Source organism: Megascapheus bottae, chromosome 5 (genome assembly GCF_031878675.1).
Source record: "Megascapheus bottae isolate mThoBot1 chromosome 5, mThoBot2.hap1, whole genome shotgun sequence".
Taxonomy (NCBI): domain Eukaryota; kingdom Metazoa; phylum Chordata; class Mammalia; order Rodentia; family Geomyidae; genus Megascapheus; species Megascapheus bottae.
Window position 1 is genome coordinate 36,331,828 of NC_143513.1, and position 72,089 is coordinate 36,403,916.

General features: G+C 34.4%; 1 protein-coding gene across 1 annotated transcript; it reads left to right on the forward strand.

Annotated features, from left to right (window-relative positions):
- Positions 1 to 9,340: 9,340 nt before the first annotated feature.
- Positions 9,341 to 48,535, forward strand: Gnat3 (G protein subunit alpha transducin 3). The gene is made up of 8 exons (XM_090332325.1): positions 9,341 to 9,458; positions 22,401 to 22,443; positions 25,062 to 25,203; positions 31,301 to 31,458; positions 36,422 to 36,550; positions 45,654 to 45,783; positions 45,966 to 46,119; positions 48,345 to 48,535. The coding sequence occupies exons 1-8, from the start codon at positions 9,341 to 9,343 to the stop codon at positions 48,533 to 48,535; spliced, it is 1,065 nt and encodes a 354-aa protein (XP_090188451.1).
- The last annotated feature ends 23,554 nt before the right edge of the window (positions 48,536 to 72,089 follow it).

Sequence of the window (72,089 nt, forward strand, 5' to 3'; positions counted from 1 at the left end):
TATTTATTCTCAACTTTAAAACATTTGAAATAAGAATCAATATGCTAGGAGACAAAATAATGTTAAAATTATACTCAAAAACATCTAATCTAATAAGCATGCATTTAATTAAAACTATCTACTAGTAGTAATTTGGAAGAATATCTGAAGAGCTAGACATGAATATTCCTTGAACAATGACTGGTTATTCATTCATTTATTCATATGTGCTATGTGCCTAGGGGTCTTTTATGCTTCAGGAAAGACTAAGGCAGAAAAAAAGATAAAACATATTCTCTGGTCAGAATGGCACTGTAGTTGAGTTTTTCTATGACTGTGTTTCTTCTTTAAAATGTTAAAGAGGAAATAGGAAAGTTGTTGCGCATCTACAGAGGAAAAGGAGATGTCAGAAAGGAAGTTTCTAGTGGGATTACATTTTCAGGGAGTTAAAAATAAGTTTCAAAAAGTAAAATCAAATTTTGCACTGCATAAATTTTTGTAGATTGGATTTTTTATCTAATTTTTTTTGAAAAGGACAACCTTGCACTTAGAAAATCTTTCACGGGAATGATGAAAAGATCAATTGTATCTTATCAATTTTTGTTTCCCTTGAAATTCCTTTGGGCTGGTTGACAAGATGAAAGAGTTGACAAAAGATTCCAAGAGAAAATTAACTTGAAGGAAAACTTTAGGTAGAGCCAAAGAAAACAATTATTATACAGGTTATTGTCAGTCCTGTGATAAAACAGATTTTCCTCTGCATTTGCATGGCTTAAATAGACAAGAATGTTTTTTATTGTTATCAAGTAATATAGCATACAAATGATAGACAAAATGGAACCATTCATTTATATGTTTTTTATACCATACAATAACAAGTAAGCAACTGAAGGCAAATTAGCTTACAAGAAATATGAGGTCGTTTTTCTGTATCCTTGCCACCATTATTTAGATACATGTCATGACCTTTAGTATAACATATTTTGATTTCATATAAAGGTCTTTTCTTTGATTTCAGATTTTATGAGCAGTCAAAAATAAGACTGTATACTCATATTTTTCTGGCTTCCCTCTCTCTCTTCAATTCCCTTGACCCGGCAGCCAAGATTTATCTGAGGTATATTTGCTCTCATTTTTTCAATGTGTATTTTTACATTGTTTCCATGTGTTGAGAGCTTGGTCTCCAGCTGGTGAAGTGATTGGCATGTGGTGGGAACTTCAGAAGATTCTACCTTGTTAAAGAAAGTAGGTCACTAGAAGCAAGCTCTACTCTAGTGACCTATGGCCTTTTCCTCTCTCACTCTCCTTCTTCTCCCTCACTGCCAGAAGGCAAGTAGCTTTAATTCACTGTGTATTCCTGATACAATGGTCATTCATAGGCCCAGAGGAATAGAACCAAATGACCAGTCAAAAACCACAAAGCCAAAGTAAACCTTTTCTGTCTTCAGGACTTTTTCCTCAGGTATTTTGTCATAGGAAGAGAAAGCTAACTGTTACATTTATACTTGTATATACAAGCACTTGGAAGAAAGCATACACATACATGGTAGTAATATTTTTAAATTTGTTTACATCAATTGATATCATATTGTCTATATTTCTCAATCAAATAATCTACTCATTTCTCACTCGCTACATGACCACCTTGTCGGTTGATCTAAAGCCTAGGTTTCCACATCCATTTTGCCTTGTTTTTCAGGCGAAATGTGTTATTTTCCCCAGTTGGGTTTATGCCTCCCTTAAAGAGGGCATGGCAATTGCATACCACCTTGCCCAGGTTTTTAGTTGAGATATAATCTCAATAATTTGTCCATGCTAGCCTTGAAATGTGATCCTCTCAATCTCTGCCTCATGTGCAGCTAGGATACATTATAAACCACAGTTCTTAAATAGTTAATTTCACTTATTTATATTAACATATCCCTAGTGTTGATAAATTCATTCTTTTTCATTTAAAGGAAGGCCTGTTTGAATACATAGAGCACCTAATGATTACTTAAAACTTTGTATATTTGACATTAAGCCCTGATCTTTCTCCTTGAAATCTCTTTACTCCAGTGTTTTCCAATTCAATTATTACAAATTCTAAGGTAAATACAACTTATTTAAGGCACTATATTCATGATTTATCTGCTTCCTTTGTGGTATCATTTTCTTCATGGATCTTAGTCCTGTTACTTTTATCATTGTCTACATATTTTGGGATACAAGATTTATTTCATCTTCTTAGACTAGCTTTGCCTAAGGAAGCTCTTCATAATACATGAATTTGTTGAGAGATTCTGTGTATGAGCTTGATCTCTAGGAAAACCAGAAGGGTGATGCTTCACACCATGAGTACATGGGAGTGGCTTCTGTTCAGTGAGGCTGACCTGGAGCAGAGGTCTATCAATACCAGTTAGTCCTGATATCTCCTGCACTGGAGTTGGTCCCTGGGTCTGCTGGAATGTAGGCACTAGAAAATAGAGTCACAGTGACCAGCACAACAATTCACAGTCCCAGAGCCTGTGTCTGTGTGTTTTAATCATACACCACAGAGAAGGAGGTTAATTTGCTCAGGTTGGGGTTAGGGATGGTCTGAGGCCTGGACTTATATGAGTTGACTTGGTTGTGGAGCCTAGAGTTCAGGTGCTGACTTGATACGTGTATAGGCTTTTACTAGAACTACAGGGGATATCCAAATGTTGAGATGATCCTGAAGTCTTAAGGCCTCTTGGCCCAGCCCAGTGCAGGAGATAGGGTTGCTGTGTTCAGCCCAGTGGTGGTCTAGCTCTCATTCCATAGGAGCTAGCCCTGTGAGTCTTGGGGCTCTGATTCCCTGTCCAAAGCTATTTTTCATTTTTGGCTCTAAGCAATGTCTGAAGCGTCTTTCTGATTCCATGCAGAAGCTGTTTATCCAAACAGTGCTACCTAGGCTTAGGAGAAGGATAAAATGGGTGATGAAAAGACCACATCTTTTCTCCATTTCTTTGCCATATTCAAGTTTTCTAAATCTCTCTCTCTCTCTCTCTCTCTCTCTCTCTCTCTCTCTCTCTCTCTCTCTCTCTCTCTCTCTCTCTCTCAGATTCTTAAGCTCTTAGAAAGGTAACTTTCATTCAGGATGATTGGTCAAACTGATGTTTCTGTGAAGAGATGAAAGTAGAAATGTCTGTTCTTCCATCTTACTCTCTAATTTCTTCCCAAGTAGCTGAGATTATAGATATGTAACCCCACACTGGCCTTGAAATTTTGAATCCTTAAATTCCTCTGGATATTCTGGACCAGAGGAGGTGATACAATTGTCCCTTTCAAAGGCCAGAATTCTCCCTGAATGAAGACAATTCAAAGGAGTTTGACATATACCGTGACAAGCACTTTATTGATGATTTTCACTTACTTCTACTGAACAGCATAATCTAAATAAAGTATACCTGGCAAGGAAAGTGGTAATACTACAAATGGAGAAAAGACTATGCTTCAAAAGAGCTGTAGAATTTAGTCTGTGTAGTTGCAGAATCCAAACAATGAAATATGAGCCAGATGCAGAGGCAGAATCAGAGAGATTCTTCTTTCCCCTAATTTTACTAGAACTTTAATGGGTTACAAGAGATAGAGCATTGCTTTATTTACTGTCAAGTTTCTCCTAGCTTCCTTCTATTCACCTGTAAAACAGTTGCACTTAACAAGTTATCTTTGATATTATCATCTTTTCTTCTTGCATATTTCTATCAGTAACAATTAGTTGTGCAAGGGAATTCATTACAACATGTAACTATATACATTCAATGTACCTTGTTCAGATTCACCCTTTTAATTACTCTCCATTGTATCACCTCAAACCAGTTTCAGTAAGTTTTATTAGGGGATTCCAAAGGTGTTAGAAAAAAGGAAGATAAAACATAAAGTTAAGTAAATAAAAAATGTCATCTGAAAATCCTTTTCCTACATCACAGGGTTGAACAGCTTGAAATATGGTACTATGCCAGGGTGTGGTGGCTCATACCTGCAATCCTAGCTACTCAGGAGGCACAGATCTGAGGATCTTGGTTCACAGCCAGACCCAGCAATAAAGTCTGTGAGATTCTTATCTCCAATTAACTAGTAGAAAAGTGGACATGGCGCTGGGGTAGGGTGGTAGCCTTGAGCTGAAGAGCTCAGGGACAAAGCCCAGGCCCAGGGGCAGGGTGGTAGCCTTGAACTGAAAAGTTCAGGAAAAATGCCCAGGTCCAGAGTTCAGGGACAGAACCCCAGTCCAGAGTTCAAGCCCCATGATTGACAAAAAAATAATGTGGTATTAATAGTTTTTTAAATTCTTGGAAGTCTATATTTAGTATTGTCACATAAGAAATGGTAAGAGTGAGCAAAAAATTAACTCACAGAATTTCATGTGTTAGGAAGTTGCAAAATAAATCAGACTTTATGAAATACCCATAAAGCATTCTTGAATCAATTAAAAACAAAACACTATTTATTGGGCCTTCTTCATGACTGAAACTGATACAAGAGGATGGGCTGCAAGGAAGGCTTGGGTTCATTGCTAGCTTCCTACCTTCAAGAGACAGAAAATATTCCCCTGCTAACAGATGCAGTCTTTGGTCAGAAATTACTTTCACTCTAAGCAATGGATTCATCTCATCTAAAATGTTGCCTTCTCCCTAAGTCAACCACATTTTCAAGGTGTCATTTTTGAAAGGGATATAATGAGTCAGTCTTTTTGTCTTATTTCACTATAAACCCAAAGGACAGTGTACACTTGGCATCTCCCAACAGGATTGATTGAATCCTCTATTGCAATTGCATTAGCAATATGGTTACACCCTTTGTCAGTATCATCTCAGCCACTTACAACAATCACTCCAAAAGACAGTTTCCAAATAATTGTAAGCATTTGTTTTCAAATGAAAGTCAATCGCAAGAACATCTAATCCAATACAATTACCTTTTCAGTAAGATATCCATGAGGCATGTGGCATAAAATTCTAATCACATATATCTCTAACACCTCTTATGTTCTTTAATCTTCATTTTCTGGTGCTTTGCTAGCATTCGTTATTGTATATATATTTTATGTATTTTTTTCTTGCTTATTTTCTTTGTGAACTTTCTAACCTCACTACACAAACTTTTAGAGTTTAAACTTTATTGGAAATATATTTAATACTCTATTATTGAATCTTCCATTCCTGGAACATACCTGAAGGTTAAGTGTTGAATAAATTCTTGTAGTTCTAGAGTCAACATGTATTACTCGTAGGTATTTAGGAAAAACAATTTTGTCTGTCCAAAATGGAATAAAGCCCTCTCAAGTGTCTTTTGGAACATCCACTGATTACTAATTGTTTCCATAAACAAGATTTTCTTCTAGGTGCTGTTAGTTTTAGAGATGGCAAACTGAAAAGAATGTCAAGAGAGCACAGTCATTGAGAAATATATTATCTACTTAATGAAGAAGGACAAGCCAAAGGCAACAGACATTTGAGAAGGAAAGAATACACAACAGGTGGTAGATGATATGAAACATGAGAAAGAACACATGCATGAGTTTATTTACAAAAGATAGAGAAAAGGAAGAAAGAATAGTAAGAAGGAAGGAAGGAAAATGAATGAAGAAGAAGGAAAAGAAGAAAGGGCGGATGTCCTTTGTGAAGAAAGAAGATGTTCTTAATAAAGGGGAAATTAGCATGAAGGAAAAGGAAAATTAAGCTGGAATGAAAATATAGAAAACAGAGAAAAGGCCACTGTAAATTACTAAAGAAGTTAGTGATACAAACACATTAAAGAGATACGTTTTTAAAATCATATATTCAAAAAAATCATATATTCACATCTGGGATAAAAAGACAAAACTTGAAAAACAATGGTGACTATTATTTCTATAACCCTTATGCACAAGTAGGTGCAATCAACTCTAATAACATGTGTCTGTATTACCTACTTAAGACATTAATGCTAATTAGAGTTGACCATTAAACATTATTGCCATTTAAATGTACTAACTTGACACAGCAAGTTTTGCCCTAATCCCTTAAGATCGATAGATTGCTACATGGAAACCCACATGGGTATAAACTCTCCAGAGGTAGTACTGCGCTCTGATCTTCCAGAAGTGCACATTTGAGTACCATTAGTAAGGGAGGGATGCTTTGCCTCAAGTTTCATGGGAATCTGCAAGTATAAAGGTCATTGCCAAGGCAGCCAGGATAAAACCACCCAGGGAATCAATGCCTGAAATCAACACCTCTTATACAATACAGAAACAAACTAAAGAATAATACAGATGACAGCCTGCCTTGACTCTGTCCAACAGGAGCTGAGCCACTGAAGTAATCCACATGTACTCTCCCCAAGGGAGAGCCAGACTGATATTAGTAGAGGCCTGGGTAATTAATATTGACAAAAGAGATATTTCTGAAAAAAAATAGGTTGAAATTTGGCTAGAACTAAAAGCAGATCATCTTGGATTACATGCTAAATGAAAAATTTAAAATAAAGATTATTCTATATTTTTTAAAATAACCTAAATTCAAAGAGCCAAAGAGAGAGTATCCTAAAATAACCATAGGAATATTATGCATTCTTCCCAGGCTTGTAGTACTTAAGGCACTTTAGTGCTTACAGGATATAATCTGTAATCAAGCACAAATCCATTATCTTTCTCCCAGGCCAATGTCAAAAGATATATCACAGATTAGACTAACGCTATGATGCTAACAAAAATCACTTCTGATGATTTTGTTAAAATGCCAAAGAACTACAATATTCTCATTTATTATGTGTAGACTGTGTATACACTTCCATCTATGCTTTCCCTGACCAGTATTCTCAACATGAATGTGTTTTGAGTAGCTTTACCTTTCTTGTGCTGAATTTCAAATTCAATTTCTGTTGTGCCATCTAATTTACTAGCTTTTCTCTGTTAGCAGCCTCTATCAATATTCCTTCTCTGGGTAGGATGCTTTAAAATTGAAAGGGAGCATGAAGCTATTATTTTTAAGCCTGTGAGGAAAGATGTTTGAACATTGGAGTGATAGTTGAAATTGTGCATCGTGAGCCTCTTTGAGAGTAAAATTGAAATTGTCCATCGATTTTTTAAGTCCTTCTAAAACTTTGAGTGTGCAGAAATACTCCAGCCATGACAATGAATTCTGGAGACAAAGTTAAACTACACTGTCACTGAACACAAGAAAGGAAAAAACTTTATTCAGTTCTCTATCAATTTAAACATTTCCTATAGTAAATATGTACCTAATACTGGGGAAGAGATTCACACTACTAAGAATTATTCTACTCTAGTGGATTTGAAATCTTGATTTTTCACCTCTTTTTATTTTCATCAAAGAACCTACATCCCTAAGTGAAGCAGGAGGAACTAATATCTATATTAACAAGCCTGATTCATTAGTAGTACTTCACCCCAGGGCCCCAGAGGAGAAGCTCAGAAAGCATTTATCTAAGCTTTCTGCAGCCTCCCTCTCCCATACCTGGCATTCCCTGTCAGGAACAGTTTAATTGTTTGTGGAAAAATAACATAACATTCTCACAAAGCTGATGGTAAAATTTGTGTTTACCTATTAAAGTGGAGGCACCTCATTTTCACACAGCGCAGACCTGTATAATTTAATTTCAGAAGAAGGCTCATTAGTCTTTGTAATCTAACTAGAAAGTCTTAGAAAACATACATTCTCTAAAATTACAGTACATCCTTACCACAAAAGCTAGGATGATGTTGACACTTGATTGTAATTTATGTAATGTATTGTATCAGCATACTACTGTTATTGAACAAAATGCATCCTAAATGTTCAGGGTGCTACATACATTCCATTTCTGTGTGAAAGGAATGGGCAAAGGTGACTCTGTTCTCAGTAGTGAGCATAAATAATGTGTTCAGTACAAATTTCATTTTTCATTTGGCTCAAATTATTTGCATTGTAAAGACAATATTGCATGATTTGCACAAAACTTTGCATATGTACCTTTCTGAATCTTCATATGGTCATAATAAGGCTTTGGAGGGATAAAGTCCAATATGTTTTGGATATGTTTATGTATCTTCAGCACTACCTATTTAATGTATAAATGTAAACAAAGCAGAAGCGTGTGTATAATCTGGCAGGATATTTCCTTGTTGTATGAATATGCAAAAATGCACCTGTTCTGACTTCATTCAAGTTTCCACAAACAATAACACTGACAGGGTGATAGACTATACTGACATTTCCTGGTTAATCATGCTCACAAATCTCAACAGGTCCATTGAAAAATGAGCTTTCTTCCACAGGCAAACAACTCTGCTTGTAATGAAAATATTGATTGACTATGCATTTTTATGCTCTATATAAATTTTTTAAATGGTGCAACATCATCTCTATTCCCAAGCCTGAAGATTTTCAAGAATGACATGGCATCACTAGAATAGTTAAATAGTCTGGAACATATTTAAGTATATTTACTGTTTTCACTGCTCAGGACAAACCAAAATCATGTAGTGTCTCAAAGAACATTGGGTTTTATTCCCATACCAAATCAGTAAAAAATATCTCCAGCACTGCAGCTGTTGCTTAATGGCGTTAAAGAGTTAAAGTGCTGCCTAAATTGAACACAAGTCACTGTCTCCATCAAATACACCCTCAATTAGTGTTGATGGATTGACTTTCTCACAGACTGTAAAAGCTCAATTTATAGAAATGGATCTTAGAAGACTAAAATCAATAATTACCGAAAACTGTGCGTTGAATTCTTGTTTATAGCTCTAAGTTATATGTAAATGAAAGAATTATTACAAATTTCCTTCCATCATTTAAAAAGGTGTCTTTTAAAAGTTTGTCAACATATTAAGAGATTCCTAATATACATAGATATGACTTCAAATATGGATAGTAGAAATACTTAGACTGCAACACAAGAGTGATTATGAAGAACCCAAAGATCCACATAAATGAAGACAGGACTGCATCTATTGTTGGTTATTAACAATAATCCAATAATAAACGTTTATCTACCAGTTCAAAACATTCTACTGGAATTTCTCACTGCGGGTCAATCATCTTATTATATAAATTGGGACAGCATTCTTCATATTTTATGGTATTCTTTAAGGCAAATAAGCATGCTTTTTATGCTGTGCCAGAAGTGACCATTTAATTTGCAAGCATAATGATCTTCCTCTTCTGTTTCCACCAGGGAGTCATGGCTTTACCCCATGATCAGGTGTCAGATCAAAATACATTGCCTTAGTCAAAGCAGACTCTTGGAGTGTGGGGAAATGGGCTGTTGACTACCCTAGTAAGCAATGCTCTTAAGTCCCATCTCCAAACCAAAGCTGTGCTCTGTGTTTGAAGAAATTTGAACAAATAAACTCACCAACATCTAGCACCACAAAATGGGAAGCAGAATTAGTTCAGAGGGCAAGGAATCAGCCAAAAGGTCAAGAGAACTGGAGAAAAAGCTTCAGGAAGATGCTGAGAGAGATGCAAGAACCGTCAAGTTGCTGCTATTAGGTAAATCTTCACTTTCAAAACCTGATTTCCTTTATTTTTGACATAGTTTTCTTAAACTTTAATTTCAAGCATATTACCACATGAGGTGATTTATTACAAAAATATGTTTGGAAATAAGTAGGATTTATTGCACCCTGTAAATACCCTATTTTTTCAATTTAGGATTTTATTACATGCCTTCTTAAGGGATAAAAATTTATTAGTGGTTTCAACTTATGTATGTCAATAATGTAATTTACCAATATTAAAAGAAAACTCATGTATTTATTATTTGATTGAACCCCATTAGTTTCCAAAGAACAAGCAATCTTCTAAGGAATCCTTTAATTACAAGCTATAAAGATCTTTACTGTTTTGTATGGTGAAAAATATGTTGAGTGGCTTGGTTGTGAAGTTGATTTGCTACTTACACATGCTATTTTAATCAGTTACTCCCAATAATATAAAGAATAATGATATTTACTTTAAATTATATTAGTTTTAATAAAACTATTGAATATTGACAAGGATACTTATCTCACTGAAAATATTGCATAGAACTTCCTTTTATATAATACATATATTTATCCAATTCACAAATTTCAATGTACCTAATAAATTTTTAATGTTTTACCGCAATTGTAAGTTTAATAATGTTGGGTTAACACCAATGGAAAGCCAAAATTTGATAGCATTAGTACAAACTAATGATAGACAAATAAAATTAAACATGCTGAAAACAATGACTATTGAGAGGAGTCTAGTAGATCAACTGGAGATTCAATTGTGAAGGGAAAAAAGCATGCTAAAATATTTGCAAATGACTGAAAATATATAATTGAAAACTATATCCATCTGTGAGGATGGATGAAATAGAGACTATTGAAAAATTAGATTCTTAAAATCAGTAGATCATACACACACACACACACACACACACACACACAAAATCACACACTCATCCATGTACATGTACACACACCTAATGTTTCTATCATAGGTAAGAAAGAACTGTTATTGGCACTAAAGATTAAGTTTCCTAAGGTAATTACAATTGTACATAGTGCCCGAGTAACCATGTAGGATGTTATATTTGTTTTTCTTAAAAAAGCATGTGCCTTGATGTGTTTTGTCAATTTTCATTTATATAGAATGAATAAAATTCTCTTCATTTTTCCTATCTCAATTGTTTCCCAAGGACTTGACTGAAGAGTCCTTTCTAGATTCCTAGATTCTTCTTGAGTTCAAACTTTATGGGTCATTCATAAACTTTAAAGCAATATAATCTGGCAACAATTCTACTTTTCTCTTATTTCTGGTTTATACTAAAATTATCTATAATTTTATATTTATTTTTATATTATTTTAATATATTTATATTACATTTACTAAAAGTGATATAAAATGTTCTAAGTTATAATTTCTCATTACTTCATTATTCCATATCTTCCTGTAAAATATCTATTAGGTTTGCCTCAAAATTGAAATGATGTCCACATATGCTAATGTGGAACACATAATAGTGCATATGTCACATAAGACTAATTAGTAAAACTTAGCAATGGGTAATGTAGAACCTAGCCCCCTATTTACAAAAAGCTGGGACACATTAAAGAAAATTCATTTCTTTGATTGAGTCTTATTATCTAGTGATATTATAGATTTTAAAACATATAAGAATAACGTTATGTTACAGATCTCCATGTAGTGTAAAGTAGGTAGAACAGCTTCATAATATTGGAAACAATATTTGCTAAAGCTGAAGAGCTATCAGATTTCTACTTCATAATTAACTGATGATCTTTTAGACTGACTACAGTACATTTATGATACAAATGTAAAATTCATGCTTTTAACAGATAAACAGGCTCTAGGAAATACTGATGACTCATGAAATACCATCTTGTTTGATTCCTGCTTTCAAGACTACATTGTCATATGTTAAACACATGACATCATTAACATAACCTGGAAAGAATGTATATTAATAGAAGATTCTATAAGATAGTCCAGAAAGAGTATATTTTATTAGGAAAGAAACTCTACTGAACAAAGTGTTTTCTTTTATCTTTCTTTTTTAAATTTAATTGCATAGTAAAGGTCATGGACAGAGGGTTTACAAGGTTTATAAGGTAGTGAGTAAATTTCGTGTCGAACATTGTTACTCCTTCTCTCATTTCTCTCCATTTTCTCCATTTCTCTATTTTCTCCATTCTCACCATTTTGTGATTCCCTTTCCCTTTTTAAACCAGATAAATATATATTAAGCCATTGTGATCCTCTGGTAGAACTATCCTAGACATTTACTAATTACTACAAATGAGAGAAACCATGGAGCCTATGCTTCTTTGGGTCAGGCTTACAGTCTACCCTTTAGCTTTTTTATGATTGTATTTTATTTTCAGGCTAATATATAGAGGGCTTAGAGTTATATTTGTCAGGTAGTGGGTACATTACTTCTTGAACATTGATATCTCTTATGTTGTTTTCTCCCATTTTCCTTGGCCCCAGACCTTTCAAACATCTTGTTTTTTATTCCCTTCCCTTCCCTATTTCAAATAAATAAATAAATTTATATGTGATATATCAGGTAACAAAATCAGATACAGTAACAATATGAGATTAACCATATGGGAAGAAAAAAAGAAAATAAATAGCTTCACATAATACATTAAGAACAACAATCACAAAGATAAACCTCTTGTTTTCTTATCCTGGAGTTCATTTCACTTAGCCTTTAAAATTTTATTTACATATGTTTGATTAAGCTATATTTCCATTTATTACAAATATTTATCATTGAATTTTGGGATCCATATGAAGTGGATTTGTATTTTTCTGTCACCTTTATTATTATTAATTCAAATTTCAGTTTGAAATTATTTCATTGTATTTTATGTACCTTTGTGCCTTTACAAAATTCCTACAGATGAGGTACATTTGGAGCACCAGAGAAAGTATACAGAAAAAATTACATCCTATTCATAATGACGTACTCTTTTACACATTTACTATGCAGTTAGCATCTACTCTACTGACAAATTATGGTACTGTAATAGCATTTAGCCAGGTATTTTCAGCACTATTATAGAAAGTTTATCTTCTGTGTTCTTTTCCATTCTAAAATCTTAATTATAATTTTTCTGTGTACTAGATTGTAAACATGCTATTAATTTCAATACTGTCAGCCAAGATGTAATTTCTTAATATATTCCTTTAATTATTTTAGATCTCAGAAACATGAATCTGAGATATAATCTAGAGATCAAAGAACATCTTTAAATGTAATTATTACTATAGTTAATTAATATTTTCAGGTTTTCCCAGTGGTCATGTTTATTCACAAATGCATTTTTGCAAAGCATGAAAAATTTTGTATAACTATTCTCATCTTACACAATTTTGCTTATAATTATAAAAATAAAATTTACACATAAAATTTTCTCAAATGTATGTAGTTTTCAAACTCTGAAAATATAACATTCAGTTATTATTCATTTTCTGGCAATAGGCAAGGTGTAAATTTATTTACAAATTTACTCATAAAGCTTCAGAAATAATTTTTACTTTGTACACCATGAACAGGAAATGTTACCATTATATAAAGATTTTTATAAATTCCCAATTCATGACAACAAAATTTGTCCAAGATCAAAACCAGCTAGTCATTCTCACTGAGAGTGCAAAGAAAATGAGAATTAATGAATCCAAGAGTGTATAAAATGCAATAAGAGGAGAAGAGAGTGATATAAGGGATTCTCTTAGGAATTATATCAGAATACTATCACAACATGAACTAATACTATTTACTATTAAAGAAGAAAAGTCATATTTAATATCGAGACACAAAGATAAATCAAATTCTTCATTCATTTGTAGGCAAAGCACCTTTCCAACTAGAGAGGATCTACTAACTCAGATAAACATTATGTACAGATGTTTGCAGTAATTATTTTTAATGATGAACTTTAGCATTGTTGGCCATAGACAGTGAACAACGACTTATAATGATGAATGGTTTCCTGTTAAACAGAATAGATTGTATGCTCAGACGGCTTCCTGTCCATGACCTTTCCCTCCTCAGTACAATTGCAGGGATTTGGGGGAAGGTTGGGAGTTAACGCATTTGCAATTCCAGTAAGATTTATTTGGAAAGACATGAGGACAAAACAATATCTGAGTGCTACATACTCTCAACTAGCAGAACATTTGCATATTTTCTTGTGCCACAGAAGAAATAATAAAATACTGTTAATTCCTCTTAAACTTTCTTGGATAAATGTTATACCTGCAGAAGTCTAAGTAAATACTGCTTAAGATACCTGTATTTTAAATAAGCACAATGGAATCTAATAGATGACCATATCAAGACTCAAATTATCAAATATATTCACGTGATTTCTCAAAGAAACTCTTTGGTAAGAGCTAAAGTTTAAAATTGTATAAAGAGAAAGCTTTAACTACTACAGGCTTGATGAAGGAAAAGAAAAAAATTTCATTGTGCTCTGAGCATTCCCATACTATTCAACTACATCAAATATTAATGCTGTTAGTTATAGTATAGCTACACTACTAGTATCTTAAAAGACTATTGGTTCTCAGGCACATAGGGTGTGGTTCAGAGGAAGAAATATCTCAGAATCATGTTCCACAACAGGAAGACAGTATACGTGAAAGATCTCTCTATCAAGATGAGAGCAACTCCTTCAAGAAGGAGAAAAGGCTGAAAGCTTGCTATATGGTACAGTATGTTCTAGGCCATTTAGTTCTGTAATATAATCCTGAAGAGACCTTAAAGGCAGATATTCATAACTCAATTTAAAATAAAGAAAACTAACTCTCAAAGAGATTTAATCTAATTTAAAAATGTAGCTTGAAATTAACACAAGCTTGTGTTTGCTTAATTCCAAAAACATAAAAGTGCCCCTTTCATTTTTCTCATTGTTAGGTCTAGACTACTTGAATAGCTGTCATGTGCAAGAGACATATAATTGAATGGAGTAAATTTATTCTCAAAAGCTACTGTAGGGCCAGGAGTTTATCCTAGTGGTAGAGTGCTTGCCTACTATGAACAAAGACCCCCTTTGAATCCATAGTATCACAAACATAGAAAAAGCCAGAAGTGGTGCTTTGACTCAAGTGTGGAGCTCTAGTCTTGAGAAAGCTCAAGGACAGTGCTCAGTCCCTGAGTTCAAGGCTCTGGACTGCAAATAATAAACTACTTTAAAACTGTTCATCAGTGTATGCCTAGAAAAAATCAACATGACACAATATTAATATGAGAGACAATTTTCTTGATTTCAAGGTAGACTTAGAACTTTCCAATGAGTATCATAATCCCTTGGAATGAGCATTCATCATGATGGGACTTCAGTTGTCACAGGCATTGAATGAAGTTTTCACAGAGATGGACAAATTCTAAGGATTCTTTCTACTGTAATATTACATGATTTATGACTATCTCCAAAAATGCCTTATAAAAAAGTCAAGATCTCATCCTGTGTGTTTTAGTCGAAAGAATAGCTGTGTACAGTATGTTGCTTTAAATATTTGAATAAAAATGTGGAACAAAACCTGGAAGTTTTACTACTAATAAAATATTTTGCTTTAAATTTTGAAATAAGGACTGGGAATTTGGCCTAGTGGTAGAGTGCTTGCCTAGCATGCATGAAGACCTGGGTTCGAGTCTTGGGATCACATACATAGAAAAAAAGTCAGAAGTGGTGCTATGGCTCAAGTGGTAGAGCTTTAGCCTTGAGAAAGCTACAGAGCTCAGGCCCTGTGTTCAAGCCCCAGGACTGGCACCAAAATTAAAAATAAAAAACTGAGTTAAATTCAAATGCAGTTAATCATTTAAACCATTTACTTCAAAAAAAGATGCAAATCTTTGTAAAAAATAATAATTCCTTCTGTACCCTTTCACCCAGAAAATGTTCATGATGTTAACAGTTAGATGGAAGAGATCATTTCAGGGCACCATCATCACATATGAACATGCTGTTACAGTGTCTAACTTTGGCTTTGGAACATGATCTCATCTTCTAAGAATGGAAAAGTGCCTGTGAACTCAGACCCACAATCAATCTGAGAATGGGACTGAATAGTTCATTTCCAAAATAACTTTGCACTGAGGCTTTCTTTAGAGTTTTCATGCTAAGGGTATATTTGATTTGACAAGATTTTCACAAAGAACACTGAAGTCACATAGCACAAGGGTGGTCCTGACACATTTTAATGAAAAAAAAAATAACTCTTAGTACATAGTTTCATGAAAAAGAACCTTGCTACTTTCTCAAGGCATTTGATTACTCTGCTGCCCACCTTCAATACATCATGAATTGTCATCTAAATTACAAGACATTGCTAAGTCATGTCATATTCTCTAGAACTTAGCTAATGCAGTCACCTCTCAGTATTCCTGGTTTCCCTTCCTGTACATCCAATAGTTGAAAATACTTGACAAAAAGCAAGTCATTTATTGAAGGTATGCAGAATTTTTCTCGGTATAATGAACAAAATAATATTAGTAATAATGATTATTTACATAACACTTATATTGTGTTAGGTATTATGGGCAATCTAGATTTAAAAATTATCAGGGAGAATGAGCAAAGAGTATAGGCAAATGTCATGTCATGTCATCTTAGATAAAAGACATTGTAGAAATATTCTAACCTCCCAGCCTTTGGAAACTTATTCTTGTGGCACCTAGAATGACCTCTCCTAACATACTTCAATTTCTAACATAGACTACCAATTACTTGAATTCTCTAAATATTGGACTCAGCAACAATTGAGAGATATAAAATGAAATTCACATATGGTTTTATTTTGTACCAGACCAACAAATAGTTGATACTTATTTGTCTCTGAAATACATATACAGATAGTTCTGATTTCTTTTATGATGGTGGAAATGAAACCTAAAGCCCTGTGCATGTTAGGCATAAATTCTATGACCATGCTAAAGCCCTGTCCATATCCTAGAAAATTTTATAAGCATACATTATTCAAAATATAAATACCTGATTTAATAAGAAAGTTCTAACTTTTACTTCATTGTAGAAATTATAAACAATATAGAAATTATGAGCAATTTCATAGAAAAATGAAATGTTATTTTATTTGCCTGTATTTTCTACATTTTTCAACATGATTAAAGAAAGATATGTATACTAATGTACCTTTAAGTACTTAATTTCTGTAGTGTCCATTCACTTTCCCACTATATTCTTATAACTCTGTAACTTTCAAACGAGTTTTTAGAAAAGGTATCTAAGCCAGGTGCTGGTAACTTAGGCATGTAATCCTAGCAACTCCGGAGGCTGATAGCTGAGAATTGGAGTTTGAAGCCAGCTTGGGTAAGAAATTCAGTGAGACTCTCATCTCCAATTAAGTACTGAAAAAGCTGGAAGTGGCTCTAAGTGGTAGAGTGCTGCCTTGAACAATAAAACTCAGGAACAATGTCAAGGTCCTGAATTCAAGGTGTTGCTGTTAGGTAACTTTTCATTTTAACCTATATGTATAGCAGTGGGAAAAAAAGAGCCAACAATCCAAAAGGTTTGAAAAATCCTTATTTCTATGTTGCTACTCTCACAATGCCTCTGGGTCTCACACTAATTAATCACGTCATTTGTTTTCTGGAAAAGCCAAGTGGAAGCCAAATGTAGTTTTATAATTTTAGATATTATTTTTGGATAAATCAGACACCTTTAAATGAGTATGCCCAGTTGGAAGGATGTATTAGGTTTCTTTTATTTTTTTTTCTCTGAGGACTCTCTAAGAAATGACCATGGTCGTTTTCTACATTCACCAATTTGTTTTAATGTCATCTCTGTCATATGCAATATATTTAGCACAAAGTCATATTAAGAAGACTTTTAGAGGTTTATCGGAAAGAAAGGATTCAAGTAAGGTGAGGAATCAAACTCACCCAATAATGAAAAATTGTGTCCCATGACTTCAGTGCTGCAACTTCTGTAATGTCATATATAGCAGGCAGCTGTTTCAGCTGCCCCAGTGAAATGCATGTATATTTGTCTTGGACTACAAAATGTGTTGAAAATAGAATGGAATTTAGATGTGCCCTTGTATCTGTTCATAAAGTCTAAAGAAACATAGTAAGTCATGCGGAGATATTCCAGTGGGAGGGAGGGCATAAATGATTTTTGAGAACAAAACAAGAAGTATAAGGGACAGACATCTTATTTTTGAAGTGTGATTTTTTTTTAAAGATTGTTTCTTTTATTGCGGTACGCTGAGTCAAGGAAGCACTGTTTTAAGTGCTTTTGATTCACTAATTACAGTGATGTAAGAGGCAGGACAAAATTTAAAATATATGAAAAATTAAGGAACATATAAAAGGCAAATTATCCGAAGCAAATGAAGATTATTTGAAAAGTAGATATGGGTAGATCTGGAGATAGAGACCTGCCTGGACAACTTTATCAAGAACCTTTCTGAAAATCCAAATATAAAGCAACTGGGCTTGAGCATTCATCAAGTTAGGTAGAGAATATACTTGACATAATTTAAGGACTCGTATTCAATCTCCTGTACCAGAAAAAAAATAAGTTAATATCAAGTGGATGAAAGAGGATTAAAAATCCAGTTAACTACCAAGTTCTACTACACCCACACATTTCAATATAATTTGAGATAAAATTTTAAAATTGGGGATTATTAAAAATCACTTCTTTTGTTCACCAAAACATCATGCCCATTTTGGAATATCAAAGTAGATGATTTATCATGTGTGTAAAATATACACTTATGTTTATTAGAGTTCCTTAATTTGGATGTTTACTGAGAAATCTGACTACTGTCTTAGTTCGATGATATTAAAATCTGTCCCAAGTAAGCAGGAAGCAAAAATTTTAGATGTCCAATAGCTAAGTTCAAGACTCGCTTATGACCTAGCAAGACCTTTGCTTCAACTTGTACCACCGAAATTAACAGAAGACTACAAATCTGCAGATTGACAATTTATTTTTCCATATATTTTTATTGTAATTAATAGAAGGGTTACATTATATTCACCATATAGAAGGTGCATTGCTTCACAAACATTGATACCCTTTCTTATGTCTTGGTCCCCATTTCCCTCCCCCCACTCCTGCTTCTCATCTTGTTTTCCCCCTTCCCTATCTGATTTCAAATAACCCAATATGCATATATACAATATATCAGATAACAAGGTGAAATACTGTAACAATATGAGATAGCCAAGGGACATCAAAAGAGATGAGAGATAACATAAGTACATTAAGGACAACAATCATTCATTATATGGCTTTTGTTTCTATATCCTTGAGGTCCTTTCATTTAGCCTCATCCTATATGGCCTTGTATATCTATGTTTTTCTCTATTGTAATTCTCTGCTAGGAGAGCCCAAGGTTTCTACTGATTATGACAAATGAGGGAAACCATTGAGCCTATGTTCCTTTCAGTCTGACTTACTTCACTTAATGTGATTTTTTCTAAGTCTTTCCATTTCCTTAATAATTAGGACGATGTCATTCTTTCTGAGAGCAGCATAGAATTTCATTGTGTATAAATACCACATCTTGTTGATCCATTCATCAACTGTGGGGCATCTGGGTGGGTTCCATATCTTTGCTAGGGTAAATAGTGCTGCAATGAACTTCATTGTGCTAGTGGATTTAGTCTGACCTTGTTTCTGGACAATTGGGTAAATGCCTAGTAGTGGAATTGCTGAGTCATTGGGGAGCTCTATATTTAGTCTTTTGAGGAACCACTATACTGCTTTCCATAGTGGTTGAACAAGTTTGCACTCCCACCAACAGTGTAGTAGTGATCACTCCTGGACACAACCCCTCCAGCATCTGTTGTTATTAGATTTCTTGATCCTGGCCATTCTAACTGGAGTGAGGTGGAATAAATAACTCTAAGGAGTTATTTTGATTTGCATGTCTTTTATGGCCAGAGATGTCGAGCATTTCTTCATGTGTCTATAGGCCATTCTTATTTCTTCTTCAGAGAAGATTCTCTTCAAGTCTTTGGCCCATTTTTTAATGGGATGGTTGTGTCTTTGGAGATTAGTTTTAGAGTGATTAAATTTTTTGAGCTGTTGATATATTTTAGATATGAGGCCTTTGTCTGCTGTATGGTTAGTGGAGATCTTCTCCCATTCTGTTGGCTTTCTACTTAATTTGCTAGCTATGTTCTTTGCCATGCAGAGGCTCCGAAGTTTAATTCATTCTCACTTATCCAGACTTTCTCTGATTTGTTGTGTTTCTTGGTCCTTATAAGAAAGTTTTGACCTGTCCCAAGGCGACCTAGTTTATCTCCCATTACTTCTTGTAAAGTTTTCAATGTCAGATTGGCAAATTATATCATGCCTTATGTTCCTGAATTTCAGTATCAAAATTGTATTCAAAAATGTTAGTTGTAGCCTAAGAATACATCCTAAAAGATAAGATTTTATATTAATCGCAGGATATATTAGGGATATATTAGTAATATTTCCTAAAAATTATAGAAGCCTAGCTATGCTGCTAGAGATCATTTTTTTATTTTTACTGACTGCTTATCAGTAAAACTAGAACTTCCAAATTTCAAGGTGTCTGAATTTGTACCTTTTCCCCTTTATGGTCTGTATAACTAAGATTCATAGTTAAGTATCTAGGTCTATGTTCTTTTGCTAATAATACTGAAGCAAGATTAGGAAATTTATAATGGAACAAAATGGTTTGACTTCTTTGACTTAAGATTCTTCTTCCAAGATCAAGGTGCTGCATAAAGTGGGAGCTTCAATGTTGCTACTCTCAAGGGCATCACCTTACAAGTGACACTGCTCTTGAGAACCCAGTCACACCAGCTTTGCTAGTAGACTCTCTTTCCACATAATCCATTAACCATTTGAATATGAATGATTTAATCTATGTAGGGGGCAGTGTTCTAATTATCTCTTAACTACCCCACCTGGTTCCCCTCTTAACAGCTCATCTTAGGGATTACATTTCAGCATGAGGGTTAGAAGAACATTCTTAAGCCACAGTAATAAGTAAAGTTATTTAAAAAATGTTTTTTTCTTATCTAATGTATAAAGAAACATGCATAGTTTCACTTGTCAGCATCCTTGTGAAACTTCCTGATCTCCACTAAACATATACTACTTGAGTCTGCCCCTTCTTCTGATATAATGCTGAGAAGGCTTCATAGTAATCAATGGTGTGCCCTTTATCTTTGATTTGATTGAGTCTAACATCAATTTTTAAAATTTTGTTTGTGCATTTATTTATCATTCACTAAACAAAAGTTAGCAAATTCAAAGTTATATAGTTTCTACAGGTATGGATTTCTCTTGAACTTTTTATAGTTTCAGGATGTGTGTATAAATATCTATATCTATATGTAGATATTTTGAACTTGTGCTACATTGTGAAGAGTTTCTGTTCTTTTTCTACATATTATCGAATTATTTCCTTAAAATATGGATGACATCTACAAGATCTCAAGTTACTCTCTTTCTTTAACACTGCCAGAATATTATATCACTGGACCCACAGAAAACATTATTTTGTTTTGTTTCACAGTATGCATTACCAATATATTTATTATGTCATTATTAACCTCTAATATTTTTGCAACAGAAATATTCCTAGTTTATTACAGACAAGAAAATTAAAAAATGGAAATGATTTACTTAAATAGCTTGAAGAAAACCACTGATAATTCTATTCTCTAGCCTTCAAAAAGCCTGATTATGTTGAGTTCCTCTATGTGACATTTGCAGAGTTAATACCAAATAACGCAAATCATTTAAATATAAATCACAAGGTGTTATGGGGTCAGGAGGAGAGGATTCCACATCTCTCTGGGTGAGGATTCCATGTCTCACCAGAGTCCACCGCACAGAGACAGTCTCAATTTACAGGTGAATTTATTGGGGAAGTAGATGGTGAACTGTCTGGCCAGGGACACAGTGCAGACTTGGGTGCTGACACTGTGACCCCAGAACGGATCTCATGCTGGGTTTTTAAGGGCAAAATCCATGTGGTCAAACCTGCCCTTACACAGAGGCCAATGGGATTGTTACATACTCAGAGGGACCCTATAGGGTTACAGTCTAGTGTCTGAATTTACCTATCACCTTAATTGGAATTGGTGTGCAAATTTGGCTGATCTCCACACAAATCAGACCCTCCACAAACCAAGTGGATACCCTGCCTCATGGTGGGTGGGGATAAAGTTGCCCCTCCTAAGTAGAGCAAAGGTGGCTGGGCTGCTTTATCATTGTTGGCCTTCCACAGTAGGGCAGGGAACTCTTAGCACATTCAAGATGGTGTCAATCTTTGCTCCCCTCAACAAAGGAAGTCTGTCTGCAGAGGTTGTTATTCAAAATGAGGAAATACTAGATGAAATTAAGTTCCTTAAACAAACTAAACCCTACATTGCATATTATCACCTAAAATTGCTGGTCTGTGTAAATGAACTGCCATCTTTCTACCTTCCTTTCCTGCACCTACAAATAAGTAACCCATTTTGAGCCATCCCCATATCACCTTTTAATCCTGGGAGCATGTGTGGTTTGCTTAGTATTAATAATGACTTTCTTTTGTAGAAATTATAGCTGTCTATCAACATGAGTAGGAAGCCATATTTAGATTACAATAGACTGAAAATAAAAAGATATTGCCTGATCTGTAATATGTTTACTTGTTTTGCTCTTTTCTCAGGATATATGATGGGATATTTTGGAAGAATTGCTGCCTTACAGTCTATGGAAATTATAGAACATTTAAAGGTCACAAAGCCAGGAGATAAAAACTTTTCAAATAATGATCAAATGTAATAATTTAATTTCTTTGCCAGTGTATACTCTTCACCTCAGATGGGATATTAGGGGAGATGTATGTTAAGATTTATAAATGAGAAAGGGGTAGGCAGATATTACTATGCATGGAAGTGTGATATCACGTCTCTTCTTTTTATTGCAGGAGCAGGAGAATCTGGAAAAAGCACTATCGTTAAACAAATGAAGTAGGTACAGAACTATGTCAAGTGTTGAATATGTGATGTGTGTCTATGTATTTGTTTATTCTTATATGTTTTAAGGGGTTCAGGAGTGGCAGAGCTAGTTTTCCGTGTTCTTGCAAATGCTTCCACTATTTAGTAAACATAACAGATGAGTAATAATGTAATTTCCATTAAAAATAAGGAACAAACAGAAAATTACTCTAAATAAGAATGCCATATTCGAGGAAAATGGTTATAGATACAAAGAAAAAAAATAAATGAAAACGTATTCCTGTGTGACTGCTAGAGAATTTCAAAGAGCAACAATTGCTATTAAAGAAGGAAACAGAAGGAAGGAGAGAAGAGAAAAGGAAATGAGGAGGAACAGGTGCTAGAATCACTTTAACTTAATTAGAAATTATTTGTTAAAAACTCTTGTTCTGGGGCCGGGAGTTTGGCTTAGTGGTAGAGTGTTTGCCTAGCATGCACGAAGACCAGGATTTGATTCCTTGGTACCACATACATAGAAAAAATGCCCGAAGTGGTGCTGAGGCTCAAGAGCTGCCGGGGCCAGCCGGCAGCAAACCAGGGTTCGCAGATTGGGGTTCCTGAAATAGGGGGCAAGGACTAGGAAGAAATAGAAGAGAGACAGACACACCAGGTCCGGGATGTCTGCAGTCCAGGTAAAGACTGCTGCATTTATTTTTCACTCCAGCCCCTTCCCTTCTTGAGACCCCAGGAACTTCCAGGTGTTACATTCATATGGTAAATCTCAGGTCATTTAAACAGAATAAGGCCAGAAAACAATAAGACAATAAAGCCATTGTCTGATGCAAATCAAGGTACAGTTTGATTCCACTCTGGCTCCCAACAAAGAGCTCTACCCTTGAGAAAGCCCAAGGACAGTGCTCAGGCCCTGAGCTCAAGCCCAAGACTGGCAAAAAAAAAATCCCAAAAAACAAAAACAAAGCAACAAAAAAAAACCCTGCTGTTCTATATATGTTGTACCAGAGGAAGAAACTACTTAATGATGAAATTTTGGATTACAATCTAAGGCTCTCTTAGTGGTTTTAATCTTGTTTCATGGAGCTTGTATCTATATGTCTTCAAAGAAAAAGAGACTTGGACAATTAATTCATTCTCTTTAGCACAGTTTTCAGTGAAAATATCCCAGTAAAGACTCTTTGAATTTGAATAAATCTAAGAACTTGTTTGTGGCTGAGATAGTTTTCTCATAGAAACTAGTTTATGTAGTGGCTGGAAAGGCCATAATGCTTCTTCCTGTTTCTTAAATTCTCACTTCAAGTAGATGTTTTTAATTGTGCACTTATCATTATTCTTTATGAAGGCTATTTTCTCATTTTGTGATAAAAGGAGAGTCATCTAAACTTGTTTCACCAAGAAAAATCTAAAATTTATTCAGAATTTTCATTGTAGCTTAATAGATATAATAATTTCCTAACTCCAATTCTTGACAAAGGGCTAATATTTATTGAATGAATTTATTTCTGATCTAGCCATCTAATCATTGCAATGTATTTTCCACAGACTTTCTTTATGGTGTACCTAATTTATTTTATTGAATTATTTAATCCTTTAAGATTATGGAAAAATAGCCTGCCCAAAGTAGAAATGCAGCATTTGTGGGCAATCAAATATAAATAAATAAATAATATAGGCAACAGAACTTACTACTTTCTATTCCTTTCTATTTCTTATATTTGAAGATTTTAATTTCTACAAATATATTAAAAATATGTTCTGTTTATACCAATGCTAAAACTTCCATACACGTATACAACAAAAATCTTTACAAATATGATATCCAAATACTAATTCAAAGCTCTTACAAAAAAACTAAAGCTCAGAAAGGAATAAAAATTAATTATTCAATTGAGAGGGAAAAATTACATACTTAGCCCTAGGAAAGATTTCAGCTTTTAATAGGCAACTGTATTTTAAGGTACTGTCAACTGTTAAAACATTGACTTCTGGCTGAATGAGTGGAAGGAAAAGGAGAGTTCAGCCAAATAGTATGTCTAGGCACTTCAGCTCTGAGAATTCAAGGGCACGTACACACATAGAGAAATGACAGGGGACTTAACAGAGAGCAATTACCTGCATTTAAAAAAATGCCTTTGTTTTAGTGCTGGAAATAGAAAGCCGGCACTCCTATTTTCCAGTGTGCCTTAAGTGATAGGAGAATACATGAGTGTTTTAATAAGTGATTTTACTTCCTTTAGGAAGCACATTATAAACACATCAGGTTTAAGACATTAGTATTTACCTATGTCCTGGAAATCTAGAAAGATATTTCTTGAAAAAAGTGTAGTATTCTAAGTAAAATTTTTGAGAAATTTATCCATTCCCAAAGGGTGTTGATTTGGAACAAATCCTAAATATAAACCTGCTTTATATTTGCCCTGGATATTCCAGAGAAAAAATATATTATGAAAGGACAATAATAATAAAAAATTCAATGATATAGCAGTGTTGATACTTAACATATATGTATATATACACTTTATTTTCAAAAGCCCTATCCACTAAATTTATTCAAGTAATTTATTGCTAATGTATGCTCATATTATAATTTATTATAATTGCTCAACTCTTTAAAGCATTTTGTTGTTAACTTTCAGGATCATTCATAAGAATGGTTACAGTAAGCAAGAATGCATGGAGTTCAAAGCAGTAGTTTACAGCAACACTTTGCAATCCATTCTAGCCATTGTGAAAGCCATGTCTACCCTTGGAATTGATTATGTGAATCCCAGAAGTCCAGTAAGTATGCAAATAATAATTAGAAGGCATACGATGTGACTTGAGAAATTAGTATTTGTATTTTAATCTTTATCCAAAAGAATATGAAATAACAATCTTTCAAACATAGGCCTTATTCAGCATAAAATTTCCTAATGCTTTTAAAGAAACATCATTCCTTAATACACATAGCAAGAGTATTAAATATTTTCCTTGGATCAAACTGAATGCTTTAATACAGAGAAATATTGCTTATGATTGCAAATGTCAAAAGTGTTTATTGAATAAAATCCAATCTGCAATATCTCTACTTTAAAAATATTCAACTCTAATATTTTATGAAAAATTTAAAAGATGTTTAATAGTAGCAGCATAATTATTAATATTCACTGAAAATTACAAAGACTGCAACAGGGGAGTGCTTATTTGAGGCCAGCTAAATTATATGGCAAGACTCTAGCTCAAGGAAAAATGAATTACATACTGTCACAAAGAAAATCTGATAGGAAGTTTAACGAACTGTGTTAGTTACTGTTTGGACAAGTTACTTAATCTCTCTGTTTTAGTTTCTTTATAGACAAATGTTAGTGCTTTTCTCATTAAAGTAGATGGATTATTAAAAGGAGAAAGCAAACGTAAAAATAATTGTTGGGAAACAGTAAATACTGATGCATAATGAGAATCATATTTGTGCTTAGAGAAGAAAACTCTTTTTTTTTTGCCAGTCCTGGAGCTTGAAGTCAGAGCCTGAATGCTATCCTTCGGCTTTCTCAAGGCTAGAGCTCTACAACTTGAGCCACAGTACCACTTCTGGCTTTTTCTATGCTTGTGGTATGGAGGAAATGAACCCTGGTCTTTGTGTATGGTAGGCAAACACTCTTACCATTTGCAGAGCTTGAAATCAGAGCCTGGTTATTGTCCTTGAGCTGTCTCAGGGCTGGCACTTGATCACTTGAGTAACAACACCACTTCTGGCCTTTTCTGTGTATATGGTGCCATGGAATCAAACCCAGAGATTCATGAATGCTAGGCAAGCACACTATCTCTAGGCCAAATTCCTGGCCCAAGAAAATTCTGAGGTTGGAAAAATCATGACAAAGCATCTTCTATCTCAGTTGGTAGAACAGTTGAATGTGGAGCTCTGTATATCCTTATTTAAAGATAGAAATGCTAGGACATGTGTGAGTGTGTGTGTGTGTGTGTGTGTGTGTGTGTGTGTGTCTGTGTCTGTGTCTGTGTGTGTATCTGTGTGTGTGTGTGCGAGTCTGTAAGTTCTGTGAGATAGTTACATACATGAGCAACTACAAATGTGCATTTGAAGCCTGAAAGAACTATTTTGTTTGGAGAACTAACCTAGGTAGTATTTGCACACTGCTACATGATGCCCTATGATTTTATGATTCATATGGAGAACAAAGGTAGAATAGAATAGTTAAGTGCTTAGACTGAGAAGGACAATATTTTGGAGAATAGAACTTCGGGAAAAATGTTTAAATAAAGGAAACTCCTGAATTTTTAATTATGTGATAGGAATTGAAACTTCAGAGGACTGAATGGAATAGCAACAGGAAAATCAGAGGAATATGGAGGCACAGAATCAAGACCAGTGCTCTGTATACATGCATACACACATATACATATATACACATACACAAATACATACATACATTATACATAATAACTCAAGGCTGGTGCTTGCTGGGTGGGTGCTGGACTTGGGTCTCCAGCACTTTTATACATTGGCTATTTTTGAGATACAGTCTTACTTTCCACCCAGACATATGTGCAGCTCCTTCTGTTGGGATGGAGTCCCAATGAATTTAATATCTGGGTTGGCAAAGAACTTCCATCCTCCCTATTTTAGCCTCCTGACTATCTTGGGATGTCAGGCAGGCATCACTGAGCCCAGCTATTGGTCAAGAATATGTCTTGTGACCCCCTTGCCTAGGCAAACCTCAAAACTTGAGCCTCCCAATCTCAAATCATTGTGTAGTGAGGATGATAACTACGATCCAAGTTTAATAATACATACCAATGTATGTTTAGTAATATATACCATGAATCTGGGCATGGTTTGGTGTTCTATATTATGTAAAAATTCAAATAGTATTGATAGGCCAATCTTCAAAAAAAGAAATAATAACTCTATCACCAGAGATTACTGTGAGCTTGATTGGAGGATTTAGCACTGAAGTACATATACTCCAATACCTTTAACTAAAGAACACTTCCTAACTGGTTGTGGTGGCTCACACCTGTAATTCTAGCTACTCAGGAGGCTGAGATATGAGAATCATGGTTCAAAGCCATCCTGGGCACTGAAGACTGTCAGAGTCTTATCTGCAAGTAACCTCCAGAAAACAGGAAGTGGAGCTGTGGCTCAAAGGGTTTGGGTAACCTTGAGCCAAAGAGCTTAGGGACAATGTCCAGGCCCAGAGACCAAACCCACCACTGACAAAAAAGAAAAAGAAAGAAAAGCTTCCTCTGTGGGGACAGTTGCCATCTCTGATAGAACACTAGAACATTGAAAGTTTTAGGGAAATGTGCATGTGCTGGGACAAAGACCCTCATTCTCATGTCTTGATTGGAATTCTTAACTGCTAATTTGAGTGAAGTGGAAACTATATTTTCCTTAAAAAAAAACTTTTTTTCAGGTCTACAATAGAAGATTCTGATATATCTATATCTATCTATCTTTCTATCTATCTGTCTGTCTGTCTGTCTGTCTGTCTGTCTGTCTGTCTGTCTGTCTAGTTTTGGGATTGGAATTCTGATATCCATATATTATAATCGAATACTCCTTTATTATACTGTACAGCCTAGAAAGAAAAACCTCTATAAACTATTTAGACAGTCATTTTAAAGAATCTTTAACTTGAAGAGATAGGGAACAGCCTGATCAAAGAGCATATTGAAGGGATGTTCAAGGAGAGAGCTTTATCATTCTTGAAACATTTCAACTCCTGTTATGATAACCTGTACAAATATAGCGTGTTTTGATTTAAAATGGCATATATTAGAATAAAGGAAAGTACATGGTAGTTTGATATTTTAAGGTTCTGAGAAGACTTGTAGCTAACTCCCTACCGGAGAAAGCTGCGTGAGCAGCTGTTCCTTTGCGTCTTTTGTCCTAAAAGGCACTCTCACAGTGGAAGGAGCCAAATAGGTCCCTGCCTGCAAAAGTGACTAGATCATATTTCACCAGATTTGCATTTCTTTCTCACATCTAGCGAACACAAACAAAGATTTTAAAATTTTATCCTGTGTTGATGAAAGAAAGTAGAGTCAAGTCTTGATTTGAGACATTGAGTCAGTAGGCAATGTTCATCTGATCATTTCTGCTTTCAACACTGAAATTTGATTGCCAAAAAAAATAGGTTTAACCACAATTTTTCATTATTTAGCAACAGAATGGTGATCCTATTTTTTTTGAAACAGAGAGAAACCAGATAAGATGATTGCGTAAACCAAGTGTCAATTTTATCTAATAATTGAATCTTACTAAAACAGCAGCAGATTTTCACAGAATATACTTCATTCTGAAAACCTTGACATCACACAAAATGTATTTGAGTTGACTCTTCCTCTGAATCTTATTATATTTATTGACTTAGCAAATTAACTTAAGGGAGGTTTGGATCCCTTACATGTTAAGGGAGAAATTATAATGTCTATCTCTTGGCTGTTATAAGGATTATGTGAGTTATTGCATGCTTTTAAATTGTTGTGCTAATATCCACTGGAAGGATTATTAGGCAGATGGAATATAATCTTTGACATCTGACGATCACGAGTTGAGTCCAAATCCTCCGTTTACCTAAGGTATTGTCACAGTTAATTTATTACTTTGAAACTCACATACTTCTGTCATGAAAGTTTTGATTGTTAGCTCAAGCAAATAAAACATTACTATAAATTGTGTGGATAGTTTATTTTCTCAGTAAACTTCTCTTTTTCTCACTTTTTGATTCAAAAGATTATTCTAGAAGAATTTTATGTAATTCTTGCTTTTCTTTTCTTTTTCTTTCTTAAACAGTCAACATCAATGCCTTATTCTTGTACTTTATAGGCCACTGTGCCAGGCTATATGATATATTTTAAATGTAATATTATAAGGTGAATATAGTTTGCTCTTTCACTGTTTTTCTTACCAGGACTTTTTGTTTCCTAAAAAAAAAAATCATGGGAGTGGGAAATAAGGACAAAAACATGAGAGTGGATGTCACTGTGTGAGAAGTGATGTACTGTCTGTCTGGCAAATGTAACTGACCCCTCTTACCTAACAATAAAAAATAAAAATCATGGCTATGAGAAAACTGTAAAAAAATGAAAATACTGTTTTAGATTAGTTTCATTACTTATTTCTCAGTATTTTGACCTCTGAGCCTACAGTATTGTTATCCTTTTTGCAATCATTTTCCATCTTACACATTAAAACTGCATTGAACTGCAGAGCTTTTGTGTGGTAAAGGGCATAGCTAGTAAATTAATTAGGAAGCCTACAGAATGGGAGAAGATCTTCACTAAACATACAACCAATGGACAAAGGCCTCATATCTAAAATATATCAGCAGCTCCAAAAATTGAATCACTCCAAAACTAATCTCCAAAGAAACAACCATCCCATCAAAAGATGGACCAAAGACTTAAAGAGAGTCTTCTCTGAAGAAGAAATAAGAATGGCCTATAGACACATAAAGAAATGCTCAACATATCTGGTCATAAAAGAAATGCAAATCAAAACAACTCTAAGATTTCACCTCATTCCAGTTAGAATGGCCAGGATCAAGAAAACTAATAACAACGGATGCTGGAGGGGATGTGGACAGGAGGGATCACTACTACACTGTTAGTGGGAGTGCAAACTCGTCCAATCACTATGGAAAGGAGTATGGCGATTCCTCAAAAGACTAAACATAGAGCTCCCCTATGACCCAGCAATTCAACTACTTGGCATTTACCCAACCATCCAGAAATAAGGGCATACTAAATCCACTAGCACAACAATGTTCATTGCAGCACTATTTACCATAGCAAAGATATGGAACCAACCCAGATATCCCTCAGTTGATGAGTGGATCAACAAGATATGGTATTTATACACAATGGAATTCTATGCTGCTGTCAGAAAGAATGACATCTCCCCATTTGTAAGGAAATGGAAAGACTTAGAAAAAATCATATTAAGTGAAGTAAGCCAGACTCAAAGAAACATAGGCTCAATGGTTTCCCTCATTTGCCATAATCAGTAGAAATCTTGGTCTCCTTTAGCAGAGATTTTTAATAGAATAAAACCTAGATACATAAAGCCATACAGGATGACACTAAATGAAAGGACCTCTAGGATATAGAAACAAAAGCCATATAATGAGTGATTGTTGTCCTTAATGTACTATGTTATCTCTCATCTCTTTTGATGTCCCTTGGTTATCTCATATTGTTACAGTATTTCATCTTGTTATCTGATATATTGCCTATATGCATATTTGGTTATTTGAAATTGGATAGGAAAGGGGGGAAAACGAAATGAGGGTGGAGATGGGGAGCAGGGAAATGGGGACCAAGACATGAGAAAGGGTATCAATGTATGTGAAGTAATGCACCTTCCACCTGGCAAATGTAATGTAACCCTTCTATTAATTACAATAAAAAATATATGGGAAAAAATATCCTAATATATTTTCCTTTTCTTCTGGAACTTGAACTTGGGGCTAGGCATTGTTCTCGAGCTCTTCTTTGTTCAAGGCTAGTGCTCTACTCCTTGAGCTGCAGTGCCACATCCAGCCTCCTTTTAGTAAGTTCTTGGAGATAAGAATTTCACTGACTTTCCTGCCTGGGCTGACATCAAACTTCAATCCTCAGATCTCAGATTCGTGGGGTAGCTAGGATTAGAGGTGAGAGCCACAGATGCCTACCTACTCTTCGCTTCTTTGAAGAACTTTTCCACACCATTAGTGATGTTCTCCATGGAACTTTAACCGTGTTCATTTTAATATATTTTGGAAACTTGCGCAAATGGAAGTATAAGCAAAATGGGCAAGGTTTTTAATTTAAAAATGTCTAACTAAAGTATTGTATTGAAATTATTATTTCTGTTCTCACCAAAACATTATCTTAGGAAGACCAACAAAACCTTTATGCCATTGCAAGTACACTGGAAGATGGTGACATGACACCACAGCTGGCTGAGGTCATAAAACGACTGTGGAAAGATCCAGGAATCCAGGCCTGCTTTGAACGAGCATCAGAATATCAGCTAAATGACTCTGCAGCCTAGTAAGTAAATCCTTTGCACAGGAATTTCAGTAGAGATTTTTTTACAATTTTATCATTCGGCTTACTGTATATTTTAAACCTGTTAGGAAAGTAAATTGCTTTCCATTTTAATTATAGAAAATTAAGATGCACTTACAGAGAAATAAAAAGAGACAAAGTGACAAATGGAATGTGGAAAAATGTATGGTGAAATTATGTAACTTGTCTTGAAAGTAAGAAAAAAGCTTATCAATTTTTTTTCTTAATGAAAGGAGTTAATGATTATCCATATGGCTTAACACAGAGTACAAATAGATGTGCAATGATGTTTGGGGCTATTTTAATCAATATCATCCACACTGATATAGAAATTATCTTCCACGATAAAAGCATTAATGACATATTCTTTTTTTGTTTGTTTTGTTTTGTTTTGATCGATTTGGGGGCTTGAATTCTGGACCTGGGAATTGTTCCTGAAGTAATGCATTCTTTAGCATACTAAGTTGATAAATAAAGTACAAAATTCTAGAAGCAAATAACTACTGATTTCCTAAACATTTGTATATTATAAAATTCATCTGGTGTCTCAAGGACAATTGCAGAATTTTTATAGCTAATATTATCTAGTAAACATCCATTAGCCAAAAGTATTTAGAAGATTCTGATACTACCTATAAATTAACGTGGGGGCCTGGTGCTTGAACTCTGGGCTTGGGCACTGTTCTTGAGCTTCTTTTGCTGAAGAAGCCACTTGAGCTTCACTTACAGCTTTATGCAGTAGTTTATTAAAGATAAGAATTTTATGGACTTTCCTGCTCAGACTGGCTTTGAACTGCAATCCTCAGATCTCAACTTCCAGAATAGATAGGATTACAGGTGAGAGCCACCAGCACTAGGCATACTTTTTCTATTAATGTCATAATTTCCTTTTAACAGGTAATCCTTAACCTATCCAACCATTATATGTGTCTTTAAGGATGTGTGCACAGATTGTCTAATTATAGACTGCATTTCTCTCTATGTATAGAAGATGAATAAAATGCATTCAGTATTCCTTTTGAGGGACCTTAAACAGAACACACTTAAACAGAACACAGCACATCATTCAGAAAACAATACTAAATTAACATAAAAGTGAAAGAAAAATATCAGATTTAATTATGGTAGACAAAGTGATCGTGGTGAAAAAAGAAACAACTCTATAACTTCTATTGTGGACAACAGTCTCTCATGAATCATTATCTTAGGTTCCAAATTTCTGAGTACACATTGCTTTGAAGGATAATGCTCCTTTGGATATTACATAAACTTGGTAAGTACTTTTCTTAGTGTCTCAGTGTCTTCCTGGCTTTAATGGAAAATGTCTCTGCAGTGTAGTAAAACATTACTTGCATTTTTACTCCTTGGTAAAGGAAACCAAAATGTGTTTGAGGCCACTGTGGAGAATAGCCAAAATATGGCTTCAATACACAGGGATGGTGAACTATGCTTGATATATTTAATTGTGAGCACAGGACATTGATTAATCATTATTTCCCTTTGAAATCATTTTATCTAGTATACTGAAAGAAATATACTTGTAATTAGAGTGACACTTACTGTGATTACCAAATCATTAGTGCTTCAGTCGTAAAATACTTATTGACAACTTATATGAGACTCACATACCTGAGTGAATGAAATTATATTTTATTATACTTTGTAAAGTGACTATTATTTTATATATATATATATATATATTTTTTTTTTTTTTGCCAGTCCTGGGCTTGAGCTCAGGGCCTGTTCTTGGCTTTGTCAAGAGAAGAACTCTATTACTTGAGACTCAGGACCACTTCTGGCTTTTTTCTATGTATGTGGTACCTAGGAATCAAACCCGGGTCTTCATGCACGCTAGGCAAGCACTCTACCGCTAAGCAAAACTCCCGGCCCAAAGTGATTATTTTGTTTAAATACTTAAAATATGTCTTTCTTCCCAGTTAACATTTTAATTAAGAACATTTATGTTTTCTTCAAGTTAGATGATTAAACTCTATTGATTTGCATTGTTTTTATGATTGTTGCCCATATTGGTTGTTTTTTTTTTTTTTTTTTTTTTTTTTGCCAGTCATGGGTCCTGTACTCAAGGCCTCTTTGAACTCTTTTTGCTCAAGGCTAGTGCTCTGCCACTTGAGCCACAGTATCACTTCAGCTTTTTCTGTGTATGTGGTACCAAGGAATCAAAACCAGAATTTTGTGCATGCTAGGCAAGTTAGCCTAAGCCACACTTCTGGCTTGTAATAATTTTTGACGTCACAAATTAAAATATACAGAAGGGAAAACAGGAAAAGTACTTTCTCCCTATATTTCAAAAATACTTCATATATCAGCTGAAAACTAGAAATGTGAAGTATTCTTTTTTAAAAAGTATTCTTTTTAAAAGTTTTTTAAGGAAAAGTGAAACAAAATGTTGCTAAAAATAAATTAAAGAATAAATAGCCATTTCTTTCTTCCAAAATTACAAATACTGAATTTGATTCTCATTGTAAACTTTAATATAAAATCAGATTACTATGCTTCATATTTAATTCATATGCTCTAAATAGATCAATTTTGCTAGCAGTTTGTGTGTGTGTGTGTGTGTGTGGGTGTGTGTGGGTGTGTGTGTGTGTAAATAAGATATTAGATCACAAATCTAGAGATTCCCTTTGTTGAGATTATGGAAGAAAAGAACGTAATTAGAGTAAAGAAAGCTAAAGGCTTTCAATATGACATTCTCATTACTCCCTCCAAAGAAAGAGAAACATGATAATGATAAGTAAGGAAGGCAGTTCAGTTAAGATTTCATTTTGTGATTGGGGCCATCTAATGTGCTATACAATCCTTCATGCTTGAGGAATTGACATGGTCTTTATCAGAAAAACAAGATGTGAGTTTTCCATGATGAAAGAAGAATCAAATATTTCTTAGGGATTTGGGCCAAATATACTAAGGACCTGTTTGATCTATACTTTAAATACAAACTTGCACACACAAATTCCATATTTGCTTATAAAAAGACACATTTTAAATGCAAATTTGTCAGTCTGCTAATGCCCTTACTTTGTCTAAAATCATTTATATATGCAAATATAAAGGCACTAAATATATATTCAGCAAATGATGATTTAACTATCATTAGAATAAATTTCTGTTTGGGTAGATGTTTATTTAAGGTTTACCCAGCTTGAAATGACTACCCAGTAATAAACTATCACACAATGAGAATCAATAGGAATCAATAGGACATTCACACAATTTTACTTATACAAATAGAGAATAAGTTTTAAACACTGGTAAAAGCTAACATCATATAGTCAATATATTTATATATTGAATTATTACTCACTTTTGTTAGCTCATATTAGTTATCCAGTGAAGCATTTCGTTGTTACATTTCCATATACATTGACAAAACAATTTGTCTAATCTTTACCTCTAAATAAACCCAACTTCAAAACAATTTGTAATATTCAGTGGACCTCTGCCTCTCAAATTCTATCTGAATGAAATGAATTGTTAATTTTCCCTTTCTTTAAGCCCTAACTACAATCTTGATATGAGTAGTAAAATAAAATATTTTATAAAATATGTTATAAAATATTACAGTGAGAGCTTGAGGAATGAATCAAATTATATAGCACTTACTGGGTAAGGTAAACAAAAAATCTTAAATTCAAACTCTACTACCATCAACATCAAGTAAAAGCATCATTGCATTATATTTACTTATATACAAAATTTTCACAGACACAGCCATATTCCTAATCTCCTTAGTGCTGAACATCTGAAAAACACACACACACACACACACACAAAGAAAAGCAATAAAACACTTATTTTCAATATATAGCCTTGTTTCAGGGGATGAAAAATCTTTGAGTAGTTTCCTTCTTTTAATCCTAATGCCTATATACTCTACAGGGCCTAATCAAACCTATTCATCATCACCCCTACCTGGATACCGTGAGGAGAAAAGAGTTAGTATTGAATTTAATAAGAATAGGGACTTTAAGAATGTCTCCCAGTAAGGATTAAGAGCATCCATGGCACTAGGGAAAATGAAAGGAGTGGAGATTAGGGATGAATACAAATTCAGCTCTCTGTCTCCAAAAGTATTGAACCACATCTAGGAAGTCAGCAATTTCATGAGTTAGTTTGAAATGGACTTGAATGACAGGCTCATATACTTCTTTTACTAAGCCTTTGGGATTTCATTCAGGCAATTACTGTAAAAAGATGAATTCTAACCTAGATATATCTCATGCAAAAATAACAAACAACCTTCAAATAATGATACAAACATCAATCACTTGAAAAATCCTGAGTGCCTATAGGCAAAGTATCATGGCGCACAACGATAATCTAAGTAAGATGCCTAAGGAGGAAAATCAAAATTCAGGCCAGACTAAAAGACATTCAAACTCCTATCTGAAAATTCATTAAAACCAAAGAGGTGCTGGAGGCATCATTCAAGTGGCTGAATACCAGCCTAGCAAGCCTGAGAACCAGAATTTGGTCCTCACTTAGTACTAAAATAAAAATAAAAGCACAAAATAAAGGGCCCAAAACCACAGAATTTTAAAGCAAGTTTACTCCATCACAAGCATTATGAGGCAGTCAAAAATATACAAATATATTTTAAAAACCATAAATAAGAACTTTTCTTCCATCTTCCCATCTTCATTCTGGCAGAATTATCACATATGCTTCATGAAGTACAGGCTGAACAGTGAGGAGTTGGCTTGCTTAAACAAAGGACCCTGGTGTTTGCTGTGTCACATTCAAGACCCGCAGCCCTGTATCATCACACCTTCTAATCAGCTAAGCAACACACTGAAGTTTATTATTTATAAACGTCTCCAAACTAAAAACTCGCTTATAGTGTTTCCTGGCATGTCTTCTACAGTGACGTGAAGCGTATTAATATGTGCTAATATTCCATTACTGCTTTCATTATTTTTACTAGCTACCTTAATGATTTGGATAGAATAACAGCTGGTGAGTATGTGCCAAATGAGCAAGATGTTCTACATTCTCGAGTGAAAACAACAGGAATCATTGAAACTCAGTTCTCCTTCAAAGATCTGAACTTCAGGTATGAATAAACACACCTCTAAAAGTTGGACAGCACAGTTCAGCTTCAGGGTCAGGTGAAGTGAATTTGGACTTGCTGACTCTCAAAGCTCTTTCATTCCTGCTGTTCACACCCCTCTCCTTGTCGAGTCTCATTCTGAGTTTCATCCTTTCTCCCAGGCTATAACAATTCTGTCATGACCAGATGGAAGGGAGATTCTCTCTTCCTCAATTGCCTTTTAGTTTTTTTCCCCAAAAAAGAAATATATTTAAATAACATTTAAAGCCACAAGTGACAGGGCTCCTATTTCCATTGCCCCTTCCCTCACATTGGCTAGAAATATTCCTACTAAATCTGTCTCTTTAGCTTAAACTGCAAATACTTAAAGAGAATTTTTTGAACATTATTTTATTTACTACAATAACAAAATATATTTTGTAAATATGTTTTGGATGTGAAAACCAACCATTATTTTATAGCTATTGCATTATCAAACCTTTCCTAGAAATTGTACTGCAAACATCTCTCTGACTAAATCAAGAAATAGAAATTCGCAATATAGTGATGAAATGTATTGCTGGATATATAACACCTTTCACCTTCTTTATGAGACGTTAAAAAATTTACTTACAGTTATATCCCAATTCTGAGGTGGGATATTAAAATAATAATACATGATCAGATTTGTATGTTTTAGGAATGAAAGAATAAATAAAAATATAATTGATATAATCCTTCATGCGGCCAATGAAAAATTGGAGAAAAGCTGATATAAATCACTTATAGCCATTCATGAAGCCAAGTGAATGAATAGTGATTTTTATCACAACTTTTAATTGGAATAAAAGCTTTTGAAATGTTTATGGAAACTGGTTAGCTGTAACATCTAAATATATAGACAGGATTATCTTCAAGGAATATGAAAGTCAACACTTCAGACTGTTAAACTTTGCTCAGGTTATCATAGAGAGAGGGGAGATATCAGCTCAGGCATTACTATCTTCTGTCTTTTGTGCCTAAAATGCCCTCCCTCCCAAAGACTGAGTCTCTCTCTCTCTTTCTTTCTTTCTTTCTTTCTTTCTTTCTTTCTTTCTTTCTTTCTTTCTTTTCTTTCTTTCTCTCTTTCTTTTTTTTTTGCCAGTCCTGGGCCTTGAACTCAGGGCCTGGGTACTGGGCTTGGGCTTTCTCAAGGCTAGAGCTCTATCACTTGAGCCACAGCACCATTTCTGGCTTTTTTCCTTTGTATGTGGCACTAAGGAAATAACCCGGGCATTCGTGCATACCAGGCAAGCACTCTACCACTAGGCCAAATTCCTGGTCAAGACTGTCTCCTTCCTTTCATGGAGATCTCGAATCAGTTATCTCTTCTCCGAGTCTTATATACTGTTTAACAACCCTGCATGTCTCTGTCACTGTTACCAGGCAACAGTGCAATGACAAATGTTGAACAGGCTTTCTGGGGAAATGGAGTGAGAGGACAAATACGGGGGCCAGTCAGCTCGTAGCTCTTGATGATTTTCATGGTGTGTATATACTTCACCAGTGACAAGTTCAACTTAATAATGTTATAGCACTAAATGCAAAGTTGGGAATAACAACTGTCTATGCTGGCCAGAACCATGTCCATGTCATCATTTATACATGCAATACCCTGGTATATGAGATTGTTTGTTATTTTATTCACTTCCTCTTGTTTTTGTTTCTTCCACACATATGCTGAATCTGAGAGGTCAGGAGACATGTCTCTTAAGGCCCTACTCAGCAGTTACAAAGAGGAAAACACTTGTGTAATCAAAGTTTGCTGAGTAAATAACTATATCTAGCACTATGTGTTCTACACTTCATGGAGCATGATAAGATGTGTATAACTACACTATGTAAGGTAAAGATAGAAGAAATGCAGGTGAAAATGAGTTGGAAGATTTGCCATGTTTTTGCATGGCACAGATAGGCTTAGGGTCAATGTGTACATCCTTCTGTCTCCCAAACCACATTTTTTACGTTATGGAAAACTGGTTGGTTAGAAGATCATTTGGGGAGAAGTCATGGTTTTCCAGTAGAGCAAATGTTTCTTCTAAGATTGTTGGTCATTTGCTATTGCTATCAGTGAGAAGGGGAAGAGAAGCTAAAATAACAGCATTCAACATAAAATACACATATTTAAAGTATTTGTTCTTAAGGAATGAATATAGACATTGCAAACTGTTTTTAAAGTTTAGTCTCAACAACTGGGTCATATTAATCATCTAGTAAATTCTCACAGTTGAATCATCTTTCCTTTAGGTGCTGATGAATATCCGAGTTCAATTACTCAGTACAAAGAAAAAGCCAGAAATAGTGCAGTGGTTCAAGTGGTAGAGCTCTAGCCTTGAAAAAGCTCAAGCACAGTGCTCAGACCCTGAGTTCAAGCCCCAGGATTGGCAAAAAAAAAAAAAATATATATATATAACAAGCTTCATTTCAACAGTTTTCCAGATGATAAAATATATCACATTAGCATTGATTTGTATTCATATAGTACAAATCATCCTTTGACTATTTAAAACTTGATACTTATTTTACATATTAAATTGCAGAATACTAGAATTTTAAATAAGAATGCCAAAGTGAAAAGTCCTCTCTGCCAATGTAGTGTATCATTTAATTGAATGAAAATTACCTTAGGATTTGTATCAACACAAAACTCCAACTGTCAAACTGATAAAACAAATTATAGAGTTCTTATCAAAGCATAGCTCCACCTGCCAAAATGATAAACTATTTTTAGAAATGTTTAAAGTACTATGTAAGTGGAAAATGCAATGAAAATAGAAGCCTTTCTTTTGCTATAGAACAATTCCTCATAACAAATAATTCAAAAATTTATAAGGATTTGTCAAAGTGACTTTTTCCTTATGTTCCATATTAAAAGACAGAAATGAAAGTACTTTAAGATATTTAGAAGCCAAGAAACAAAAGTCAGCACCTATTACAACAAAGAGCTTCCAACTTTTTTCATTCATAAGATATATTATTTTGGCAATATCAAACATGACTAAACCTAGGATAAACAGGCATTATTTTTTTTTTTTGCCAGTCACGAGCTTGAGCTCAGGGCCTGAGCACTGTCCTTGGACTTTCTCAAGGTTAGAGAGCTCTACCACTTGAGCCTCAGCACCATTTCTGGCTTTTTTCTATGTATGTGGTACCGAGGAATCGAACCCAGGTCTTCATGCATGCTAGGCAAGCACTCTACCACTAGGCCAAACTCCCAGCCCCTAAACAGGCATTATTATAATAAAAATATCTGAAAGAGAATAACATGTAACTTGAGAAATAACTACTGGATATACCTAGCCAGCCTTTTTCTAAACACAAATGAATGTTGTAAAGATATCTTATGAATGAAAAGAATTATTTTAATAATTTCATGAATTATGTTACATAATAATCAGACTAGCTCAGTGAATTTTACCTAGTGGCTATTTAATTATGCATGTATACATGCAGATGTTCAGTATAAAGAAGATAAATATAAAGTAAGGGTAAAACAGTGTTAACAATTGTGGAGATTTGAAGACACTATATCCTTTTTGATTATAAATCTTCATGATTCATTTTAAAAATCGTAAGTCTTTAAGGGATTTAGATAAACCTCTGTTGGTATTGGTTTCTATAAGTATCTATTTTCCAGTTTTGGTATAACTGAGAATGGTTTTAGGGACTTCAACTAGGCTATGTAGAAGTGACTCAGGTCTACCAGTTAGTCTTCTCTTTGGTACTCATCTTAATAATTTATTCCAGCTCTGATGTAGCTTAACATCTTGAATAAATCTTTTTTTTTTGGCAGTCCTGGGCTTGAGCTCAGGGCCTGAGCACTGTCCTTGGATTTTCTCAAGGTTAGAGCTCTACCACTTGAGCCTCAGCACAACTTCTGGCTTTTTTCTATGTATGTGGTACCAAGGAATCGAACCCGGGTCTTACGTGCATGCTAGACAAGCACTTTAACCACTAGGCCAAAGTCCTGGCCCTTGAATAAATCTTATAATATAAATCAGCATGAAGAAAATCCCTATTCATATTAACTCTTCATTTTAATATGGTCAATCATATAATAGCAATTTTAGAAATAGTGGTTTTTCCAGATAGTCACACATAGGATAATCAAAGATATTTGATAGAAAGGCAGCTGCAAGATTTCCTGTTGACTTTATCTATCTTGGATTAAGCAATAATTATGCAGCAAGTATAAAGGACAGACTAAATATGTCTTTTCATATATAATCTCTTCTAGTATAAAATGTAAAAAATTTGCTCTCAAATAGCCATAAAATCTCAACAGCTTTCCAACTGCTTATAGTACTATACACACTATCTAGTCATCTGTTTAATAAAAGGTCCTATGATAAATAGCTCGTCCTGTATTAATATCATGAGCAATTTATCCCATAATCAATATTCAGCCATTACTTAAAATCCTGGCCTATTTTTTCTTTAGTCATGTCATATTCTGTCTCTGAAAACTAATCTTTTGATTTCAAAATCAATAATTCATTACTTTATATAACAAAGATAAGTTCAATTTTCTGTCCTTCTCCACCCTCACCCCACCCCCACAAGTAACTAAGTAGAACAAAAAAGTAACTAAAAGAAAGCAAAACAAGTTCTGTGAGTTCCATTCAACAATCTCAGAGACTTATTTTAGGTGACTATATTTAAGGATGTCCTATATTCTGATTTGCCTTTATATTTGATCGCTATAAAGAGTCAGGCAGCAAATATAGATCCTCTTCAGATTTTAATTTGGTTATTCACATAATTGTAACATGATTTTATAAGACTTCTTCTACAAACATATATAGAAGTAAACACTCCACTTTTGAAGTATGAATATTTTTAATAGATTGTAGTAATATACATAAAGGAGGCCTAAATTCAAATTGGAAACGTATATAGAAATGGAAATAGATAGATAGATAGATAGATAGATAGATAGATAGATAGATAGATACATACATACATGAATACCCCAATTCACATACATATAACTATATCAACATATGTACACGTATAATATCTTTCCAATTTCAGTATTTATATGAAAAATAATTAAAATACATAAATTCCATAATATATATATGAAAAAATAAATTCCTTCATTTAGCTTTCCCATCTCACTTTTCTTAGAGATAACATGATGTCTTGAAGCATCAACAGGAAAACAAATATCTGGCCCTTCATCTCATTTGCTAATAACAAATGACATGAGCAAAATGTTCTGTGTTCCTTGGACCTTTGTCTCTTATGCCACTCTGTACAAAGCAAAATATTGCTTATCAGGTTAGCCATAAATGAGGGAATTATAAACTGTTATGCTAAGATGGAGTTTCAGAGGCAAGTTTATCAGTCTGAGTAAATACTGAGTCATCTTTGGCCCAGAAATAAAGCTAAGTACATTATGGTATTTTTAATTGGATGCCACAAATATGTTGATAGAAAATGAGACTAAGGGTCATACTTCATGAGCTTCACGCCTTATTCATCATGAACGGTCAAACAAACAGCTTAGCTTTTCAAAGGCTCAGTTTCTACCCAGGAAGTGGTTAGACTAGTGTCATCAATTGTGGCACAAAGAATTGTTTTTTCATATATTTTTATAGTAATTAATAGAAGGGTTACATTATATTCACCAGATAAGGTGCATTACTTCACATTGATACCCTTTCTCATATCTTGGTCCCCATTTCCCTCCTCCCCACCCCCACCCCTCATCTTGTTTTCCGCCTTTCCCTATCTGATTTCAAATAACCAAATAAGCACATATACACATATATATCAGATAATAAGGTAAAATACTGTAACAATATGAGATAGCCAAGGGACAGCAAAAGAGATGAGAGATAACATAGTACATCACAAAGAATTATTATCAGGAGAAAATTAAGCTGGAATCCAGAAGGTCAATCCCATTTTCATTGAAGCAATGGAATAAAATTCCTCAGGAGAAAAAGAATTATATTTGCCGTCTATTTTTTGACAACTGCATATCCTGAAAAGAAAGGACAGACTTTCCATAAAGATCATTTCATTCTAGTGATGAAGATTGTGGAGCTAACTGTAGGCACTGTTACTGGTTGAGTTTTGTAGTTAAAGTAAATAGATTTATATATCAGGAGTCAATAGCACACAATGTAACTATGACATTCATATAACCAGTCAGTGTGCCTAGAACATAACAATCTCAAAAAATGTTGATTGAATAAACAAGCATTGACTGAGTTGCTTAGGAGCTCCTCTAAGCAATAAGAAAAACAATTGCATCCACCTTATAAGTTCATAGTGAAGTTTAAATTACTTAAAAATTACTTTAAAATACTTATAGCCCTAGAAAACAGTGAAATCATAAAGTACTAAGTCCATTGTAATTAGTAATATGAGAATTTAAAAGAAAGATAGGTGATGACCTGAATAATTTCCTTTCTTCTCACCTATAATCATGCAGTTAAGGCAATTTCAATAAACTAAAAGTTACTCATAAAATTGGCAAAGTCTCAAAAAGAAAAAAAATTGATTTCAAAGAAAAATACACTGTTTTGCTAAATTATGATACCTGAATATACATCCTGTATCCTTGCTTTTAGTTTCTTTATTTACCAATCCTGGGGCTTGAAATCAGGGCCTGGGCACTGTCCCTGAGCTTCTTTTGCTCAAGGCTATCATTCTACCACTTGAGCCACAGCTTTTTGTTTACCTGTTACTGTGCATGTGGTACTGAAGATTCGAGCCCCAAAACTTCATGCATGCTTGGTAAGCACTCTACCATAATCCACATTCCAGCCTTTCTTTCTTAAAAATGCTGACTGATTGGTTCAACTTAAATTTGTGAACTAAGTTTCACATCAGATATGTTTCAATTGCTATTCCTTTTCATTTTAGTTTCCAAATCTGGAACTGCAGTTTAAAATATACATTTATGTTAACCAATTTAAATGTAACTATTCAACTCTTAATCATTATGTCCAATATTATGTGTAAACTGTCTTAATTTACTATTAACCAGCATTGACGTAGCAAAGTCAAAATTATCAAATCCAAGATCTCTCTAAAGGAAATGGATTTATTGAACTATCCACAAAGAGAAGACCATGGTTAGGTAAAAGCCAGAAAAGTGTTTACTAGATCTAAGCCAAAGAATTTTATAATAAAACTTTGTAGAGTACTGCTGATACTTAGGTTTGAAAGTGAACAAAGAAATAGTCATATATGGAAGAAAGAAATTTTTGTATCCCTACAAAAGAAGATGTTTTGTGCAAAATTCTTTAGACCTCAAGATAGTACATTTACAGTAAGAACTAAAAGAACAGCCTTGTGTTTAGAATTCCCTGAAGAAAAGAGATTGAAAGAAAATGAACTTGGTGAGGTAGGGAGAAATCAGAACTGTATAGCAGTCTTATATGTCATCACCAGACTGTCATTTGTTTACCAGGAAAGAGAAAAGTAATATAAAAGGAATTTATAAGATTCATTGAAACATTAAATTAAAAACATTAAAATACAAGTCTAGCTGCTGTGGGAATGTATGCTGGGTCTGTAACACTAGAAAGAGAAAAGAGTACACTTGTACAATGGACCTAGAGATATTGATTTTGAGAGAAGAGTTGGAAATAGCTGAATGATTTAAGATTGTATTTAGGATTAGTAGCATCTAGGAAAAGGTAATGAGGTATTAATAATAACTCTAAAGAAACCTTATTGATTACTTTTACTACAATGGTGACTTTCACTTACAAAGATAAGCCAACATCAACTTGTCACACACTTCTTGTAAGTTTTAGTGATCCCCTAGGCTTACTTAAATCCTCCTGAGTATTGAAGTTTGCTTGTATATTTACAGTGTAGTATATATAATATTATCATCTCTTATTGTCCTGTTAGCTCTATCAATGTGTGTAGTATGTAGAACCAAAACAGTAATAATCTGAATGTACAAATCAATATAGGATGATAGATCAGGCAAGAATCATGGTATTAGAAGAGGTGACACTTCAAGTTTTCTTTAATTTTCCAATAATATCCTTTAATACCAATGAGCTTTCCTCAAAATCTCCTAAAAGTCATTTCATCAAACTCAAAACTTTTAGATATTTACAGCTGGACAAAATCAAAAGTGGAAAATTTTTTCCTACTACTTTTTAAAGATTTTATTAACATTGATTTTTTTACATTATATTTCAGATTTCAAGTTTAACAAATAAGTATTCAAGAATGGGATTTCTATATGCAATTACTGGCACATAAATTTAAGAAAAAAATTAAAATTTAGCTGAGAGTTTATATGTCATAGATACATATTGATCTATATAATGTCTACAGACTATATATCCCATCACAGATTCTATGTGTAGGTAATTATATTTATATCTCCGACATTATGTCAATGACCTTGAGTGCCCGAATATTGTACTGTTTGGGTCTAATATTGTACTGTTAGAATCTAATATCCACATATTAAGGATACCATGCACCTTTTGTTTCTTTAGCCTTGACTTATCTCACATGATTTGCTCTAATTTCATCCACTTCCCAGTGCATGCCATTATTTTATCTTGTCTGTTGGCTATGTAGAATTCCATTATATATATATGTATACATATTATATATGCATACATAACACAGTTTTGTATTCATTCATCTGTGGTGGGTCATCTGGATTGTTTCCATCACTTGGCTATTGTGAATAGTACAGAGATAAACATGGCTGAGCAAATGTCCTTACCAAATCATGGGTTATGATACTCAGGGTAGAGGTAGATGACCAGATTGGGTGGTAGGGAAGTTTTGTGAGAAATCTCCAAACTACCTTTCAGAGTGATTTTACTAGTTTACATTCTCCACATCCCCACCAGCATTTGTCACTGTCTGAGTCCAGAATATTGTCTACTACTTTCTTTTAATAAAAAAAAGAGGAGGGGGATGAACTTATGAACTTTTGTTGCTTGAGTTCTGAAGCCATCAAATATGATTGATTTAACAAACAAAAACCAAAAGAATGTATCTAAAATATATTGGCACATTCACTTTTTATTTCTATTAGCCTTTATGTAAATCTTAGGAGATTTATCATTCATTTGATGTCTTTTTGAAGAATGTTTGATGTAGGTGGACAGAGATCAGAGAGAAAGAAATGGATTCACTGCTTTGAAGGGGTGACATGCATCATATTCTGTGCAGCACTCAGTGCCTATGACATGGTCTTAGTAGAAGATGAAGAAGTGGTAAGTGTGAAAGATAAACCAGACCATGGTATATATTATCTGATAGAATTAGCATGTTTCCCACCTTACTGAAGGCCTTCCTGAGACAGATATCATGTCTAGGTCACAGCTTAGAATGTTTTAACTCTCACATGGCGCACACACACAATGTTACTAAACACTCTCTTCATTCATGCCACCAGAACCGAATGCATGAAAGTCTTCATCTGTTCAACAGTATCTGCAATCACAAGTACTTTGCAAGCACTTCCATTGTCCTGTTTCTTAATAAAAAAGATCTCTTCCAAGAAAAGGTAACCAAGGTACATCTCAGCATCTGCTTTCCAGAATACACCGGTAAGACTTTGCAATGAGTAGTAAGATGTTTCAAGGCATGAATCTGGATCCAAGAGTTAATATTTATGAGGATAAGGAATATGTTCACTTTGAGTTGTGTATATACTCCAAACAGATTACATTACATACATTACATTCTTCTTCTTACAACTAGATCATCTCCATTCTACTTTAAAGTAATCCTCACTGTATGAATTGGAAAAGATTAAATATGAGAGTTGCTTCTCTGTATAATACAGTAAATAGCACTGCAAAGTGCATTATCACAAACACTGTAATGGAAAAGTAGACTTTATCCCAAGTAGATGTTTTTATTATACATTGTATCAAAAACTTGGAATGCTATATAAGATCTCAGTGGTCCTTAGATATCTGAAGCTTATTAGATGGATACAATGAATGAGTTTAAGAAAAATGACACATTTCTTTTTCTGGATTTATAGAATTTCACTGTCAGTCTTGTTAATTAGTGTATAGTAGGGCCAAGTTCCATTAAAGGGTTGTTTTACTTTCTGTAAACTTTCTGTAAATATTTGGATGTCCATTATCAATAAGCAACAATTCAGTTTAACCCTTTAAATAAGTGTGACAGCCCAGATATATTGACAACCTGGCATAGATACACTATATAAAAAACATATTTGTGAAAGAAAGCAATAGATGTTTATGCTGCCTAATGAATAGTGTGTATGCTATCTTGTAACATTTTTACAAATTTATACTTTTTATATTTAATAAAACACGGTTCTATACTTAGTTTAAACTACATTTAGTTTAAACTAAATATTGAGGCTCTATGTACTTGCTAAATGATTCTATACTTACTACTTCAAAATTAGAGGGTCTACGTATTTACTAAATAATATCGCATATCTTACAATGGTTTTGATTTTACAAAATTATTTTTCCAATTATTTGCTCAAACACTTGTTATCAGTTTATTATTTTCAATTATTTGTACAAAGGAGTTGCTATTTAACAAAGCAGTTTATGAATACAATGTCTCTTAATCAATGTCACCCTTTCAACATTATTCTTACTCACCCATTCCAACCCACCATTTCCCTTGTTTTTCTTAATTTCATAGATATACATTGAATTCTTGATTAAAACATTCACCTCCTATCATTCTCCTTTTTATTTACCTACTTCTTCCTGCTTGCCCACACTATACCTTACAAGTAACTACTTCCTGGCATTTTTGTTCCTGAACTCTGACTTTGTCTTTCAATAGAAATACAGTGAATTATCCCCTGAAGTTATCCAATTTCAGTTAACATATTTATATACACTAACATATCACCTAATATACTAACTTATATGTTTATCTGATCTACCTCACCCCAATTAGAAAGGCTATTATCAAGAAGTCTCCCAATAACAAATGCTAGTGGGTACGCACACTTCTTCCTCTGTTGAGTCCTACAAAGTACATTGGGCTATCAAGCCAGTCGTGAGTCACATGTAGCTAACTGTACTTTTATTCTCCCTACTGTATTTTTGCTTTTCCCAATTAACCCACTGTGTGTCCCATTACCCAGTTTTTACCACATTACTGCTCCACTAAATTGAGAGTCCAAAATTCTTCTCTATAGTCTTTCCCATCACAACCTCAACTCTTCTTTTTACTTGTTGGTGTAGCCTATAGTCTGACAATCTACTCAACTTGATTCCCCTATTCCTTTACCAATAGTATTCCTTTCCAGTTGATCAGATCCATGGATCTATTTTCAAATTTTTTGCCATCCTCACCTAAAGCCTATGAGGTTTTGTCTTTTTACAATGTTGCTTTGCTTCATAATCATTTTTCATCTCTTCTAAACTATATCTTAAGATTCCACTTCTCTCATTCAGATTATTAAAACATATGCACAACCATAGGAACACAAACCCACATTTCATGTAACCATTGGATCATATTGCTCACTCTGTTGTCGAAACCAGTTGTAATTTCTATTGTATTGTGAACTTTTCCATACAAACATCGCATTTATATTTTAGTCCTCAGATATTCCCGTGAGGAAAGCATAGATCCATCACCGAGGAAAGTCTACAAATTCTTGCTATTCACCAATCAATATTTACCAATGATTTTACAAGGCTCAACCCATCAAATAGCAACACACAGAGTAACATCGTAAAACTTTCTGATATAATTTATAGTTGTATTTTTTGTCACATTCAATTAATTCTTATTTCTTTCTTTTTCATTGTTTGTTTTTAAGGGCCTAATACATTTGAAGATGCAGGGAACTACATCAAGAACCAGTTTCTAGATCTAAATTTAAAAAAGGAAGATAAAGAAATTTATTCCCACATGACCTGTGCTACTGATACCCAAAACGTCAAGTTTGTGTTTGATGCAGTTACAGATATAATAATCAAAGAGAATCTGAAGGACTGTGGGCTTTTCTAGACAGCTCTTTCCTTTTCCACTGTTCCTTGTGTATGCTTTCCAAGTATGAAAGAAAAGATGTTTTCTGGTTAGCTTGAATAGATATTGACTTCTCTAGAGAGTTCACTAGCATTATAAGGCCTAAGGTTTTCAACAAAAAATTCATATATTGTGTACTGCATCCAGATCATTTCTTTGTGACACAGGGACTGGAGATTCTGATGTCTCTGATTTAAACTGCAGTGTATTTTGGTAACTAAAAGGGTATGTAAGTTTCTTGGAAGTAATCTTCTGCAAGTGGCCTATTTTTAGTAATAAACTAATAAAAAATAGTCTTCTAAACCATTTCCATTGGATAGATTTTGACAAGTATTCACTCTTCCTGAGAATGAGAACATTCTAGACCTATGGAGACTTTTAAAATGATAGGTGGTATTTATTGGTCAATTGCACCTTCATATAATGACAGCTGGTAAAATGTCAACATATTGTCATCAATAGGAAATTTCATATGCAAAATAAATGTATGCAATTTCGACATTACTTTTCTCTTTACAAAAACCATTAAAATTAAATTTCCCCTTAAATGTGCACAGCAGTAACATGTCCACTTGCACCATCCTAATAAAAGACAGTCAATGTCTTTGATAAGTAAGATACCAGAACTTGTTTAATAGTGTAATATGCCAGTGGAGTACCTATTTTGCTGCATCTCATCCCATGGTAGTGTGGGCCATCATTCAAATTAATAACCATGAAGATTCTGAGATAGAAATACCAGACTGTAAAAGAAAAAAAAGCTATCTTAGTACTAATATGTTTTGTGCATTGTGAATATGAGTAGTAAGTAGGAACAGACATGTTAAAATGGTGACTGAGTAATAATATTGTCATGTCAACATATCATAAAAGTTGTTAGTTCTATAAAAAGGAATTATGGAAAAGGTATTTTCATTCTATAGAACCCCCAATATTTATTATAAATATTTAATAGTCTAGCAATCCACACACACTGTAAACAAGTCAGTCTTCACATACATCACACTGAGTGGCTAAACAAGCCTCTTCAATAATAGATCTACCTTAGTCTATATAACTTCCCTGACCCATCATCCTACTTAACCAGAAAATGTCCTTTAAAATAACTGCAAAGAAAGATCAGGCCTGAACTTACCAAATACTACAAACATGAAGAACAAAAACCTTTGGTTTCTATGTCTTTACCATTTTATCATTAGTGCTTGATTTTATAGCTTACAGATATTCAATATCTATAAGAGTGCTACAAATATGTATTCTATAAAGAAGACTAATTTAAAAAATAGGATACAGGATCTAGAGTGTGGTTTAGTGGTAGTGTTTGCCTAGCATGCACAAAACCCTGGTTTGGATTCCTTGGTACCACATACACAGAAAAAGCCAGAAGTGGTATTGTGGCTCAAGTGGTAGAACACTAGCTTTGAGAAAGCTCAATGACAATGTTATGGCCCTGAGTTCAAGCTCCAGAAATGGCAAAGAAAAAAATTGGATATATCTCTATGTTTGGATGGGGTAATTCCACACTTAAAAGTATTACCAAATGAAGGCCTCTTTCCACTAATTTTCTGATCTTATTACAAACTATTGTGTAGCCACATGGGGGCACACTTACATCATATGTTTTCAACCCAAATATTGCAAACACAAATTTAGATTGCCAATCATCTTAATGAAACAGATAAGCAAGTCACATTAAGAATCATAGTTCATTTTATAGTTCTAGCTCAGTAATATATGCAAACTTAGATAATTATACTATGCAATATTTTAGTCAAATTGATGACTAACAAGGCTATTGAAACAGCTCCAAATGTGTAATGCTATATAGATACACATTTTTTTTTAGGTTCTTAGTATCCTGTCATTTTAAAACTGTTTTTCAAATCCAAGATACCATTAATTTTACAAAGTGTGTCTATCCATTCACCTAATGGCTTAAACTAATCTGTTATGAACCCAGCTTAGTTTTAACAATAAAAAGAAAACATAATTTGATATCTGACAGTGACTATGCTTTGGGTATTGTAACCAATCAACTACTTACTAATGTATGTCATTAAATCAAAGTAAAAGTTCATTCTGCTAAAATGCAAACCAGAGCATCACTTTGCTTATTAGAACTTTGCTCAACCACCACTACACCCAATAATGAGGAAAAGAATGGCATTTCCACCATTATCAAAGGGTGCTGTAAACACACTTTTTATTAGAAATAGCACAGCAATCTTCATCACACTGAATAACAGAGTCACAGAAAAGGAAAACAAAATAAGAGATCCTAACTTACATATGAGAGTAATGACCCCCTAATTATTAATATTTTCAGATGAGAGATGATACATGAGATGCATCAGGCAAATCTATTTTGTTTGAAAGTCATTTGTATTTTCTAAAGTGCTTAGATTATACTAAGACCATGCATACCCATTTGATTTATTTTTCTTATTTAATTTATACCATTGAGAATTTTTCTTCAGATAAAGAAAAAATGGGATCAAATATTAAATGCCATTTTAACACTAAAACTGAGGGAGATTATTTATATACTCAAATATAGAAAAGACTTTGGGGACTATGTTCCCTGTTGTTTTAAGGAAAATTACTATGGAAGGGACTATCCAAAAAGCCAGAGAAACAGGTCTTTTATGCTATAGTGATTTTATTTAACTAAAAAAAATTTCAATACTTCATTTCACTGAAAACATTCTGGGTATTAAAGAGCACAAGTAATGAAAAATACTTAGCAGAAAAGAAACAGTTTCACTTGCCTTAGGATTTGTGAGTCTGTCCACAGTAGTTCACAAATATTTAGTCGATCCTTCACATCTTTAGCAGTATGTATGATGAGGATTAAGAATAACCTCCCACTGCCACAATATTTTTTCCATTTTGCATTATTTTACCTTGTGAAATCGTTTTTTTGTTTGTTTGTTTGTTTTGTTTTTGGTTTTGTTTTTTGTCATGTGTCTTGAACTTAGGCCTGGCCATTGTCCCTGAGCTCTTCAGCTCAAGGCTACTACCCTGCACCCTGCACTTTGAGCCACAGCCCATCTTCCTGTTTTCTAATGACTAAATGGAGATGAGTCTCAGAGACTTTTGTGCCTTGGCTGGCTTTGAACCTTGATCTTCAGATCTCAGCCTCCTGAGTAGTTAGAAATTACAGATGTGATCCACCTCGCCTGGCTGAGATCAATCCTTAACCTTAATTCTAAATACACTGACAAATACCTTTGTACATTTCCCCTGCTCGTGGACTATTTATCCCAATCTATAAGATTTTGTTGTTGTTTGTCTGGAAATATTCTTAGAGGATATCGGCTTCAAGGTCTTCATTACCCATGCACTCAGTATTCCTTGACCATCTGTATTTCCTGCTTCATTGCCCATTGCTTCATGGAAGCAGATGCATCTTCCAAAGCCTTATGGAGAGTACGCCAAAGCCACAACACACTAAGCATAGCTGTGCACATTCTGGGGTGAGGGGCGGAGGTGGAAGTGGAGCTATATATTGAACCCAGAAACTCACACTTGCTCAGAAGCTAGTCTACTGCTAATATATATATACCCTGAAACCAGACAATCAATATAATAACTAAAGTTCATGAATTATGTCCTGTAATACTATATGTATGTATATATATATGTGTGTATATATAATATCCATGCCTTCATGCTGAAAGTGAAAATATTTGATAAGCTTTCATTGTGTTCTTTTTTGGTGACCATAAAATTATGTATGTGTTTGTGTGTGCTTCTGTGCACACACTTTTAACTTTTAATTTAATGCTTTTTAAAATTTTTTCCCTTTTGCACATCCTTGAACTTACAGACTGTTCAAACCTAGCAATTCCTTAAAGATGTTGCTTATTTACTGAAAAATATTAAGTTATTAAATATAATTAAGGACATTCTTTAATGGTCCACAAAGGTTGAAAATATCCATACTAAGGCTAGCCCTCTTCCACTTGAGCCATAGCACCACTTTCAGTTTTCTGATGGTTAATTGGAGATAAGAGTCTCAAAGACTTTCATGCTGGTTTTAACCACCATCCTTAGCTCTCAGCCTCTTGAGTAGCTAGGACTATAGGCATGAACCACTTGGGCCCTGCTTGGTGTGATTTTTTTTAAACTCGAGAAGTTTTCCATTGGCCTTAGTCCTTCTTAGCTCACAAATTTAATTCATCCTGGTTAAATTGTAAAGTTTGTATACAAGTACCATGGCTCCCTTATAAAAAAACTTAATAGAAACAAAACCACAAATAACATCATGTCTATCTTTAAAGGGTAAAGGCAACTTGTCCCAATTCATTATGATGAGACTAGATTACAACCAGTTCATTATATATTAACACATAATGCTTTCATGGCAGCACATATAGTTCTGTTTTCTGATAATTATGTAACAGGCTATAAAATTAAAAAAGATGTCAACTTCATGAAAGCAATATGTTCTCTTTCCATGTCTTCCTCTTATTTTCTTTTTTCACACTAATCTCTTACTCCATGAGAGGCCTATCATCAAACTCCATCTCTGCAGATTCCTGCAGATGTCTGCTCAGATTACTGTTGTGATGGATAATAGATTTGAGCCCAAAGCCAGTGAGGATGGCAGATTAAATATCCACATACTATTCATGGCATTAATCTCCAACTGTCAGCTGATGAAAAATGTTAGAGCCATGTGGGAAACATGTTGGAATTTTGAATCATTCCATCAAGTTAGTGATATACATTCATATTTTCTCACTGTGTCAACAAGAGGTATTTGATAAACATGGAAAGCAAGGAAAAACACTTGTTTTTATATACAGGCGTGTGAATAGAATGTGATAAGTTGCCTTGTTTGGAACCCACAGGACATTGTTTTTGGCTATCTGGCTATGTAAGGAAGGTCTAATTTAAAGGAGTGTTTCAGTTTTGAACAAGATTTGATCTTTTAAACCCATTATCTTAAACCATAATGAATAATTCTATTGCTTTCTGGCATAGAATATTGTCATCAGAGTTTCTCCTTCTCCAAATGCTACATAATCATGATGATGAAAAATAATTACTGCATGGCAATATAATGATGTTCAGAGTTTCAGTGTAAGTGGGTAGATTTCATTTTATTAATTGTTCTAAGGATTAAAATAGTTGTATATACCAGGAGAATACCACTCTACATTTAGACATACACAGGAAGAGAAATGCAAGGAGAGACTTAACTAAACAAGAATGGGTATTTCAGGGTACATTTGACCAAATCACCATGATTCTTGTTTATAAACTGTGTGGCCTTGAAGAGGCATCCTTAACACCTTAGAATTTACTTGTTTAAAATGAGGAAAATAACAGTTGTATCCTAGATTAGCAGCATAAGTAAGGTACTAAGGGGCAGTACTTATGAAACTGTGGGTATTTATATAAAATTGACATTTCATATAGGTAGCTGAAAAGTTGTTATTGTAAGGGTTGTAGCCAACACTGGGTTGAGTTTGCTTACTATAAGAAAAATATTTGTAGAGCCATTTTCCATCAATGAAAGAAAAGGAAAAGAAAAGAAGTTAAAATAATGGGTAAAGGAGATTCACTTGAATTTTCTACAGATTTGAATTTCTCCAGACTCTCTATGATGTTGAACAAGAAATAAAGATGCTATCTTAAATTCTGAAACATAAAGATAAATAGACATGTCACAGCATTTTGATACCTAGACCAAGTCTTATCCTAACAGAAATCTTCCCAGTTGTAAAATTGAAATCATCAGAGTGTTATTAATCTGATTTAATACTGATCAAAAGGCAAGGTTGTCTCTATTTCTCTAAGAAAGGACTTATCACTTCATGTAAAATCGATGTGATGTTATTCATCTGGGAAAAATTTATCCTTGACACTCTACTTTTTTATTGATATGATGTTGTAATGATCTTAACATGGCATCCCTAGCCTAGCTATTTTCCAGACAATTTAATCCACAGATTTAACCAAGGAAAAATATTAGCATTTAGAGATTTCCCAAAAGACCATGCAACAAAGTATATGCAATCCAATTGCACTGCAGTGAATGAAGATTGATCACATTATTAGATCCAAGTGCACCATCAACTTTCAACCATAACTCACATATGTTTCTCTTACCTCAAGGCAAAGTGACTATTTCATCATACAAGAGATAAGACATTTTCTGTCCACAGTAAAATAATAATCAATTGAAATTCAAGTGCAGATACGAATTAGGGGAAAAGACAAATGGTTTAAGACTATCATAAATAAATGATTTTATTTCAGGCTGTGTGTGTGTGTGTGTGTGTATTCTACATTATTTGATGATTTTTATTAAGTTTATTTCTTCTTATATTTTCAGTTTAAATGTGACACAATACATATATAAGATTGTACTTTTGAGGAAAATATGTTTGGATAAGATTAGAGTCTTTTTTTCAAAATATTGCAGACCCCTGGGGTAAGAAATATAATGATACAAGTCTCATCAAACCCTATCACATTAAATTATACAATTATTTTTCTACTCAGCATCTATTATTCAGCTAATATGAAGTAGGTGCTGTGCTTTATCATGAGACTGAATGGTGAGCTGATCAAGCACATGACCAAATCTTCGTGAGTTCCTATTCTATTGCATACATTCATATCACAAGAAATAGAATACGTGCTATGACAGCAACGAATACATTTCCATAAAAGCACAGAATGTAAGCTGCAGTCTTGGACTGAGGATGACAATGCAATAATGAGACAGAGGGAATCGGGAAACTATTCCAGGCCATGGAAACACATCTGCAAAAGCCCTGAGGTGAGAAAAATCACTGAAATTATAACTGAGGCCACTGAAGATCAACAAGAAAGAGAATGATACGATGTTGAAGACCAGGTGATGAAGGGTTTAAAATGAGTGTATTTAACCTTATTTTATAAGCAAGTGGTTAGTAATAGGATAGCATAATGAGATTTGAAATTTAAAAAGACAACTTTGGGGGCCAGGAGTTTGGCCTAGTGGTAGACTGCTTGCCTAGCATGCACAAAGACCTGGGTTTGATTCCTCAGTCCCACATATATAGAAAAGCCAGAACTGGTTTTGTGGCTCAAGTGGTAGAGCACAACCTTGAGGAAAGCCCAAGGACAGTGTGCGGGGCCCTGAGTTCATTCCCCAGAACTGGCAAAAACAAAACAAAACAAAACAAAAGACAACTTTGGCTGTAACATGAAAAACAAACAAACAAAAGACTAAAGGAAGAAGAGAGGAAAGACTTCAAGATATTCTGAGAAGAGTAACTCAAGATAGGCACATAGGCAGAAGTGTAAGGCATTCTAGAAGACAACTCAACAATTATTTGTGACATGGCACAGCCATAAATGATAGCAGACATCCCTGGACTGTCAGGATAAAGAAGTTTCCAAGCTACTAGATATTTGTTAACAAAGGATCATCTTTGAGATAAAAAGAGCACAAGACGGTGACTGAAAATAATCAATCAGATCACTGAGATACCTTCTTTGAACTACATGGACAGATGAAATTCTGGTCTGGAATTTAGAGCCATCTAGATTGGTGATAGACATTGTGAATCATCAAGAATACATTGTATTGGCAATGAGGTGATGAGAATAATATTGCCTGAAGATGTACATTTGGGAAAAAAAGAGCTTGAATTGGGCTTTGGTAACTTATGTCTGGAGTCCTAGCTACTCAGGAGGCTAAGATCTAAAGATCGTGGTTTGAAGCCAGCTGGGGCATAAAAGTCGGGGAGACTCCTATGTCCAATGAAGCACCAGAAAACCAGAAATAGTATTGTGGCTCAAAGGGATAGAGAACCAGCCTTGAATAGAGAAGTTTAGAGACAGTGCCTAGGCAGAATTCAATCTCCACAACCAACAAGAATGAGGAGGATGGAGAGGAGAGAGGAAAGGAGGACAGGGAGAGGGGGGTGGAGGGAAGGAGGGATACAATTCAGAGCAGAGAGCACAGCTTATGAAATGATGGGTGACAAGGGGAGAAGGGAAAAAAGGGAGAGGGACAGAAGGAGAGGAGAAGAGAAAGAGGGATAAAAGAGGGAAAGAGATTGGAGAGGGAGAAGATAGAGAGGACAGACAGAAGGAAGGAAGAGGAAGAAAGATTCAGAACAGAGAGAAGAGTACAAGTTGCATATGTTTGTTGTTGTTGTTGGTTGTGGGGCTTGGACTCTGGGCCTGGGAGCTATCTCTGAGCTCTTTAGCTCAAGGCTACCACACTACCCCTGGGCCTGGGTACTGTACCTGAGCTTGGCGGCTCTAGGCTACTGCCCTACTGAGAGTATAGCCGAACACAGCGGCTCACACCTGTAATCCTAGCTACTCAGGAGAATGAGATCTGAGGATCAAGGTTCAAAGCTAGCCCATGCAATAAAGACCATGACACTCTTATTTCCAATTAACCTCTAGAAAATGGCAAATTATCTTTTGTGAAGCAGAATTCATTCAAGTAAAAGAGAATAATATTGCCTGCTTTGCAGATTCTTACAAAAGCAAAATATAGTAATACATCCGAAGGTTTCATTATATTATTTGAACATTGTAGTTTCCCATGATTACCTGTAGAATTTGAATGTGACTCGTTTTGACATCATGTATTTCACAGAGTTTCCACAAATAAAAGTTAGTAAGACTGATAGAAAGTGCTAGAGAGATGAACATAACTGTAACCCTCTATTAATTACAATAAAAAATAAATTATGAAAAAAAGAAAGAGAAAACTAATACTTAAACAGAAATTCAAGTTAGGTAAAAGTCAAAGTGACACTGTTCTATAAACTTTATAATCATCCCATCGTGTCACTATGAAAAGATAAGTATGATATGGGTTCAGGAATGTGTCTTAGTGGTAGAGTGTTTGCCTAGCATGCATGAACCCCTGGATTTGATTCCACAGCACCACATGCACAGAAAATGCTTGAAGTGGTTGGTGCTGTGGCTTGGGTGGTAGAGCACTAGCCTTGAGAAAGCTCAAGGACAGATTCCAGGCCCTGAGTTCAAGCAAAATAATAATAAGTACTATTTTAATCAAAGTTAATGGGTAGCAAGCAATGTTCAATAACCTTCTTATCATTAGTTACTGAAAAACAGAATGACTATAAAATGACCTGTTAGTTTACTATGTAGGGCTTTTTTTCATTACAAAAGCTTTTACAATGAATTCTGAAACACACATAAAAAACTAAGTGTACTATTTTCCTTTTCCAGTTTTCCTTTCTTTTCTTTTCTTTCTTTTTTGACAGTTCTGGGGCTTGAACTCAGGGCCTGAGCACTGTCATTGGGCTTTCTCAAGGTTAGAGCTCTACTACTTGAGCCATAGCACCATTGCCAGATTTTTTCAAATGTATGTGAGAAATCAAATCTGGGTCTTTGTGTATGCTAGGCAAGCACTCTACCACTAGGGCAAACACCTAGCCCTCCAGTTTTCTTTTCAGTAAAACTTTTAATATGTCTAACAAAGGAAGGAGATGAAATTGCCTCTTATTCTCTTGTGTATGCTAATTAAAATAGAACCGCAAGTGTATATATGGTGATGTACATAAACATCATAACAGAAAGAGGCTACAAGATTATAGATGAGTGTGGGAAAAATTTATAGTTTGTTTTCCTGTGAAATATAGATCTATGAAATTGTTAACAGGACTCCAATACAAGGAGTGATCAATTTGAACAAAAGTGAAAACGTCTCCTTGGTCTCTCACATATATTTGTTTTTAATGTCAGTACTAAAGCTTTAATTTAGGGCCTCATGGCTTATTGCTCAAGGCTTGCAATTCTTCTACTGGAGGCATAGCTCCACTTCTGGATTTTTTTTCCTGTTTTTCTGGAAATAAGAGTCTCACTGACTTTCCTGGCTGGGCTTGCATCCAACTGCAATTCTCAGAACTAATCCTCTAGAAAATCTAGAATTAGAGATGTGAGCTACCAATACCTAGCTACAGTAACATTTATTGGGGGGTATAAAGTGAGAAAATTTCTAAGATAAAAGCAGTGATGTGGAGGTGAAAAAGTTATCCTACAAATACTGGATCTCTTGACCTATGGAAACTGTAAGATAAATTTATATTGATTGTATTTGTTTCATTTTTATTTGTATCCATTAAACACTAGGAAATTCAAGGATGGTATATAGCTTTGGAGTCAGAGAGAATGTTAAGTCTCCAATGTGCTGGAGAGACCCTTCTGTACTTCATTTCTTGGGAAACGTGACTATGGATAACCCACTGTGATGCTATTTGTGAAATAAAGACCATAAAGCAGAGTTCCCAATGTAACTTCTTACTCAGTGGAGAGTAGGCCCTTGAGATCTATCTAATCTATGAAATCCTTGAGGGTCTACACTTACCTTACACAGCTAAACTTACTCGAGTTGAGAATTACAAATAGGGATTTGGAGTTAAAGAATATATATATATATGCATATACATATATACACATGAGATGATATCACAAGACTATTTAATGTGGAAAGTCATCTCCATTTACAGTCGGTATATGGTCACAAGGACATAGTTGGGGTTTTTTTTGTTTTGGGTTTTTGGTGTTTTTTTTTTTTGCCTTTTTCAGAAATGTATTTTCTTTCTTATGTATTCAATTGTTCCAGATACTCTCACAATAAATTTTTGGTCTTGGCTTAGATTATGTGTATGTACTTTAATTACTTATGGGTGGAATTCTATTAATATTAGAAACTACTTTTTGAATTGTGTGTAAGAATAAGGCATTTTATCTATTGATTTTGATTCATTAATAGTAAGCTTGCAATACATATTTAAAATATTTTTTATTGTTTCACTTGGTTACAGAAAGAATTCTTTAAAATTACTGATAGTGTGTTTTTGTAGGAATAATGAAATAAAATTAAAATGCTTTCCTTATTCAAAATAATTATATAACCTTATTCACTATAATGTTTGTAGAGTCATGTATGTGCCCTCTAGTGCTAGTCAACTTTCTAAAATGTCTTCATTCAATAAAAGTGAGTACAGATGATAATTTTCCCAATATAATCTGCTTTCTGCTTTCTATAAGCTTGGAGGAAGACTCTGTTTCCATGACTATCTAAGAGGTTGTTATTTGCCATGATTGTCTAGCTGATTCAAGAAAAAGATTGCTCGTGATTAATATTTTCTTTAGCGAGAGAGAAAAATGAGAATAATTACAAAACATCTGGAAGGAAACAAAAACATCAAGACAGAATATCTACAATACATGCAAATGTAGAGTTGCATTGGAGTCTGAGGCCCTCTAAGTCATACAGATATGAGAATTACTGAATATGCACAGTATTATCAGCTTGAAAAGTTAGTATTTGAATATAATTATTGAAGCAAGAAGAGAAGCAAAATTTCCAATTACTAGCATGTGAGGAGTAGGTGATTGCTATTAATGAGAACAAACAAAGGCCATGGAATTCATTAGTCATTTGGAAGCAGGTTCACAAACAGACCATTACAAAATTGTCAATCAGGAATTTTTCATACTAACAGAAACGTAATCATTTCATCATGAACAAATAAAAAAGAATGCTTATGTCTATATAGATAATTAGGTATAAATTGGAAAGGTTATAAGAAAAAATCAAATTCCAAAAATAAATTCCTCATTAGCATAGGAAAATGCAGTTTGATATTCTTATTTGAGCCCTACAAATTCAAGGCTTAACTCTAAGAGTTAAGGGATACATTGTATGATTAAAGACATGCCATGAAAGTGCATTTTATTTCCTGATCCCTGAGGCTATGTTTTAAGTTATGTTTTGTCTTCTTTCATTTGCAATTTTCTAGTCTATACCATGAATAACATTCTTCTTCTTCTTTATTTCAGTATTGATTATCAAAATTAACAAAGTATTTAATATAACAACAATAAGAGGAAGCAAATTTACAAACTAGCAAATCTGGCATGATTTAGTGGTCTACTAACCACTTGAACAATGATACTCAATAGACAATATGTTGGAAATGAACTTTACAACTTTGGGGGGGAGGTTAAGAGGGAGGAAAAGTGGGAGAAAATGAGGGATGGGGTAACAATGTTCCACAGGAAATGTACTCATTACCTTAAATATGTAATTGTATCTCCTCTTTATATCACCTTGACAATGAAATTAAATTTAAAATAAATAAATATAAAAATAAATTCTATATGGAAGCAATATATTCCTTTTCATAGACAATTAAAATATTGCTTTCTTGTCCATATTCCAAAGGTTAACATGGTAGAAAACCTTTAACGTATAACTTCTAATTTGATTGTGCTTTTTAAGAATTGTTTTGTTTGCTTTTTATAACAATTTTAATTGTATTTTATTATTGGAATAATGGGCAGATGGGTTACAGTTAATTTGTCAGGTAGTGGGTACATTGCTTCTTGAAACTTGATGCCCCTTCTCATATTTTTGTCCCCTTTACCTCCTCCCAGTCATCTTGTTTTCCCCTTCCCTTCCCTATTTCAAATAAACAAATAAGTGTATATAAAGTATATCTTTAAACAAATTCAGATCCAGTAACCACATGAGATTAGCTATAAGTGGAAGAAAAAAAGAAAAGAAATAATGTCACATAGTAAGAACAGCAATCACAAAGATAAACCTCTTGTTTCATTAACTAGAGCTCATTTTGTTTAGACACAGCTTTTGTGCTACTATGATCCTTTGCTTAGAGAATCCTAGATGTATACTAGTTATTACAAATGAGGGAACCCATGGAGCCTACGCTCCTTTGGGTCTGGATGACTTCACTTAATATGGTCTTTTACAAGTATTTCCATTTCCTTAACAATGGGATGATGTCATTCTTTCTGATGTCATTATAGAAATCCATTGTGTGTAAATATCACCTCTTCTTGAATCCTTCATAAAATGAGGGACAGCTGGGTTGATTCCATATCTTAGCTATGGTAAATAATGCTGCAAAGAACATCACTGTACTAGTGGCTTTAGTATGACCTTGTTTCTGGACATTTGAGTAAATGCAAAGGAGTGGGATTGCTGGGTCACAGGGGAGCTCTGTGTTTAGTCTTTTGAGGAACCACCATACTGATTTCCATAGTGGTTGAACAAGATTACACTCACACCAACAGTGTAGTAATGTTCTGACTTGGCCACATCCCTGCCAGCATCTGCTGTTACTAGATTTCTTGATCATGGCCATTCTAACTGGAGTGAGGTGGGGTGAGTTGTTTTGATTGTCATTTATTGTATGGCCAGAGAGGTCAAGCACTTCTTTGTTCTATCTATAGGTCATTCTTTTATATATATATATATATGTTTTATTGTAATTAATAAAAGGGTTACATGATATTTGCCAGATAGAAGGTGCATTAATTCACATACATTGATACCCTTTCACATGTCTTGGTACCCATTACCCTTCCCCCCCACCCCGTCTTGGTTTTCCACCCTTCCCTATCAAATTTCAAATAACTAAATACAAATAAATTCAATATATCAGATAACAAAGTGAGATACTGTAACAATATGAGATATCCAAGGGACAGCAAAGGAGATGACAGATAACATAGTACATTAAGGACAAGAGTCATTCGTTATATGGCTTTTGTTTCAATATCCTGGAGGTCCTTTCAATTAGCTTCATACTATATGGCCTTATGTATCAAGGTTTTGCTCTATTGCAGATCTCTGCTAGTAGAGCCCAAGGTTTCTACTGATTATGACAAATGAGGGAAACCATTGAGCCTAAGTTCCTTTGAGTCTGGCTTATTTCACTTAATACGATTTTTTCTAAGTCTTTCCATTTCTAACAAATGGGTCGATGTCCGTTTTTTTCTGACAGCAGCATAGAATTCCATTGTGTACAAATACCACATCTTGTTGATCCACTCATCAACTGAGGGGCATCTGGGTTGGTTCCATATCTTTGCTATGGTGAATAATGCTGCAATGAACATTGTTGTGCTAGTGGATTTAGTATGCCCTAGATTCTGGATGGTTGGGTAAATGCCAAGTAGTGGAATTGCTGGGTAATAGGGGAGTTCTATGTTTAGCCTTTTGAGGCACTGCCATAATGCTTTCCATAGTGGTTGAATGAGTTTGCATTCCTGGCCACATCCCCTCCAGCATCTGTTATTATTCGTTTTCCTGATCCTGGCCATTCTAATTGGAGTGAGGTGGAATCTTAGAGTTGTTTTGATTTGCATTTCTTTTATGACCAGAGATGTTGAGCATTTCTTCATATATCTATAGGCCATTTTTGTTTCTTCTTCAGAGAAGACTCTCTTTAAGTCTTTGGCCCATTTTTTAATGGGATGGTTGTTACTTTGGAGATTAGTTTTGGAGTGATTCAATTTTTTGAGTTGTTGATATATTTTAGATATGAGGCCTTTGTCCGTTGTTTGGTTGGTGAAGATCTTCTCCCACTCTGTAGGCTTCCTAATTAATTTACTGGCTATGTCCTTTGCCATACAAAAGCTCTGCAGTTTAATGCAGCCTTTCTCTGATTTGTTGTGATTCTTGGTCCTTATTAAGAAAGTTTCGACCTGTGCCAAGGAGGCCTAGTGTATCTCCTATTCCTTCTTGTAAAGTTTTCAGTGTGTCAGCTTTTACCTCCAGGTCTTTGATCCATTTGGAGTTAATTCTAGTGCAGGGTGACAAAGAAGGATCCAACTTTAGTTTTCTGCATGTGCTTAACCAGTTCTGCCAGCACAACTTATTGAAGAGGCTATCTTTCTTCCATTCTATTTTTTTGGCTCCCTTGTCAAAGATTAGGTGGCCATAGGTCTGTGGTTTAATATCTGGGTCCTCAGTTCTATTCCATTGGTCTTCAGGCCTGTTCTTGTGCCAGTACCAAGCTGTTTTGAGAATTATAGGTCTGTAATAGAGTCTAAAGTTTGGAATTGAAATTCCTCCAGCGCTGTTTTTTCTGCTAAGAAGTGTTTTTGCTATACGGGGTCTTTTATTATTCCATATGAAATTTTGAATTGCCTCTTCTATAGGCCATTCTTATTTCCTCCTCAGAGAAGCCTTTCTTTAAGTCTTTAGCCCACCTTTAATGGGATGGTTGTTTCTTTGAAGATTTGTTTTTGAGAGATTCAATTTTTTTAGCTGTGGGTATATTTTAGATATGAGGCCCTTGTCTTTTGTATGGCTAGTGAATATCTTCTCCCACTCTGTAGACTTTCTAAATTGCTAGCTATGCCCTTGGCCATACAAAAGTTCTGCAGTTTAATTCAGTCCCATTTATCCAAACTTTCTTTAATTTGTTGTAATTTTGGACCTTTATTAAGAAATTTAAAATTTATGTTTTATGATGAAAGAGGTGATTCTTGACATTAACTTAGAATTAGTTTAATTTATTACATACTCACTTGAGATTGATAATACAGCTGCATTTACCAAAGAATAATATCATAAATAGGCAAACAATAGTCTGTGTATTACACTAAGTCCTTCCTAGATTATGCCTACTAGAAGTCCTTCTTACTCACTATTTTTAGACAGTTCAGCTTCCTAAGTCTTTCTTCACCTTCTGTGTATAGTAGAGTGAATGATGGCATATGGTGGTGTGTGCTGCTCTCTACTGGAGGAGAACAAACCGGCCATGCAAGAGATTGCATTGTCAGTGAAATATTCTCATTGTTTTATTATTTCTGAAGACATACATTTATGGATTAGAAATAATTAAGCTTTCTTGCCTACCCTAGACTGAATTATTGGAAATCAAACCACATCAAAAGTCTAATCTACAATGACACATTGTACAGACTTCATAGAATATCCTTTAATTTGTTAACAAGATTAAGACCAACAAGGACTATTAGAATGACTATAAGCAAAAACCTGTGTTGAAATCAGATCCTCATTTTTGTATATAATTTGGCTAAATGCAAGCCCATATTTTTATCTGGTAAATACTTATCTGTAAATATAGTCTGGTTACTTATATTTACCCAACTGTCCAGAAACAAGGACATCTTAATTTCACTAGCACAATGATGTTCATTGCAGCACTATTTACCTTAGCAAAGATATGGAACCAACCCAGATGCCACTCAGTTGATCAACAAAATGTGGTATTTATACACAATTGAATTCTATGCTGCTGTCAGAAAGAACAACATTGCCCCATTTTTAAGGAAATGGAAAGACTTAGAAAAAATCATAAGTGAAGTAAGCCAGACTCAAAGGAACATAGACTCAATGGTTTCCTTCATTTGTCATAATCAGTATAAACCTTGGACTCTCCTAGAAGAGATTTACAATAGAACAAAACCTAGATACATAAGTCCATATAGTATGATGCTAAATGAAAGGACCTCCAGGATATAGAAACAAAAGCCATAGAATGAGTGATTGTTGTCCTTAATGTACTATGGTATCTCTCATCTCTTTTGCTGTCCCTTGGTTATCTCATATTGTTACATTAGTTCATCTTGTTTTCTGATATATTGTATATATGCATATTTGATTATTTGAAATCGGATAGGGAAGGGGGAAAACAAGATGAGGGGTGAGGATTGGAAGAGGGAAATGGGGACCAAGACATGAGAAAGGGTATCAATGTATGTGAAGTAATGAACCTTCTATCTGGTAAATATAATATATCCCTTCTATTAATTACAATATGGTCTGATTACTTTATCCTTTAGATTGTAGAAATAATTACAGGCAGAAATTCTAATCTTGGGTCCTGGGGTAAAATATGGGCTTAATAAATGTCAAAGTAATAATGATCATTCAAAAAGCCACTTAATGTTGTCTGTAACCAAAATCAGATTTTTTTCTGAAAGCAATTTCTCTCCCTTTATTTGCATCTACAAAACATATAATATTCTTTTCTTTCCAATGTTCAACCCTAGCATTTCAGCAATGGCTCCACCTCCAGATTTACAGGTTAATTTGGAAATAAGAATCTTACAGACTTTCATGATGAAGCTGGTTGATATGAAACCGTAATTCAAATGTTCTCCTGAGTAGCTAAGATAGCATCTACAGATTTTATGAGTAAATAGACAAAATGGAAACCCACCTAGTAAAGCATAACAGTTTAATATTTCCTCCAGAATGAGATACAGAGCCAATATATAGTTGAGCACCATATAGTTGAGAGCTAACATATGCTCACATAAAATCATATGCATAAATTCTTATAGTCACATTATTTCTAAGAGTCATAAAGTAGAATTCCCATTAACAGATGAGTGAATAAATAAAATATCATACGCACAATGGAGTATTATTTAGGAATAATAAAAAAGAACAGCATAAATAAAACAGAGGGACCTTGAGAATATTATGTTAATGAAGAAGCCAATTATGAAAAATATATGTTTTATGTTATAATTTCCGAATACAGGAAATATAAGGGACAGAAAATGAAATAAAATGAAGAATAACATTCACACTTGACTAGGTTCTGGGATAATTATCCATAGTTACACTACTTGACTTCTACTAAATACAAGATTTCTTTTGTGGAAAATAAAATAAACACATAAGGTTGTTAGGATGGCTGCAAAATCATGAATATACTCAAACGTACTGACTTATATCTTTACACTGGATTAATCATATACTGTGTGAATTATATATCAGTAACATTTTTAACTAAAATTAAGCAGACAACACATTGTATATACAAATAAATGTTAATGTTTCATTAAAATGAAGCATTTGAATTTTATAAAGTTCAGACTTCTCTTCACCCTATTGTCATTCTCAAATGCTCAGTTCTGTGATACTCATGTCATGTGTCCTTAGAAATATCTATCCCTAGATATAAAATAATTGAGTTAATTTTCTAGACTGGAACTCCTGAAGGAAAAGTCTGTTTTTTTTTTCTTGGAAGAGCACAGATTATAAAAAGTTTCATAGAATTCTTCATAGGTAGATTGATTTTATACTCAATGTGAGAACAAGGCAACACTAATTTTTCAATCTGCATTGATAACTCAAAACTGTATCTCTAAAGATTCTTTGTCTGAAATTTTCTATCCTTCTAAGTTCCAAGTGAAAAAAGAAATATTTGGCTATGTATGGTCACTTAAATGTATCAGTGTATTCACACATCTAACCAATTATGTGTCAATTTATTAAGAAAAAGAACACAAGGTAATTTATATTTAGATGTAGGTGACAGTTATTTCATAGAATACTTGTCGAAGAAAGCAATGTCAGCTAATTTTTATTGAATACCATATAAGATCTTCCTTTTTGTTCACTGAGATTCCTACTCCTACAATAAAATCAGGGTAAGTGACAAGAAAATGGGACCACCTTTTCTAAAGTGAATGATCTGTCAAATACCACAGTGAAAGTTTTTAACACCTAACTTAGATTGTTTTTGCCAGTCCTGGGGTTTGAGTTCAGGTCCTGAGCACTGTCCTTGGACTTTCCTCAAGGCTAGCAATCTACCACTTGAGCCACATCACCACTTCCAGCTTTTCTATGTATGTGGTATGGAGGAATCGAGCCCCGGTCTTCATGCATGGTAGGCAAGCACTCTAGCACTAGGCCAAACTCCTAGGTCCCAAATTAAGATTTTATAAAAACTTACTGTAGTCATTGCTCTCATTAATTCAGCATCAATGAAGATAGCAGTTATGTTTGGGCTGCTTTTATTTTTAACAGGATGTAATACTTTTCATAAGAATAGTCAGAGCATTGTTTATTGCCAATAGATGCAATGGAACTATAGAAAGTGAAGAGGAACCACCAGTCTTGATTGATGTAGTCTGGCCAGAACTAAGGGTATGATTCACAATCTTCTGAAATATACATTCAAAGACTGAACTGCAGAAAAAACGTTCAGATAAGTTTTGTGGAGATGGAGTACCTAAGAAATGCTTTTACAAAAGAAAATAGATAATAAGAACCTTATCACTGGAAGTATTTGACATTTTAGAATAATAGGAGAGTATTCATTGTTCCCAGAATGGTTGGACATGTTTACGCTATCAATTTTACTCCCTTCCTTGTATCTGAACAGAATTTTTTTCTTTTCTTATTGTAATTAGTAAAAGGGTTACATGATATTTGCCAGATAGAAGGTGCATTAATTCACATACATTGATACCCTTTCACATGTCTTGGTACCCATTACCCTCCCCCCCACACCCTCCACCCGTCTTGGTTTTCCCCCCTTCCCTATCAAATTTCAAATAACCAAATACAAATAAATTCACTATATCAGATAACAAAGTGAGATACTGTAACAATATGAGATAACCAAGGGACAGCAAAGGAGATGAGAGACAACATAGTACATTAAGGACAACAATCATTCATTATATGGCTTTTGTTTCAATAACCTGGAGGTCCTTTCAATTAGCTTCATGCTATATGGCCTTATGTATCAAGGCTTTGCTCTATTGCAAATCTCTGCTAGTAGTGCCCAAGGTTTCTACTGATTATGACGAATGAGGGAAACCATTGAGCCTAAGTTCCTTTGAGTCTGGCTTACTTCACTTAATATGATTTTTTCTAAGTCTTTCCATTTCCTAACAAATGGGGCGATGTCATTCTTTCTGACAGCAGCATAGAATTCCATTGTGTACAAATACCACAACTTGTTGATCCACTCATCAACTGAGGGACATCTAGGTTGGTTCCATATCTTTGCTATGGTGAATAGTGCTGCAATAAACATTGTTGTGCTAGTGGATTTAGTATGCCCTTGTTTCTGGATGGTTGGGTAAATGCCAAGTAGTGGAATTGCTGGGTCATAGGGGAGTTCTATATTTAGCCTTTTGAGGCACTGCCACACTGCTTTCCATACTGGTTGAATGAGTTTGCACTCCCACCAACAGTGTAGTAGTGATCCCTCCTGGCCACATCGCCTCCAGCATCTGTTATTATTCGTTTTCCTGATCCTGGCCATTCTAATTGGAGTGAGGTGGAATCTTAGAGTTGTTTTGATTTGCATTTCTTTTATGACCAGCGATGTTGAGCATTTCTTCATGTGTCTATAGGCCATTTTTGTTTCTTCTTCAAAGAAGACTCTCTTTAAGTCTTTGGCCCATTTTTTAATGGGATGGTTGTTACTTTGAAGATTAGTTTTGGAGTGATTCAATTTTTTGAGTTGTTGATATATTTTAGATATGAGGCCTTTGTCCGTTGTTTGGTTGGTGAAGATCTTCTCCCACTCTGTAGGCTTCCTAATTAATTTACTAGCTATGTCCTTTGCCATACAAAAGCTCCGCAGTTTAATGTAGTCCCACTTATCCAGCCTTTCTCTGATTTGTTGTGATTCTTGGTCCTTATTAAGAAAGTTTTGACCTGTGCCAAGGAGGCCTAGTGTATCTCCTATTCCTTCTTGTAAAGTTTTCAGTGTGTCAGCTTTTACTTCCAGGTCTTTGATCCATTTGGAGTTAATTCTAGTACAAGGTGACAAAGAAGGATCCAACTTAAGTTTTCTGCATGTGCTTAACCAATTCTGCCAGCACAACTTGTTGAAGAGGCTGTCTTTCTTCCATTCTATTTTTTTGGCTCCCTTGTCAAAGATTAGGTGGCCATAGGTCTGTGGTTTAATATCTGGGTCCTCAGTTCTATTCCATTGGTCTTCAGGCCTGTTCTTGTTCCAGTACCAAGCTGTTTTGAGAATTATAGGTCTGTAATAGAGTCTAAAGTTTGGAATTGAAATTCCTCCAGCGCTGTTCTTTCTGCTAAGAAGTGTTTTTGCTATACGGGGTCTTTTATTATTCCATATGAAACTTTGAATTGCCTCTTCTATTTCTTTAAAGAATGCCATTGGGATATTGATGGGTATTGCGTTGAATTTGTAGATAGCTCTTGGCAAGATTGTCATTTTCACAATGTTGATTCTTCCAATCCAGGAGCATGGGAGGTTTTTCTATTACCTTAGTTCTGCTTTAATTTCCTTTTTTAGGGTTTTAAAGTTTTCATCAAAAAGGTCCTTTACATTCTTAGTTAAGCTAATTCCTAGGTACTTTATTTTCTTTGAGGCTATTGGAAAGGAGTTTCTTTCCTGATTATTGCCTCGTTCCTCTCACTGTTGGCATAAAGGAAGGCAGTTGATTTTTGAGGGTTGATTTTATAGCCTGCTACTCTTCCAAAGTTTTGAATCAGCTCAAGGAGCTTGGGAGTAGTCTATAGGATTCTTTAAATACAGAATCATGTCATCTACAAAGAGGGATAGTTTTATTTCCTCTTTCCCTACTTGGATCCCCTTTATGCTTGCTTCTCGCCTTATTACACTGGCTAGGAATTCTAGTACTATGTTAAAGAGTAGTGGAGAGAGTGGGCATCCTTGTCTTGTTCCTGATTTTAGAGGGAATAGAGTATTAAGTGTAATACTAGCAGTGGGTTTCTCATACACAGCCTTTATTACATTGAGGAATGTTCCATGGATTCCTAGTTTCTCCAGAGCTTTTAACATAAAGGGGTGTTATATCTTGTCATATGCCTTTTCCATGTCTATTGAGATAATCATGTGATTTTTGTCCTTGCTCCTGTTGATGTGTTGAATTATATTAATTGATTTGCGTATGTTGAACCAGCTCTACCTCCCTGTGATGAATCCTGTTTGATCATAGTGTATAATTTTTTTGATGAGTTGTTGTAGACGGTTGGCCAGTATTTTGTTGAGAAGTTTTGCATTGATGTTCATCAAAGAAATAGGTCTATAGTTATATTTCTTTGATGAATCTCTGTCTGGTTTGGGGATGAGGGTTATACTGGCTTCATAGAATGAGTTTGGTAAAGAACCTTCATTTTCAATTTCGTTGAAGAGCTTGAGGAGTATTGGTGTGAGCTCTGCTTTGAAGACCTTATAGAATTCAGCTGTGAATCCATCTGGCCCTGGGCTTTTCTTAGGTGGAAGTTCTCTAATTGCCATTTCTATTTCAGTGCTTGAAATAGGCTGTTGAGTTGGGTTATTTCTTCTTGGTTCAGAGTGGGTATGTTAATATTGGCTAGGAATTCATTCATTTCATCTAGATTCTCATATTTGTTGGCATAAAGTTTTGAGAAGTATTCCCTCATGATATTCTGGATCTTGGTAATTTCTGTTGTGATATTACCATTTTCATCTGCGATTTTGTTTATTTCAATATGCTCTATTCTTTTTTTGGTAAGATTTGCTAAGGGCTTGTCAATTTTGTTAATTCTTTCAAAGAACCAACTCCTTGTTTTGTTGATTCTTTCTATAGTTTTTTTTGATTCCAAATCATTTAATTCTGCTTTGATTTTAATAATTTGCTTCCTTCTACTGGGATTAGGGTTAGTTTGTTGCTCTTTTTCCAGGAGCTTAAGGTGAGACATTAACTTGTTTGTTTGCAATTTTTCCAACTTGTTGTAGGCACTCAGCGCTATAAATTTTCCTCTGAGTACTGCCTTTGCTGTGTCCCAAAGGAGTTGATATTTTGTGTGCTCCTTACTGTTAAATTTCATAAACTGTTGGATTTCTGTTCCGATCTCTTCGATGACCCATTGGTGATTCAACAATGTGTTGTTCAGTCTCCATGAGTTACAGGGTTTTCATTGGTGGAAATGTGTGTTCAGTTCCAATTTGATGCCTTTGTGATCTGAGAGTGTGCTTGGAATAATTTCAGTGTTTCTGAATATGACCAGGTTTGTTTTATGGCCTAAGATGTGATCTATTTTGGAAAATTGAACAGAATTTTTAAATGTGCCTTACTGAATATATTGATCATTTGTCTTTACAAAATAAATTTTTCAACCAAAATCAAACACTCATTATTCTAATGAACAGTGACATAATTATTTTCATTTGGAAAGAAACTAGAGCATAGCCAGACTCATATATTGGATATATTTGTATCTGGTTATTTGAAATTGGATAGGGAAGTGGGGAAAACAAGATGAAGGGTGGGTGTGGGGGGAGGGAAATGGCGACCAAGACATGAGAAAGGGTATCAATGTATGTGGATTAATGTACCTTCTATCTGGCAAATATAATGTAACCCTTCTATTAATTACAATAAAAATATTTTTTTAAAAAAAGCATTAAAGCTTCCATCAAGTAAGTAACTAACATGCATTTTGTGTCTAAAGTATAGCATTAATTAATACACAAAACTGGATACCATCTGTGGATATTAAGAACTAAATTCCAGTGTTCAAGAACAAGAATTGGGAATCATACAAGTGTCAGAGGTTTATTTCTGTAATCCTTGCTGTTCAGGAGACTGATAGTTGAAAGCCAGCCCCAGTAGAATGGCCCTTGAGAATCTATTTCCAGTTAATCAGTAAATAGCAGAACTGGAAGTGTGGCTCCATTGCACAACTCTATTTGTCATGTAAGCCCATTAGCCAATCACCATGAATGCAAGCCTGCTGCAGGCTAAATAAATAAATAAGAAAATTATAGTTGGAAACAGAGAATAGAAACTGATAATATAAAATAATTTTTAGTTTATAATGTACTACATATATGATACTGGAAACTTAACATTATAACAACTATTAATGTCACAGTTGCTATCAGGTATGTAAGCGCACTCTGTGATGGTAGCACAGTGGTAAAATCACCAAGAATGGACATCCTAGAACACATATCTGCCATTAAAGAAAGCATGGCTGTAC

Coding starts and splice junctions, on each gene's coding strand:
- Gnat3 (XM_090332325.1), top strand. CDS start 9,341: ATGGGAAGCAGAATTAGTTCAGAGGGCAAGGAATCAGCCAAAAGGTCA. Junction 22,444..25,061: donor ACTATCGTTAAACAAATGAA/GTAGGTACAGAA, acceptor GTTAACTTTCAG/GATCATTCATAAGAATGGTT. Junction 25,204..31,300: donor ATGTGAATCCCAGAAGTCCA/GTAAGTATGCAA, acceptor ACATTATCTTAG/GAAGACCAACAAAACCTTTA.